Source organism: Ruditapes philippinarum, unplaced genomic scaffold (assembly GCF_026571515.1).
Source record: "Ruditapes philippinarum isolate M1 unplaced genomic scaffold, ASM2657151v2 ctg2571_1_1_1_1, whole genome shotgun sequence".
In the NCBI taxonomy this organism is placed as follows: domain Eukaryota; kingdom Metazoa; phylum Mollusca; class Bivalvia; order Venerida; family Veneridae; genus Ruditapes; species Ruditapes philippinarum.
Genome location: NW_026864273.1, coordinates 1 through 72089, shown reverse-complemented (window position 1 = coordinate 72089; position 72089 = coordinate 1). Strand labels below are relative to the sequence as shown.

Genomic DNA, 72089 nt, shown 5'->3' with positions numbered 1-72089 from the left:
CTTGTATTTATATGTCATTTCGGACCATGTATCCAACACTTATACCAACAGCATCTATATATAATTGTTTTGTATTTTTTTTCACGTACATTGTATTATACTAAATACTATTAACATAATAATGTATTATATTACAAATTTTCTATTAAAGACCAATTCACTTTAACGTGTACACGATTTTGTACAATATGTTAACAACAATTCTGTGAAAATTATTAAGAAGAAGGTGTATGCAATCGGACGTATATGTAAAGAATACACAAAACTATGGCGAGCGGTGACCCAGTGCTTAATCAAGCTCCACTTGAGTCATGGCCATATTTTTTTCAAATGACACCAGTATTGACACCAGTATTGTTTAGTTCCAAGAAGCGGAATTGAAACGTGAAAATAAAATAATTAACATAAGTTTCAAGAACTTGTTTCGCAACAAGGTCATTCTTTCTTAAAGTACTTCTTCGAGTGTGCATCATTTAGCTATCTGCTGAAATGATGCAAGAAATAAAAAAATTACCTTCACGCTCCACACTCCACAGAAAAACACGGGAGTCGGCCCCTTTTTCCTCTTTCTCGTAATCTATATAGGAACACCTCGACGATTTTTCATAATCATCTGGATTTTATAACTAAAAAAAACCTATATGTTATTTCAAATGTGTTTAAGAGTGTGTGTCTTTTTTTAAATTAAATAAAAAATTTTTGACCCCAAGGAAAAAATTGAGTGTTTTTGGAAAAATTATGAAAAAAATACTTGGCAATTAAAAAGCTAATGCATTAATTAAACTAAATTTTTAGATATCGCAACGGTAAACTTTTTGTACTTAAAGTTTTAAACAAATAAAAAATATATGAAAAATTCAATCTATCTTTTATAAAATATAATTTAGGGGGAGGTTAACTTGAAAAGGGGGAAAAACGAGTCTTTTACTCATTGGGTTTTACCATTTTTTTTGGGGTCAGTATCTCAAAACATTTTACATAACGACGTCGAAACCCTCTCGTTAGTTTGTGGTATCTAAAACTTTCGTTAATTTAACGAATAATCGTTAAAATGGCCAATTATTAACGGATGCTTAGAGGGTGTCGTATAGCTCTCGTAACTATCACTTTGGCACAAATGGAAGAATACTTCGAATTTAAAATACACAGAAAATGATAATTATATCCACTTATTGATAAAAAAATGATGAACCTACATGAATAGAAATTTTATTTCTTTTTCTCACATAGCTCTTTAAGTTTTCATAAAGAACTATATTTGAATGCAGATGAAAAAAATTATATCATAACCGAAGCATCGAAAGGAATAAACTCTGTAATGTGTAATTTTTTGCACAAAACAATATAAATAAATATCTGCATGTACATAATGTTAAAAGTGTAACAACATTCGGTACTTTTTACAGAATTATATTCCGAAAAGTTAACTGTAACGTAATGGTTTAATGACATGATGAAGAAAATGCATTCCGTTACGCTGCAAAAAATCAGCTACAACAAATAGGCATGAAATATATAGAAATTTTGTTTGTTTAACGTAACAGATTGAAATATTTTGCTCTTGCCAACACCAGCTGTTATATTTTTACTTAGTGCTTCGCCCAATTTTTTTAAGCCAATCACCGACGACGCTGGATTTTTCAAATTTTCAGGTTACTAATCTTAATAGAACAGATTTTATAAAACTGGACGTTTTTATATCATAAAACGCAAGTGGGCGGAGCACTAAGCCGGTTAGAGTGCATATTGGATGTTCTTTCGTAAATAAGAAAGCTACAGTCGCTCCGTAAGCTCCGCCTTTTTTAACCGCTTTCTTATTTACGAAGAACACCCCAATAATGCACTCTAACCCATACTTGTTATATGTTAATGATGTAATACATAATCCTTTTCTTAACCTTTGTTAAAGGATAAAATGAAATTTATCATAAAAATTACCAAGGAAGATTATATAACTTTGTGATTAAATACCAAGTAAAAATCATTATTTTTTTATAAATAAGAAAAGCCTGGCCTTATATAAACGGTTGCTTCGTAAAATATAACCCGAGCCGCTAGGCTTATTTATTGTATTTACGGCCATATTACCTGTCGGGAATATTTATAACGAATTTATAAAGCTTTGAACTTCCTTTTTAAAGACAGAAAAGGTAAGATTTCCAGCTCGTGAAAATATGTGGAATTTTATCATGTTTCGTGAAAATAGTCCATATTTCACTCAAACGAAAAACATTTTTCTTAATATTTCTTTAAACTAAACCCATCGTCGGCTGTCGTCGTTGTATCATCATCATTTATCATAGTAATAATCATTGTCACTGGTATAGATCACGATCGTTTTCTTTTAACTTACATAAGAAAAAAACAATTCTAGATTATTTATGGTGAGACCATTTGCATATACATGTACGAGTACATAATCCATTTATTAAGCGTTTATACATTGTATACTAAGCAAAGTTATGGACTAACTTGAATCTTAATTTATTGTCCTTATATGCGTTTATATAAACAGACTACTAGTATTCCAAATAGATACAATGATATCTGATTGTTCGCTATTTACATTCATTTAGATACAATGTATTTGCAATTTTAATATTTCGTCCATGAAAGCAACATTTTCAAGTTTGACTCTTGAGAGTATACTTACACCCTGAAACAACACGTTGCTGTAGCCTGAAAAAATGAGGGAGGGTAATGTTAAGATGAGTAAAGTGTTAAAAATATCTGATTTCCACTTGCAGCCTTTGTTGCACAGTCGTTTTTCCTCTGTACTAGTATTGCAGTTTCTATTTTAAGTTTTCCCCTTTTGATAGTAATCACGTCAGTTTCATAGGAACTATCTGCATTTGCGATTCGTCTTGGTTTACGTTTTGTTATGGCCATTTCTTCCTGCTTTAACACATTGTTCGCAGTATTAAAATGATATGACCTATGCTTTGTTGGTTCGATGTAAAAAAAAAGAAAAGAAAAGAAAATATATGTACTGGCGTTATGAAAACTTCGTGATATTAATTTTTTAGAGATGTTCATCACACAATTTAGTAGCATCAAAGTCACCCTTATGTTTACATCTTAAAACAGGTACATTTGTGAGTTCAGCAGGGAGCAAGTTTGAATATGTCAACTGCGTGAACTGCGTCTGGGATGGTTTAGAAGATGGTTTAAAGAAAGTTTCGAAAATTCCAGGTATGGCCCTTAAATGCAGCGTTTGTTTTACATAGTAACTTTTAGAACTATATAGACTTTAATATTTTCTTCAATATTGATACCTAAAAAGTAATAAACATTATAAGGTACTCCAGGCTGGTATGAAAACAATCATATAAAAGATGATGAATATACAGTGATATCACATGTGTGCTATTATGTAAGTAATTGTTTTATGCAAGGATAACTTACAAACACTTAGACATGTATTTTATAATGACCATATTCAATATTGTTATTCACTCGCTAAATCAATTAAAAACTTAATCATAAGTTGTCAAAACTTAGAATTATATCTTACTTACGAGTATTTCATGTTATTTTAGTTATGTTTAAATCCAGAATTGTTTTAATGAATATTGTTTTCATTGTACTTTTATATCGAGATAAGAGTTCAAGTGCATATCTGGCAGACTATATTATTTTTGTTCGATATTAAATGACAACTTGACTTTGAAATAAAAACAATTTCATGGACAGACAAGCCGTATTTGACAATCTTGGATAGCATTTTTTTCTTAAACAGATATAGACGAAATGGTAAGTTACTGGCCACCCGGACCTTATGCTCTACCAAAGGCTATTGATGACTGCCCAGAGAGTAAACTGCAAGGTTGGGAGGAGGGCTACATTGACATAACATTCTCGCGACCTCACGCGATACTTTCTTCGTCGTACTGGAATAACAGCGTTTTACAAAAACACCGAGATATAACCCTCACGAAACTGCCAAATTCTCAAAGCTTTCTCCTAGGACCTTACAGTGAATACAGAATAAAGTTGAATTTTTGTTTCAAAGTAAGAAGAAACGGAACGCTGGACAAAGGTCATTGGCCAAAGGGAAATTACAGTATATATGGCGGAAATAGCGGTTGCCCTGATGGTAATCATTATCATTTATATATAAATGTCATTTTGACCCACGATGTAGATGCGTCCAGAGCAATAAAAACATAAAAACAGTCATGGACTTTGGTTTGATTTCAATGAGTATGCCATGGGATACATTGGTAAGTGGAAAAATTTCGACCCCCATCTACCCCGATAGGCACTTTAATTAATATACCGATGGACAATGATGCTATAAGGATGGTATAACATCTCTGATAGGCAAAAAAAAAATCAGCGAAAGCACACATGACGTAAAAATCTCAGTTTAAGCCCATATGACGTGAAAAATGTCAGTATAAACTTACATGACTTGGAAAATTTCAGAGTAAGCTTACAAAACGTGAAAATGGCCAGTTGAAGCAAACATGACGTGAAAGATCTACATGGAAAGGGTCAGTGGCAGTAAATATGTGAAAAAATGTCAGTGTAAGCTCACATGACGTGAAAACGTAAATGTATGGTCACATGGCATAAACAATGTCAATGTAAGCTCACATGACATTAACATTTCAGTTTAATATCACATGACATGAAAAATGTCAGTGTAAGTTCTCATGACGTGAAATTGTAAGTGTAAGTCCATGTGACGTAAAAATGTCAGTTTAAGACCTTATGACGTAAATGTCAGTGTAAACAAACATGACGTGGAAAATGGCAGTGAAAGCTCAAATGACGTCAACATAAAAATTTAAAAAATGAATGTATATAATTCTTTACTATATCTAAGAATATAATCTAGCAACAAATGTAAATGTTTAAAACGGACACGATCGATATTCAGAAGTGAAAAGAAAATATACAGAACAAATTTTCTTGATTTTCGAATGATCAGTGAAGGTAACAGCTCGTAAAGTTATAATTCTATACACACAATGACATTAAGTCTAATAATTTAATTTAAGGATATTCTATCTAGTACATTGTTCGTAAATGCATTATATACATGTATAAATGCCTATCATTCAATAATCAAATTCAATTTCAGAGTTTTCAAGTAAAGTTTTTAATATTCAGCTCGGAAAGATATCACATTACACATATGACGGCCATTTACCTTATTTTGAATTTCACCAACATGACTCAAATTCAGGTAAGATCGTATTGTTACAATTTGCTTATAAAGTTACTAAACTTACATGACAAAATTTTGATCACATTTAGTCGCTAAATTCCATGGTAGGTTAATATAACCATTTAGTATACGATAAAATGACCTTTGTCTTCAATCGGTTTATGATAGTGTGTTAGTGAAAAAAGATAACTTATGTTGTTGTTATACATTGTCTTACAGACGTATATTTAAGACGTTATTAGGATATAATACTTCGAGTAAGTCTGTATGGAATGCAAGCCCGTGTAAGGCTCTATGTATATGTATATGCCGTTTGTAAATACTGAAAAGGACTGTGCTTAAACTGTAGAAGAATTATTGCATTTACAATTATTACAATATTAAAACAATCTGATTGAAAAATCAGCAAACATTTTCATCCAAACGTAACAAAATCGGTAAAATAATTTTTATTTTAGATCTTGACCTTCGTATTTGTACTAAAACGCATCACCATGGAGATGATAGTGATGATGGAGATGATAGTGTGCTATACGACCGTCCTTTTATATTTCTACATTCTGATAACTCTGATGTCTTGAATGTATGTATGAATTTTCTATCTATAGTATAATCAATATTTATTTAAAAAGTGTTCATTCTGTTTAAAAAAAAAACCTCCCTTAGTCTACTAGCGGCAACTTATTTTACCCATGCGACCATAATCGGAACGTCCTCGGCTATTATTCATAATAACCTTATCCGAAGACTTACGGAAAGGGCCGAAGAGTTGCGATTGATGCGACCAGTGCAGACCAAGATTAGCAGACATGTAAGTGCCGTCTGATTATGATCTGCACTGTTTGCTTTTCACTCAATACGTTATTTTGAAAATTTAAATAAAAATGATAAATGTCTAACCAGAATAAAAGACGGACAAATCCATTTAGACATTAATGGTGGTAAGTGTTACATATAGAAGCATCTCTTAGACAAATAATTTTGTATGCATTATAGAAAATAAAATTACTACAAAAATTTGTTTATATGCCTCTCCACTATTCAGGATTTATTTTTAAGCAGTATTTAAAAGAATTAAAAAAGTCTTAAAATTTCATTGTTTGATTTTATATTATTGTTTGAGTCTATTATGTTAGGTAAAATCTTTACAAGTAAGCCTTACTGGAAAACATTTTCGCCTTTCATTAAAATATCTTGATTATTCACAGCAAAAATAATGCTTCATTTATAACGCTTTAACTAAGAGATGAATATTGTTCGTATACACTCGTAATTTTTTTTTAAACAGGAAACTAGCGACGCAGAATGTCCTCACATGCAAAACATGGTTGTTATGCCGGAATCTTTATACTTACAAACAAAGAAGGACCCTTTATTCAACATCACCCTGCTTACTAGGTTCTGCTACTTCCAGCCAGAAGATTGGAAGACCGGTATTATTTTTCTTACAATTTGTTTGTTAAAGCAGAGATGTAGATAGATATTATGTATGTCTCTGGTTAAATTAAATATCATTTAGTTATAACACGTTCATTAAGCTTCAGAAAAGTTAATATTTTTAATTTTCAAAATCTTTTCACTTTTCGTTGTTCTGTTACACTTTTCAAAGTGTTACTCAATGGTCATATAACTAGGTCAGCATATACTTCTGTTGCGCTTTTACAATAAGTACAATTATAGTGATTTAGTATTGTGAATGGAAGTCAAAATGTCACCTATATCGCTTTATTTTTTATTTTTACATTCAGTTCTGATAAGCAGTTTGTATGTTACACATACCTACACTATGTTAAAGTACGCGTTTACGCTTTCTACAGATAGAAATTATAAATCATTTCTGAGACTAAGTGTGTCTTTAATGAAATGATAAGATTAAAAAGTCATCATTTGGTACACTCATCTCATAATAATAAGTCAGTTTTCTGAACTTCCCACTATTCTCATTGTTCGATTATTTACTACATGCATTGTGACTCTTAATATATAGTTAAAATAAAACAAATACTCCGTTAAAATATAACACTATAAAGTGTGATCACAAGACAGCAATGACATTTTTTAAGACAAATGATTGCTTTGGTATTTTTCTTTTGGTTTACATTTAGTTTTTACGATTTTATTTTAGTTCGATTGTGCTTGAAGCTTTAAGCTTATTGAAACACTCTCGACTCCGTTCCTGGTACTAACCAGAACTTAGCAATGAGTGAAAAGTTTCTTGCTCAAGGACACAAAGGCTTGCCGCTGTCCGCGGTCAGTAATCCTTAGATTACCAGTCCAACGCATTGACTACTCGGCCATGCCGCCACATATTCATTTACATTTACATATTTATGAATTTGATTTGCATTTCAGTTACTGTTAAAGAAAGATATACAATACCGAAAGGTAACATTTTTCATTGTAACCAATTCCTTTTTAACAAAAACAGAAACAACAACAACAATAATAATATGCAATTTATTTTGCTAATAGTATGGTAGTTTGCTGCACGTCAATATTATTGTAAATTTTAACTGAAAATAATGAACATTCGCCAAGTGAGGCAAATGCTCGTGTCCAGTTCGGAACACCTCGAATTTTGCCTAAAATTCAACATTCGGAACTGCCTTGGCTATTATCTATAATAATAATAATCCGAAGACTGACGGAAAGGGCCGAGTAGTTTCGATTGAAAATTCAACCGTCCTTTATAGCGAACAATGCGAAAAGCTCTTGTCTAACAGAGATCAATAAGCGTCGCCAATACCAGGAAGAATAAAAGAAAACCTTGCAGACGCTTTCCAAATGAATGTAAAGAAGTCAGTTATGGTTGAACCGTGTACATTTTACCTCTCTTGTACACCAAATTAACATGATCATTTGAGCCGCGTCACGACAAAACCAACGTAATGCGTTTGTGACCAGCATGGATCCATGCTGTTCGCTTACAGACCCTATAACAAGTAAAGAAACTGATAACGAACAGCATGGATCCTGATCAGACTGCGCGGATGCGCAGGCTGATCTGGATCCATGCTGGTCGCAAACCCATTATGTTGTTTTTGTCGTGACGCGGCTCATTTATAGAATTAAACAGCTTATGGTACAAAGTGTGTGGATTCTTCTAGTCATATTTTACAATTTCAGTAAGAACTTCCTAGAATTCAAATAATTTCTGCAATTAAAGTATCTCTTTTATAGATGAGCACGGTATATAACTTTTGAAAGTCATGTTATTGAGATATTAAAAGTACTAGTACTATTTTTGCTACAAAAATTAACAAGTGTTTTCCAATTACCATATTTCTACAATAACATTCCAATTTATTCAAAACGCCGGTCTTATTATCTGCTTTAATATATATTTTTCAAGATGTATGATTCAAATATAACGTTTAAGGGCATAATAAACTAAATGACTTTGTAAAGCACGCTCTGTAAAGGAGTGTTTTCACAATGAAGATACTTATGATATCAATATATTCTTAACCTTTTACTGCCATCAATTAGACATCAACATTATCGTAAATTGATTTAGAAATAAAGACATATTATTCGCGTGATAAAACTGTTCTATAATTCGAAAGTACGTCGTTTTCAAAATGTGAATAGAGGTCCATTGTAAACAACGAAACTTCTTGGTTACTATAATTTCCAATCTGAATAATGTTCAGAGCCATATAGATCTGATGACCACCGTATATGCGAAAGATATTTTAGCCATGCAATCAAACCGTTTTTAACAGATAGGCATTAGAAAAAGTATCAAAATACCGTTTTCCGGGGAAATTAAACAAATTGTTGATTTTTTGTTAGAAACAAGATGTTTGAAGTATTTTGAAACAAATTAACTTCAAATAATAGAGCGAAATCGTGCAAATTACCTACTCAGTATTGGTATTCCAAGGGTTAAAATTAGAAACCGCAAGCTTTCAAAATAATAAAACCTTGCCAATGATTGGTTGTTTGAAAGACCACTTATGGGTGGTTGTCAGATCCTAATGCTCAGCGTTATTTAGGAGCTGATTTTAATTAGATTGCTTTAATTTTAATTTTTCTTAACTGTTACACTGTTTTCGTAACGGTTCTTTTGTTGCTTTTGAAATAGTTTATATATTATTATACCTCGCGTAAACATTTTACTTTATAGCCTAATGTGACGTCACATGGTGTCATTTCGTTCTATCATTCTGGATGCTCAATTATTTTGTTCAATATTCCCCGGGGGCGAGTAATATATATAGACTTAATTTTAGTTCTCTACCCTAGCCTTAACTCATATATTATAATGTTTTAATATATTAAAATATTGGTTCACTAAAATAAAAAAAAAACACATGTCATTCAGGGTAAAAGTGACGTGGGAGTTATTTCAGTTTTTGTTTTCTTTGAATTATTTTCAAGATTAGTGATTAGTTCATCATAATTATATATGAGCCGCGTCATGACAAAGCCAACATAATGGGTTTGCGACCAGCATGGGTCCAGACCAGCCTGCGCATCCGCGCAGTCTGATCAGGATCCATGCTGTTCGATATCGGTTTCTCTACCTGTTATAGGGTTTGTAAGCGAACAGCATGGATCCTGATCAGACTGCGCGGATGCGCAGGTTGGTCTGGATCCATGCTGGTCGCAAACGCATTACGTTGGTTTTGTCGTGACGCGGCTCATATGCTCACGTAAACGTATATTGGTTTTTACAACAAATACGTATTTCTCTAGGTATTTATCTGGTAAGAACTTCTGCTTCGACTGGAGAGGTTCCAAACACATCGTCACAAACTTCGGAACGAAATGAAAATGTTCATCAAGATGAATCAAATGGTAAAATGTCTGTTGTATACACTATAGAATATGATTAATATGTTCATTAATCGTGCCTTGGAACTTTGAACCATAGGTACTGAAAATTTCAGCAATGTAACTTTAATTTTGATTTTTTTTTTCATTTTGAAACCATCAATGATACATCATTGAGATAAAGACTAGTGAGAGGAAGAGCATTGTCAAAGAACCATAAACCTGTACATGACTTATTTTTTAATTATCTCCCTTTGTAATATTAAATAATGCTTGTCGGGAGGATAAATTGAAAAATATTGAAGGAGTTTATTTAATACAGTGATAGAGATTACTAAGAGTAAGTATAGCGTACAAATGCCATAATCCTGCCTTTCTCAATTTTCAAATTATCTCCCATTATGATACTTGAATGTGTGAAATTATGCTTATCTGGAATATATCAGTTTTAGAAATTTGTAAAAGGAATTGCAGTGTCTATATATCTTAGGTTTGAATTATACATGATAATGTTTATCTGGGGAATAAATGATAGCCTCTATTTACTGACCGGTGTGTTTCATATTTGGTAGATAGTCTACTTGGGTCAATGTCAAGGTTACTGGTGCTTAAAATAGATGATGTTTTTTTTTATACTTATACTCATTCAGCGTTTTTATTTATTAATGTCTTTCATATTTAGACTGTAAATACATTGAGTAGTCCTCTAACATTTTATGAAGTACTGTGACAATTCGGCACATGGATCAAGGTCACTGGTGCCAAAAATTACTTATTTATACTTTTGCTCATTAAACCCTTTAATTGACTGATGTCTCATTCAATAGGTGAATATTTCGGTTGTTACTAGTATTATAACTGTGGGTTGAGAAGAGGTCACTTGGGTCAAGGTTACGAGACGGAAAAATAAAAGATTATTTTTACAACTTTGCTGATGTGAACTTTATTTATTGACTAATGTCTTTTTTTATTTAGTAGGTAAATATCTTGGGTTGTCCGGAGTTATGGATTACTGGGGTCGAGTCACTAGTGAAAACATTCTTCTTAACATTTTAACATGTTTGCTCTGACAGCCTTTATTGACTTATGTTCATCGAATACATTAACAATTATTGTGCACGTTCAACGATATTCTTGTTTTGTCTGATTGCTATACAAATTCGTTTAGTTCGCCATCAAGCGATAGCCAATAGGTAGCATATTTGCCTCTGAGCTAGATCTTTTACGGAAAAAATACTCATTTGCTATATAGTTGAAAAATCTTTTGCATCTTTTTCTTTATTTATTTTATTTTATATTATTTTATTGGCAATAAGCACAGGTAAATGATTTTAAATTATGTATAATGGAAGTAAAATACAATTTTCTTAACGTTTTGTAATTATTGACATTATGATAAAGCATTTGACATTAAATTCTAATTATTTCCATTGATAAGCAGCTTATATACTTCAAAACCATCATAATTTATCACATTTTTTGCCCCTTCAAGAAAAAAACAACACATTCTTGAAACTATATGTGCCTTTAATTAAGCAAAGTTCATCATTCGGCGTTCCTAAAGCAGCAGGCCTCCAGAAAATAACAGAAAATTTACCGTCTTTCTAAAATTTCAAAAGCTCTCTTAAAAAAATATTATAAAGTTGACATAAATCGAAATGACAATTCAAAATGTTCATATTTTAACATTATTGCTCTGAAAATAAACAGTTCGCTTTTCCGCCGACGGGAACTACCTTCTTTTATTACACTGCAGCATTCTTTCACCCGGAATTATTTTTCTAGTTACCATTTACTTGCAATTTTATTTCATTGTCTTCATTTTACAATCTGGAGGCCTTTGACTTTAAAAACTTTGTCGTACAATTACTTCAACTGTCAAACCAGTAAAAGAAACAATTGTCATAAATCGCTATTAAAACTATCTATACTGGCAAATTGTATTTACATGTTTTTGTGTACGATAATTATTGCCTTTTTCTTACACTTCAGGTATATCTATAGTGCTATCAATAGATTTTGGTCCTTCTACGAAAGTGAATTGGAAGTTGATTGATATAGGTCGAACACAGTCTGTTTATGGGATGTTTGTCGCTGGTAAATATCTTTAATTCTCATACATCAGTTTTATTTATAAACGGAACTTCACTTAAGTCGAAATGGCTAAAACATAAAAGTAGAATTTCTTAAATAGATCAACTAAGGCGTCATATAAATTGGAAAAATATGGAAAAATATATATAATGGAATTTACTGAGAATCAAAATTGAATATCGTTAACTTGTGTTATTCTTTTCCTTAAGGATCATGTAACTCATTTTTTATGTTTTTTTATCATAAATATAATGCTCAAATGAAGATTTATCAATATTGTAAGTTCCAAAAAGCATTATTTGGAAAGATATTACGGAATTTAACACAAATGAAAGGGAGGTAATTAGAAATTTATTTTCTATAAAGTCTAAGTCAAATTTTTCAATAAGAAATGAATGCATATATTTTAATGATTACATATAACAAAGGATGGAATTGTATCGTGAGATACGTAAATTGTTAATTGTTACGGAAGGTAGTGGAAAAGTCATTATATTTTATTCCTATGACGTCGCTAAATTTATCACCTTTCCACCAACAGTGCCCGACATGGCAACCAATAACGTTACATAGACCTACCATTTGCCTAACCTTACATTACAGGAGCAGTGGGCAAGTCGTATTCATCAAACAATTTCCAAGAGCTTTTTTGTTTTTACGGCGATAGAAAATGGGACTTTTTGCACTTTGGAGCTATGTCATGCACATTTGATATAGTTTACAGTGTGGATACCGAGTTGTTTGAAAGTGGACAAAGAGAAGTTGAGGATTATCTGGTTGGAGGTGTCTATATTTTTATGAAAAGGTAACTTATTGATGAAAAGACAATTTTGTTATAATGGCATAAAGATATTACGTTAGTTATTTTCAACGAGATTTTACTTTTACTTTCACAAATTTATACTGGTTAAACAGTGTACTTGTCAAAAAATGTTAATCAGTCCTATAAGCACTATTGCCGGAGGGTTGTAACACGTCTGTTTTAAAATTTGAAAATATGGTTTAAATAGGGTTAGAAAATTCTTTAATCAATTTGAACATACCGATGTATGTAAACGAGTAAAACCACGGGATAAACTCAATGGCCAATGCTTATATGGTACACATATGCTGCGGAAACATTAATTCAAAGGCCAATTAAGCCCCTAAAACGCTTTTATTTTTATATTTTAATAATAGATTTTCCATCTTATAGAGAATGTTTTTGTCGTTCAATTTGTTTTCCTGTCATTTTTCAATTGTTTTATATATTCATTTCTAGGTCGAGGGGTTACCTCTTTCTTTCTGTAGCTACAACTTTGAATGACCAAATGTTAATAAATCGAGAAAAAGTTTAAAACAGATTGGCCTGTCCAAAAATACTTTTGTTTTAGACTAGAACAAGCACCTGTAAAAAGAGTTTAAATGACCCAAAATTAAACTGTTCTAAGACGATTGAAGTAAAATAATCAAAATATATGGCAGAACTATGTTATTTCAATTACTCTAATCTATTATGTCACAATTCATTTGGCGTAAAATAAACAATTACTTTTTAGTGTCTTTGTACAAAATAAGAGACTAAAAACTAAGTATCGTATGTGTGACAAAGTCAATTTAGAACATGGCAATTTAGGATTTTTTTTTTCGTTTTAAACTTTCAGGGTTATGGATGGCAGATATCTTACATTGATGGCGGACAGACAAGACCTTGCAAGTTTTCTGAATGACGATACCGAAATCTTTATCCTGGTAACAAAGCATTCACACAGTAAGTAAAAAAACATGTGTTTAACACATTTTTTGTAATTAATTTCCGGTATCTTGAATTTGGAACAGACAAATTCCAAGTCAAAGGGATACAAAAACTGAGGTACAGATTGTATAGAGCTAGTTCAGACTGCAAGAATATGCAGACTGGCTGTGACCAAGGCCAGCCACTTTCCATACCAGCAGGCTGATGATTTTGTCTGTTCTATGACTAATCAAAAAGTAGGTGTTAATGGGTGGTTTCAACCCATTTTCCCTTGATCATCACAACAGACCCTTTCAATTCTGTAAACTACCCGGCTAGGTTAACGAAACGTCGTTGGTTCTGCTCGCGTGTCCGTTCGTACCTGAAAACAAATGTTCGGAAGGGCACCTGAGGTCTTTTTCCACCAGGCCATATGACCATTACATAACTGTTACATTGTAGGTGTAACCTAAACACAACAAAACGTATTACGAAACATAATGACAGCAATCAACAAGGCTTCCATAAATCGTTCGTTCATTACCACTTAAGCTAGACAATGTTGCAGACACAAACAGCAAGATGTTGCTCATCTCTTTTAAAATAAGTTCTTTAAGTTAATATTGTCTGAGTCTCACTTTTATGACATAAATTCGTCTTAATCTCAGCTAATTATAATGAGTTGTTTCGTTGGTTTTTTTTCGTTCACCTATAACCTAACTTTCATTTTCAACTTTCTCTCTCTACTGATTATATATGAGCCGCGTCATGACAAAACCAACATAGTGCGTTTGCGACCAGCATGGATCCAGACGAGCCTGCGCATCCGCGCAGTCTGATCAGGATCCATGCTGTTCGCTTACAAACCCTATAGTAAGTAGAGAAACTGATAGCGAACAGCATGGATCCTGATCAGACTGCGCGGATGCGCAGGCTTGTCTGGATCCATGCTGGTCGCAAACGCACTATGTTGGTTTTGTCATGACGCGGCTCATATATAGTTTATGTTAACTGTGCATGGTGAAAACTTCAACATCTATTGAAAGTAAATTTAATCATTTGCATCTTTATAACCTTTTTAGTCATTATCATTGTCCCTGCATAATCTCACATCTCTGAGCCCAATCGCAATATATTATTGAATTTTACCCTTAAGGTATTAGCATCCTAATGCATTTAATCTTAAATGGAATTGTGCAGCTTCAAGTTCTTGAGCTGTCAACTATCAATTTTAGGGATATCAGAATGAAAATTTGAAGTAATCAACTAACAGTATAGATCCTGACCTGTCTCTATTCCGGCGGCAAAGGCAAATGTCGTTTGGCTCAAGCAGGTCAAGGGTTGTTAACCAGTGGTAGGGGTAATAACCAATATTTTGATGTATTTAAAGTGACGGATGAAAATGCACGTTGTAATCATGACATGGGCATGACAGATTTCGTAATCAATGACTTCCAGATATCTGTATCAAGTTCCCTAAAGGAATTTCCTGCCGAAAATGCCCGACCTTTACACTACAGCTGGTGTTCTAGTATAGACGACCCTCTACCATTTATACAGGTAATATATATTTTTTATATACTTATAAATGAAATATTGCGAAATATTGACGAAATAAAATAATTTTTTTCACTGTAAAAACTAAAAAGATATTTTTCACTGCAGTGAAACATATTTTTCGTTTTTTTTTCACTCGTGTCTTGTCGGACTAATTTCTTCTGAAATCATATTAAACTAAGAATGCAGGGGAATTGTTTCGAATCTTAAGGCTAAATGTAAAAGCATAAAGTATATCATAAACAGAAAATTCAAGTTTTTGTATATCAATATATCAATTACTTTCCGTTAAAGTTTGTAACCATTAAAAAAACACTGTACTGGAGTCAAACAGATAAACAGATAAAAATGTTTTCTCTGGTTACTCCAGTTAGTGATAATTTCAAATGAAAAGCGTTTTATCAAATTTAGTTAAGTTATTGTTTGTCTATTGTTTATCTTGCTGTTTTCAGGTCGATCTTTATAATACAATAAGAGTAGAAGGTATAACCGTATTGAACTGGGAGCACGTCTATCAAGTGGTTACCAACGGTTCTGTACACAGAAATTTCCTCAAGATTGGAACCAAAGCTTTTAAGATACTATATGGTATCTTAGAGAATGATATGGTCTCGTATTCAAAGGTTTGATAGTTTAAACAATATTATTTATAACGAATAATTCAAACACATTTACATTTTACTTGCTAATGAAATATGTAGAAGAAAAATAATTTAACAACGGTAACACCTCTTGAGGTAGTCTTACTGTATTGCTTTCTCGCCAAAATGTTTCTAACATCGGTCAATATCGTAATAAATCGGTCACTTCCTTCTCATCCTTTATCGCTTTGTACTTAATTCCTACCGAATATTGTGAAAAAATAACACTCCGGAAATGACCGATTTTTTACGATATTGGCCGATGTTAGAATTTTTTTGGCGGGAAATCATTACAGTATGACTACTCTAATATGAACACCACATATGGAATTTATATCATAATTTAACTCTTTCTGTCTATAATAAATGTACACAAAGTACACATGCACACTATATTTCTATTTGTGAAACTCTGTCAACTTTGTGTAATCACCAAGCTGCAATATAAACCTCAACGTGACTGGTTTGAAAGGAACTTAAGAATATTTTTATCAATAACCAAAATTATTTACATTTGCAGATATTTAGACTTGATCCCTCATACCCGACGGAAGAGCAGCAGACCTTTATGTTTGCCTTTCCCTTTAAAGCACGCTTTGTCCGGGTTCAAATACTGGAACCACTAGTCAGTAACGTATCATGTCTACGGTTCGAGCTCCATGGCTGCCGAAAAACTGGTAAGCTAGACAATCTGCATTAATGATCATGTCATGTCATACACGATATGCCAATTATTTAAAACATTATACATAGTTAATTACAAATTATGATGGCACATTGCTAAAAATAAAATAAAACCATTGGAATGAAAGTTTGGATTTTTTTCTTTTAAAGTGCAATTTAATGAAGTCTTTTTAGTATCAACCTGTTTGCAAGTATATTGTTAAATTATGTTGTCTTTAAATAGTGTACATTATGTAGTTTATTATATAAAATCGACTTTAGTTGGGTTACAAGACAGCTACCTTCCATTTGGGTCAATTATTTCTACGAATATGTGAAATGTTCCTATCAAATTGTACTTGAAATATAATTTATTACTACAATTGTTACATTATTATTAAAGAGACAAATACACTGCAATGTAATCGATCAAGTGTAATGAAGCGTGTGCCAAGTTTGGTCAACCCATCAGTAAACCCAGTACAAATATACGGAAATTTATCAATGAGCGAATGCAGCGACCTCTGTATCAGTGACACTAGTTGTAGTTTACTGCATATTACCTCGAGCGGAAAATGTGCTCATTATGCATCAAACCAAGCTATGAACTGGCAATCTAGCATAGCAGAAAGAGATGATTCGTCGTGGTTTACGAAGTTTTGCAGTGACGGTACATACAGATTTTAGATGGGAATAATTAAAATCCAGATTTTCCTTTTTTTAATTAAAAAAAAAACTTTCGAAACATTGATATTATTATGGATAATGAGCATTGTATTTTATTTTGTATGTATAATTAACTTTTTCTCGAGATTTGTTGACCATTGGATATAAAATTCCATATCATTTGCATGTTAAATCCGTTTTTTCCCCCGGTGAACAATCATTTCAAATGGGCAATATGACCCCAAATCGAAACATTTATATAAAAGCCTTTAAATCAAATTTAGCAAATAATTGCACAAAAAACCTGGTTTTCTGATCCTATTTTTCTCTATATTTTTATGCTTTATATGGAGCTCATTGGAGCTCCTTAAACAATCGGTTAAACTCCATATATTTGAAACTAAAAGACGTGAATTTGATTCTTTTTCAGACTATATGGAATCCCCAAATATCGCATACACACATATGGAGGCATTTGCGTTCTTTAAGAATTTTTCCGTGCTTTCATACGTGTCGGTGATTAACGAGTCAACTATCCTTACAAGTGTAGGATATCCATTTAGCTACGGGGCTAGAGAAAGCTATACGTGGGCTATAAGTTTAAAAGAATCAGAATATATGAAACTCATCTTTACAGAATTAAATCTCAATGTATATGCTGTAAGTATGGAATGATATAAATAACAGAAATTTGATAAGTATATTCATATAACTGAATTATACATCAATCATATTAGTTTTCTTATGAACATAGCCAAAATCCAGCCATTTTCAGCTGCAGTAATACATACATACATCCTGACTGTTTTGTTGTTGTTGTTTTTTGTGTGTTTTTTGTTTTTTTTTTTGTTTTTTTTTATTGCACACATTTACATTCTACAATGTTATAAGTATCTTTAGCTCAGTTTTTGGCTATCCTATTTACCAAGGCGTCGACCACAGCGTCGGTGTGAGCATTCTTGTGAAAGTTTTATGTGCAACTTCTTGTACAACATCATATTCATCAAACACTAAAGATATTTTCTTTTAAGTTAACACACCTTGTTTTGGTCACTATCCAAGGTCCATATATTTAGTATGAATTTTGATAGAGAAATGGCCCTTTGTGATGTTAAAAACATATTGAAATGAAGCAGTGTTCCATTTATGTCAATACTTTTGAAAATCGGATTTAACAGGTGGTTATGCATTTTAAATGCTAGTAATTAATTGGATCTTTTTCATGAAAATGCATACTAGTACTTGTTATCCGGTGCTATGTACTTACATCTGATATCCTTTTTGATATTGCTGTCACAAGATGTGTCTTTGGAAAAGGGGCATCTCAAATTAAAACTCTTTGATGATTTGTGGATCAATGTGGATTAGATAGTTACAAAAACAAGAATTTCATGCAAATTAGTGTGTACCTACAGATGTTTAAACATTATACAACTTTTGTTAACGAATTTTATTTATTTATTAATTTGTAGAAATTTTGCAATTGTTCACGCGCATGTGCGTTTCTAATCACCTTATTTTTGAATCTTGAAAACAGAATGAAGCTGAAGAAACCGATGCATGTAAAGACAATTTGATTTTTGACGAGTTGTTTGGCCGCTATCTTTCTTTTGTGTCTCTTGGAATAACGAGATCTCAGGATTTTCTTAGTACCAATAATTCATTCGTGATTGACAATTCGTTCAATGGGAAAAAGTTTGTGGTCGACATTGATATATTCAAAGTACAAACGTTAACATTTGTATCGTGTGAACGCACGAAGAAACTAGTAAACAAGGGAAATGGTTTCAGAATTATTCTTCGGAAACAAGGTGAGTTTTGTCGCCAATATTAGGATATTTGAAGGCATATTATGCTTCAGTAACGAATGAGTTTTTACTTTTTAGATAGAAAGTGCAAACATGAGTTACATAACGGTTGAATAATTCTTTTGGGACATATTTGATGTGTGTTACCTAAAGTAATTAACACTGATTGTATTGGTCACAAAATTCTAAAATGTAAACAAAGTTGTATTTTGACTTCCATACAAAATACTAAATCACTTAAATTGCCAAAAAAAGCAACAGAAGAAGAATATTGTTAAGGTTATTGGCCAATGAGTTAGTTTTTGAAAAATATTTAAGTAGACCAAAAATAAAAATGCTTTTGAGGAATAAAAATAAAAGCATTTCCCGGGTATATTGAACCTTTAAAAACGTATACATACATATCTTGAAGATAATTTGTTGTTATTATTAGAACATATGTATTTTGTCATCAATTATTGTAACTATTAAAATCTAACTTGTTTTGTCGCTAATTATAACGAATATAACGAATATCAGAACATATCCTTTAGCATGAAAGCCATTATGTGAAATAATAGTGTTGTCTTTTGCATCCTGTTTTAGAATCTCTATTATGATTAACATATAATTTATATTTGTTTACCTCTGTCCGTTGGCTTGGATTCTGCTAGAAACATTGCCCGAAATACTGAATTGTTTCATGTGAGGAATCTATACAACTAGATTTGAGAAGGTCGGTGGTTCTACCTAGATGTCTGATCGTACCTGAAATTAAGCAGGGACGCCCACCTGGTGTTTTTCTTCACCAGTACATTGCTGGAAAGATGTTGCAATTGTGTTTTTGGCCCTTTACCCCGGATTTTAAAAATGATTAATTTACATGTTCGCTAATTTTGCTCATGGTATGTTTATTGTAGACCGCTCAGGTTTTTTGCACTTACCTTATCATTTGCAAAACAAAACGTTTTTTTCAATTTCATGTCAGATGTACCCTCGTGCACGTCTCTGGAGACATACTCCCATTTGAATGAGAAACGGCACGAGAAATGTGGAAGGATAATTATGACTTTAACATCAATGTCGAATTATAACGTGCCGTTCACTGGGACAACAGAAGAATGGGGTATTTTCATGTCGGACGGCGTGTATTTACGCATAACAATGATTCAGTTCGATATTAAATGTAACGAAGGTTTGTTTCATATTATTGCTTCTTTCTTCATTGATATATTATAGTGACATGTGTATATCAAAGCACTGAATGTACTGATGGGGAGGCTATGACAGAATGTTTCAGACTTATAGTTTCTTTTCTTTTTGCTTAAAATGTGCTGTTATTTCAATTATTACCAAAATAAGAAGATATGCACATTATGTCATTTATCCTTACTGTTGTGTTCAACCATTCATATATATGGTTAATATGGTTGACTATTCATTTTGTTAATATTCCAGAACATTTCATTGAGGTCTACATTCGGACTGCTAATCCTGCAAATTTTGAAAAACCTAAACTGTCAATAATAAATGACATACCAGAAAGTATGACGACTGTTCATTATAAGATAACAATAACATTTTACAACTGACTGTTCCTTATCAAAATATTCTAGGACTGTTCATCATAAATACTTTATGTCATTTTATTATCATTGAATGATAATAACAACTGCAAGTTATTCAACATTTTTATTGAACATAAAAAGTATACATATTTACATGTACCATAATTGAGATCACTAAGATACTGTCTTTTGATGAGTATTAATATTCATGCTCTACGGACAGAAAGTTGTCTTCTCCCGAAGCAAATCTCGAATAAAATCACGTTTCAGAAAATTATTCCCATTTCATTACTCGTCGCTGACTTTGACGGCTTCGGATATTTATTAAAACTAAATATTTCTTGAAAAAATACATATCTGCAAAGCTTATTCAGATTGAATCAACCTAAGTGAAATTTGATCAGGAAGTTATATCTTTTTTTTACCAACTTATGGTAGTTAATAGATAGATTCTACATGTATTTTTAAACCTCACTAGCTTGAAATATAACAGCGGAAAATCTATTGTTAACAGGGTGTGCGGTTATTACGTAGGGTTTTCCCTGTCGACCATTTCCCGCAAATAGATGAGAACATCGAAGCGTCAGTGCTATGAATGGTGTTATAAATAGCGTGTTTTGGAAGTTTTTGTTGAAACTTCTCCAAATCCCTCCAGAGGCGTGCACGTCGCGGAGAAGGCACACGGCAGGTCAAGGTCAAGTCATCTCAAGTACCAGAGGTGATTGGTTGACCTGTCGTGACTTATCATATTTTACTCTGGAGGTTTGGCGCTAATGAATGCCGTTTTTGTTGTCGTCAGTCAGGAAGTTGATGCCTTGACAGTATTGTCGTCTCCTTTACCACCAACGAACGAAGAATGGGCTACCAGGAAGATTCGGCTTGAAAAAGACGTCCCCGATGCTATAATCTCGGACATATGGTTATTCCGGCCCCGAGTATAAATAAACTTAAAACACACACACTTTTGTTGAAAAAAACAAACAAAAAAACAACAAAACATTCTGTAGTAATTTTTCAGGTGTTGTAAAATGAATACGAAATTCCTCTTATGCCGCCGATTATTTTTTGAACACAAACATATAAGTTCTTTTTTTTATTTTTCAAATAAACTTTAATCACTTCAGCGCGCGCAAATATCGTTTTCAAATTTAAGTTTCGTAAGATATGTTAATGACTTCCCGATGCTCGACTGTAAGTCATTCGTATATGTATGCGTTTTTTGTTGTTTTTTGTTTTTTTTTAAGCTTCTTATTCTTTAATATTTTTATGTATCTCATAATCTGTATTGAAAATTTGAATTTTATTACACAAGGACTATCAAATTATGATGCGTTGCCTTAGAATTGAATAAGCTTTCTAATTACACAATACGGGGTCATTCATTTGATTGAAGACTGATCTTTGCGTCTTTCTCTGAAATAATTATTTCCTTGTTAAAACATATTTGACCACATATTTCTGTCATTTAACTGTTCACTTTACAGCTATATGATATAGCGGTTTATGGCGTTTTCCGCGTACAGTCTCCTAGGGTGTACTAATAAGTTAGTTTTCCTTAGTTATCACGCAAGCACGATCCATGTCTCTGATGTAAGCGACAATTTACCATTATTTGTCTTTAAAAAATATTAAGGACAATTAATGGTTTATATCAACAAAAGAACATGCATGATATTGAGACTACGGTGTTTCAACGTTCTAGTTAATGACCCGTCATAAACAGTTGGTCGCTGCGTAGTAATTGGAAAATTGTTATCAAAAATAATAAAGAATATTTGCCACCTAATTAAAGCATTTACTTATAAATTTTCATTTATGCTTTTTGTTAAAAAAATATTGATAAAGTTATTATGTAGAAGGGTTTTCATACCAGAACTATTTATTACAGACGTACGTATGCCTAAACCTGATTACCGCGGCAGTATGACGTCACGGAGTAGTGATTTTGAAAAAATAACAAACAAAAATCAAGAATTTTTCAGATAATTATTATCTTTACAAATTGCAGATATGAAATTAAAGAATGAAAATATTTTCATATTGTAAATGTCTGTGATGCTTAGAAAAAATCAAGGTACTATTTTTTGACCTGATTACCGCGGCAGTAAGATTTGACGGACGGTTATTAACATTGGGTCGGCATAGCCTCCCCAATAAACATCAGAGCCAATGGCCTTTAAGTAACATGTTTTTTGTTGTTTGTTTTTTTTCAAAAGTTCATGTTAATTTAGAATACAAGATGGATGCATTCTTTTCACATTTTAATCTACCTCCGCTACGCTCAACATGTTAATTTGTTAGTAATTATTCATGAAACTCTCTGCTTACCTAAAATACCATGAGCGTATACCAAAAGTAAGCTCATGTCCTATAAAAGAAGAAGAGATGCAGTACGTACATGGACAAGGAAATCTGGGGTTATTTTCAAACGACGTTTTCAGAAACGTATTTTTATCAAATTAACTACGGTACATGTGTTAAAAATAGAAGAAAGTAATTGAGTGTAGGTTAAATACTGCATTTATTGAATGAGTTGAATATACATATATCGTGCGATCTTCTGTATTTACGTATTGTATCCGAATAAATTCATTACAGAATCCAATGAAAGAGTTGAATACAATATTAGTCTGCGATCCTCTGTATTTACGTATTGTACTCGTATAGGTTCATTACGGAATTTATTGAAATCGTTTATTAAAGCAATATGATATGCTTACTGTAGACTTGCATTCAACTAAATAAATTTCTCAATTACTTTAGTAGAAAAACCTACGCTCATCCATTTCATGTATATATGAGATTGACCAGAAAAACACCCTCCCTGTTGTACAGGAGTAGTTAGAATTGTATCAAACTTGTAGAATTTTTATGTAAATTAGACATACTTTCACTTTTCAAAGCAACGTAAGATGCAATGTAATGCTGCCTTGCCAGACAGGACATTCTAAACAATGCATATCTCACAAAAAACCAACACATTAACTATGATGATATAAGATAAGCAGGTTGCGTGCATCATAAAAATTGTTTTAACGTCGTCAAACTCTTGTTTCAGAAACGAAGTTTGCTATAAATGAAGACACATTTTGCAATTTTGAAAGGCCTCCCAGCGTTATATACACTGACCCAGGGAAATATGTGACAATTGTTTTTGTTAGTAGGAGCAAATATGATTCTTTTAAGCTGGTGTATGAAAAAGCAATTGAGGAAATCCCTGACACTATAACAACAAAGGCGGCAGATATTCAAGGTCAGTTTTTATGCGATTTGTTTTCGTTTCCCATATACTAGGATTTAACATAGTGAAAAAGTGTAAATCCAACTAACTGCAACCTAAGGTGATGAGTTGTTGTCATCAGTATAGAGAAATTGTCGCGGTCAGAAAAGGTGTGAGAAATGTCTGGAGATCGAAGTTGCCAAATTAAACGAAACTGTACTCGATTTATCCTATACGAACCTTAAGAAAACTCCGACACATCGAAAAATTGGACACATAAAATTTCGAATCATGTATAGGTTATTACACAGAATAAATATGTATAGGGGGAAAATCGAATTTTTTTTTTTACTTCGACACATCAAGAAAATCGACTAATCGATACATGTGAACATGCTTTTCAACATATAGTTCAAGTGTGCATGCTCCACCTTAGATGTCTTTTTTTGTTTTTAAGTACTGATATTGAGAATATACATTGTAGGTATCCTGCAAAGTGAGGCGCAAGCAGCAGATGACGCCATCACAGACACTAACAGAAGTAAGAACTTGATTGTAGTATCATTTGCACAGAAAATTATTGAATGCTGAAGAATTTGACACAGCTTTAAATCGTATTTTTCACTATCACAACCAAATACATGTAGTCGTTATTGTGAACGTAATGGTGGTGTGATGAATAACGTATTTTTTGTTATACATGTAATTTATTGTAATAGTAACCTGAAAGAGTCATGCCTCCAGAGTCATGCTAATTTCAATGAACATTTTGAAAATGTATTTAAAAGTAATCTATTGTGAAGTGAACGACGCAAATAAATATGCAAAATAGCCCTTGCTGCTTTAGTCACGCAGTAGAAATATTATGACAAATACTGCAAATTCTGTAATAATCGCTTATAACATGGAAATCATTACTTGAATCTTAAATAATTTGCATTTTCTTAAAATCTTTGAACACTTTTATAAAGTTTGATTTTTTAAAAAAATATTTTGAATTAAATGAAAGTTGTCGCCATGTAATGAATTACATATTGAAAATTCCTGTAACGTAACTGTAATACCTTGACAGTAATCGTAACGTTTTTAATAACACATCAAAATGTCGGTTGTCGTAATTGTAATGCCTAGGATCATAAAAAGTAATGAATTACATATTGAAATGTTCACATGGCGTAAGTATGACATATTTTGAATCTGAAAGTAATCGTAAATAATAAATTACTCACAAAAACCTTTTTGTTGTTTGGAACTGCTCATAATGTAATTAATTACGTATTGAAGATTTTGGTAATCGTAATATTTCGAATTTGAAAGTAATTGTAACGTGCATCATTACCTTGGAATGTTATCGACTTATTTTTTGTTTCACCTGTGTAACAAAAACAAAAACAAAACGTAACAAAACAAAAACAAACAAAAAAAAATCACAATTTGTGATGATCATTATGATAATTATCCACCACGTGAAACAAAAAAAAACGACTTCTATTTCAAATATATCTTTTATTTCACATTCCAGATATACCGAGAATACTATATAAAGGTACGGTATATTATTTTTTCATTTATAATTCTATTTTTGTGTTCTTTTTTTTCTCTCTCAGTGTATACGATTATTTTTGCTTTTTTTTTATTTTGTTTCCTTTTCCCCCCCGGCATTTCAATAACCAGTAAAAGACTAAGAGAACCCAAAAATTATCCGTGTGTCAAAATAAAGGTGTGCGCTGAAAAGCTATTCTTAAAATTTATTTTTGAAATACACCCTAAAATGATGTATGCCTTTCCCATTTTAAAAGATATACAAGTACATTTAATTTATCATGCGTGGAAAGCTCAAAAATTCACTGAAACAAACTTAAAGTTCGTAAAGCTGTAAATTGTGAAATACAGTAAATTCGCTTAATTTGTAGGCATGAATTTTCGTGGTTTGCAAAAAAAGGACATATTTGTTGGTTTTCAAATTCGCAAATTATCTGGGTTTTTTTCAAATACAAGTAATGCAATAAAAATAATCGTTCAGAATACGAACTAAAATTTGTTGGATCTTAAATTCATGGACTGACCTATCCACGTAAACCACAAATTTTAATCATGATTATTTTGCAATAAACTATAAGACTTCCAAATCTGTACGTTGCTGTTGTTCAAATCCTTCATTAGCTTTTAAAAAGCTAATGAAGGATTTGAACAACAGCAACATACAGATTTGGAAGTCTTATAGTTTATTGCAAAATAATCATGATTAAAATTTGTTTAGGTGAACATGACAATCATAAATGAAAAAAAATAGTTCCTTAAAGAAATACATGTATTAATTTTCTAACGTTTTGTTAACGAGCATGCGCATTTCAAATAAGCCATTTTGATTTAAAAATTATCATAATCAAAGAATTTTTAGGGGAGTGGTGTCCTGGTGGTAATGCAGTCAGTCTATAATTCGTGAGATCTCAGTTCGACCCTTACAATAACCACAACATTGTTTTCTTTATTGACATCAGTACTGAATTTGAATATTTTATCTTAACAAATACTCTGTCAGTCGACATACTATCATAATTCTATATCATTTAGAATAATATTTGAGCCGTGTCACGACAAAACCAACATAGTGCGTTTGCGACCAGCATGGATCCAGACCAGCCTGCGCATCCGCGCAGTCTGATCAGGATCCATGCTGTTCACTATCAGTTTCTCTACTTGTAATAGGGTTGGTAAGCGAACAGCATGGATCCTGATCAGACTGTGCGGACGCGCAGGCTGGTCTGGATCCATGCTGGTCGCAAACGCACTATGTTGGTTTTGTCGTGACGCGGCTCATTTATGTAAATAATTATAAATGTTTGCATGTTTGCATTTTAGCTTGCTCGGAAACGTTTGGAAAATGCTATAGTTTGTTTTCTCATTTGGGATCATGGGAGACTGCCAGTGGTGAATGCTGGGTGAGAAAACAAAGACTTCTGTCTTTATCAAGTCTAGAGGAAATGAGGCTGATTAAGTATCTTCTAAGGAACTTCAAATTATTGGGCAATGTTAACTCTATCATTACTGATGACGAGGTCTATCTTCGAACATATATAGGCAAGTATTGTATACTACCTGATTTGTATATGTTGTTTTCGTACAATGAACATGTTAACAGATTGTTATGAAATAAAAAAATATTCTGCCATGGAGCTTTATCTGTATTAATAGCCTTTGTGACCGCTAAAGTATTAACAAGAGTTAGACTTTTTCTTCTATTTATAAATCACGCCTGGAAAAAAGTTAGATGTATACGATAAATTGTTCTCTCGCAACTTCAGAGATAGTAGCCGAATATTGGTACTGTACTGTAAATGATCGATACTTACAATTGATAGAAAATAAACATTAAATAGAATAAATACATAAATAAATAACGTAATCTAAAGCCAGACATTTGGCATATCCACACACTGCCAGTTTTCAATCACAACCACTTTTCAATCACCCCTAGAAATTTTTTATTTTTGACCTTATTTGTCATGTAACCAAACTGTAAGCACATCTTGTACTCCCCTTGACTAAATTTATCAGCAGCAATGTCAATTTAGGCGATAAAAAAGAAAATGCTAGCATTTTAGTTCAAAATATGTAACAAGTGTGTTTTCCACTAATCCTTTATTTACACAGTTACAAATCGCAATAATTTTCTAAAAATAATTGATATACAGACTCAGTTTTTTGTCAGTCTGTAGAAATGGATATTAAGTTGGACAACTGTTTCAATATCATGAAGTCATAATGTATAACTGCACTTCAAAAGTTGTAATTTTTATATGTACATATTTTACCATACAGTTCTTAATTGGAAGGTAATACATCAGTAAAGTAACAGTCACTTAACCAAGGAAAAAATTCTCTGTGATAACTTTTCAGTAAGCAGTCACTAGAATGGGGTCATATAGACCCTAAGATCCTAAAAATTTCACAAGAACATGCTTTTTCTGTTATGCAAATTGAAATGTACGCCCATACCCCAATTACGACAGCTTTACCACTGCAAATAGATATCAAGATTAAAAATGGCATTATAATTAGGTTAAAATTGTTTATTACCATTTATCTGAAGTTGAGTCTGTCAAAATTTCTCCATAATACATAACTGATCATATTTTAACATTGTATGACAATTTTTATGTGGTACAGTTTATATTTTGTTAACTGATTGAAAAGTGGTTGTGAAATTTTGAAGAACAGGAAAATGGGTCAGTAATGATTTGTCCTCGATTTATAATAATAATTCAGGTAAAATTTAAAAAAGTTGGTGCATTTGTTAGCTAAAATGATAATATTCGCAGAATTGAAAGAGATTTTTATTAAATATAATTTCACTGTCAGTTATTGTTGAAAAATCTGTTAGCTGATCGGAAAGAGGCAGTACGGGGATATATGTGGTTGTAATGAATTGCATCGGTATACAAGCGAAATGAACATTGTATTTGTTAAAAGAGGGGTTATTATAAAAGTAAATAGGTGGGGTCAATAATCATTTTGGCAAAGTATAAGTGGCAAAGATCAATAGGCTATTGGAACACAACGCGTAAGGAAACAACATCACCATTTAGCTGTGTTTATGTTTGTTTATGATTGTTTTATATTAGCAGCTATTCCTACTTCAGAGTTAACTTACACCACAAACGTAGTCGTTGTATTTGTTACACGTTACACGTTACTTCAAACTGCAATGCCTCACAGAGCTTAGGTATCCTGTGCCTCACAGAGCTTAGGTATCCTGTGCCTCACAGAGCTTAGGTATCCTGTGCCTCACAGAGCTTAGGTATCCTGTGCCTCACAGAGCTTAGGTATCCTGCAAATAGCAGTATACTATCTTGTGGCCTGTTATACGTTTTATTAAAAAATGATACACCTAGGTATCAAAATTATCCCCGGTCTTAAATTATCCCCGGTCTTGGGGTCACTTATTAAAACTTAACTTATAAAGTAAAAAACATTTTGTGTGGAAATATATGGCATATGACGCAGAATATTCACTTAACCTTCACAAATGGTTAACTAAAAATGGCCTGACCCCGATATGACCAATGCCTTCTTGTTGCATTGAAGAATAATAACATTCAAAAGCAATGTATCCCAGACCATCGTGCCCCTCTTATTTAATATATATTTATTAGGTTCATTTTTACTGCCTTTTAATATATGTTTGCCTTTATTAGCAAGACGGCTGTGTAAAACGGTTTTATCAGGAGAAACTGAAAGTACTGTTTTTGAGAAGCAGACATTTCTTATAAATTTGCAGGGTTAAAAAGTTCTGCAATATAATATTGTTTTTAATTTTAGGACTACGCCGAGGCCAAAGAGGTGAAGACAGAAATGCATTCTTTTGGGAAGACAAATCGCTGGCAACTGTCTATGCATGGTAGTTTTATTTTTTCAATGATATAATACTTGCTTCAATTTAAAAAACAGTTTTGATTATTTTATTGGTCGAGTTAACAGTTTGTATACCGTTGTCAGACAAAGTACTTGTCGAAGCGAATATAGGTTTTGCAATGGTGTTAGGAATATTTATTGTACAATACTCAATAATGTATCACGACTAACCTTACTTCTTTGACACCAATTTTTAACGTTTTTATAGATCATTGTTACTTTGGGTACAATAAAGATTTGATATGGATATTTTTGGCCTTGGAAAACAAAAACGAGGCTTGACGGAGTAGAATTTGAATTTTTTAGACTAGGGCAGTGATGAAAATGGGCTAAATTGATAAGATATAATCCAATAATGATTTATAATGGAAGATCACGTGATGCAAACGCTGAAAGGTTATCGATTAAATCTTAAATAATGATTATTATTGTCACAATTATAAAACACTTTTCTCAATTTCTCAAATTACGCTATTCGTTCTAGAAATGAAATATAATCTTTATTGATATCATGGAATGCAACCTATTGCAGGAAAAAAGGACAACCATCAGCTGACAACTGCACGTACATGGGATTTTATAGAATAAACGAAGATTTGAGTTGGGAGACGCAGAGTTGTGCGACAACTTCCGCTTATTATTTTGTATGTGAAAACCCGATTAAAAATAATACCAAAGGTAAAGCTATTGTATATTTCATTTTGCACGGTTGCTTCTTTTCACTTTCACCGCATATATTGTTTGATATTGATTTCCAGATTTCTAAACTATTTCAGTCATGTAAGAGAATAGTTATTCAACACATAAATGTTGTGCTAATATCTCCAGTTATACAATATCTTTTATTACTACACATACTACTGGTAATGTTAGTATAAGGAAAACATTGTTATTAAGTGACTCTATAATTCAAACAACGTAACATCTGTATAACAATTGAATGCTCTTATTTTCAGCTATGGAAAACCGTATTGAAACGGGTTTTTACACAGGGAACCACAGTGTTACAGAAGGGGGATATACTTGTCAAAGGTGGGATAGTCAGTATCCCCATGCCCATAATTACAGTGATGGCTACAAGTTTCGTGAAACGAATATAACAAAAGTCTCAAACTTCTGTAGAGATCCCGACGGTTACTTTGTCAACTTATGGTGTTACACTACTAATTCTTCTGTGGAAGTTGATATGTGTTATTTGAATGGTTTGTATTTCAATCATCACAAACACATATCTTTAAAAATAAATTATGATTTTAAACCCAGAATTCCTTTTTTATTAAGTATCGCCACCCCCCATTTTAGCGTGTGTGTGTGCGTGCGTGCGTGCGTGCGTGCGGGTGCGGGCGTGTGCGTGTGTGTATGTGTGTGTGTGTGTGTTCTTGTTGTTCTTGTTTTTTACGCCGATTTTCAAATCTAATCATTTAAAAAAAAACAACAAGTACACAATCATTCATATTTATTACATTTACTTATATTTCCTATAATATTCATTAAAATTACATATCTTTTCTATATTTTTCTTTTAAATGTACATATCTTTGATATGATATTTATTAAATCACGTATCAACAATTAAATCACATATTTGCTATGATATTAATTAAAATCACACATTTTTGCTAGAATTGAATGAGGAGGCATCGCCAACGGTTTATAAAGGCATATTAGATAGGACAGTAGACGGTACTGACTGCACTAAAGGAATTGGCGATGGGTTTAATTATTGTCGGAATTATTATAGAGTAGATTTGATGAATCCTTTTTATCGACATTTCTGGTGTTACACAGATGACAAAGATGGAAATCAAGTACCGACAGCATGTAGTTACATAGGTAATATATAATCTTATTTCTGTACAAGGATGCAAGTCATATCAAATGCGGAATCTCCAACTTAAGATTTAAATAAAACCAATGTTTTCTATGGACAAAAAAACTATAAAAATTACTTAAACAACTAATAAAGTGATAAATGCATGTATTGTAAAGGGTTTGTAAAATTAGTACTAACTAATAATATTTATGCTTAATAAGGAACATTAGATTATTCCATGACATTATATACGTATGAATTTTACAATAATGTAACCCACACATAATCCATGTTTATGAGGTCGCTAAACATATAAAGATTTTTTAAAGGCATAACTTAATCGATTTATTTTATTATATTTCTTTCTTTTGTTAAATTTTCCATTATTTGTTACTATTTTTGTGTTGCTTTTGTATTGTTTTGTTGTTGTTGTTGTTGTCTCTATTTCTCTTATAAACTTATAGTATTCAGGAATGAATTATGTTCATGTATTTGCATGTATTGAACATTTTTGCCAATTAATAATTAACAAAATATAAATACCGTAGTACATTTGTATCAACTTGAAGTTGAAGAATAAATAATTATGGTGGGACAAGACAAATGTACCTTTCACGGAAATTGCCCTTGTAAAAAATATAAAAAAAAAACACGCATTTTACATTCTGTGGCTGAGTGGTCTTTGACTTCAAACCGCTTGCTTCTCACCGCTGTAGGTTCGAAGTGCGCTAGCGTCTTCGTTTATACTACGAGCAATGTATTATTTAGTACGTTCATTTCTTTTGTCAAGCATTGCAATTGCTGTATTGAAGCCAGCCAAATTGTAGTTCCTTTTTTCAGCTCATTGTGTGTTATATCAAATGTTTGAAACGGTAACGAGATGACCTTAACAAGAACTGACAGGTAAAATGACTAAAATCGTTTAATGATTGATCTTTATACAGATACGGCGAGTGACAGATGCAGGAATGCGGTATATCCAGTTAATGGAAAGTTGGCCTATACGGTTTCCGGTAAACCTTGTAAGCGATGGGATTCAGTCTTCTCTGAAGAACAATTCATGCACCTTGAGTTCCCGGACGGTGATCTTGTTTCAGCTTCCAATTTCTGCAGGGACCCAACATCACAAGGTTTTCCATGGTGCTATACAGATGACTCTGGAGTAGAATGGGATCTCTGTTGGGATTTATGTTCGTATACTACATATATATGTTAAGTTTTACTACAAGGATTTATCCATCTTTAAATCAGAATAATCTCATTCATTAAGGAAATTCTGAAAACATGTAATAATGAATAGCAAACAGTGCAGACCATGATCGGAAGGCAAGGGTGAACCGGCTGAAGTTAGGCTGCACTGATCGCATTGGCACAATCAGTTGCCAGTTTTGAATGAGCCCAGCAAATATTCTATAACCTAAGCTAGGCTTTAAATTTTGCAAACATAAATCATATAGTGATTTTGCAGACAGGTTATTGTGTTGTTTACTTCAAATTATTTAATGGGTTACAGAAAATAATATGTAAATGGCGTGGATATTTCTGTTTAATCATGTAATGCACATTGCCGTTAAAAACTAATAAATTAAGAGTACTCAAAAAAACTTATAAATATTTAAGCCACCAACGAAGAGGCGGAAGGATCAGATGACATTATCGACAATTACTTTGAATGCAAGGATGGTCATCAAGTAATTGCTAGCAAGAGATGCAATGGTATAATAGATTGTGTTGATGTCTCTGACGAAACTAACTGTACAGATGAAGGTATACGTCGGCAAATACATTTATAATTGATGATCTAACATGCCTCGTGCTTTTGTCACTATACACACAAAAAAATGTAAAGGCTGCCAATAAATAAACAGTTAATTGTTAGGGACTACACTTATATGCAGTTTTATGGACTTTTTTTGCGTGTGTGTGTGTTGTTCTTCCCCAAATTCCCCCCACCCCGAGAAGATAGTTAGCAAAGCCTTGTAAGACAACAAAAATAACGCATTTGTATTGATATTTTTCGTGATTATTATGTTTTCTTTTCATAGGATGCTAAAAAAAAACTCCTTATACACACTAACGCAACAGGTTGTAGTCATATCAGTTAATTAACCCATTACTTCATGAGCATTTTGTGAAAAATGGCTGTTTTCATTTAAAAGTCTCCCGTTACAAGTTCAAATTGCTATAAAACTATAAAAACTGCTTCAATACTTATCAACATTGGCACAAATGTTGACTGGACCATTGCCTTTGCAACAACATGCTCAGGCTTAAATTTCCTGTTACCATGGCAACGGGGGGACATCTCAAAATTGCCAAAAATCACTATTTTGCGTTGATTTTTTCCATCAAAATTGACTTCAAAGTACTGCAACTTCTCAATGGATTGAGATAGTCAAATGCTTTTCAGCGTAGATTACACGTTACCTTATGATCGATCTTGGGTCATTTTTAGCCTCTCACAAGTCCAAAATTTTCTTGGTGATGAGGGGGACTTCCGTCCCCCTTCAAACCCCCCAAACAGATGGGGGCAAATCCCCTTATGGCAACTCCCTGACGTATCTTTTGGTTGGGGGGCCGCGCCGAAAAAGTGGTCACTTTTTTAAACAACATTTCTCAAACAAAAATAAGTGCTGGGGCCTAAATAAGGCATTTTTCACCATTTGAGACACCAAAGGGGGGGGGGGCTGAAAAATGCGTTAAAAGGCGTATATATCGCGTAATGGGTTAAATTGATATACTTGTAATATAATATGCCTTCGTGGTCAATTCTAACGAATCAAAAGTCCAAACCGGAGTTAAATAGCCGATAAACACAGCTGAGACCCATATATTTCTTGATTAAACATAAGTTGACATATCTTTTTTTGCCTTTTAAGATGTTTCAGCTTTATCTTATTTATACATTGTATGTTATAATTTGTTTTTAAAAAAAACAACAGCTATAAAATTTAATGGTCAATAATTTTCTTGAACTTTTGACATCAGTGTCATATTTATATAAGTTGCTTTATCAATTTAATGACATAGCATCTTAAAAGTACAAAATTAAACACAAACTCAGTTCATTTTCATGTTTAACTGTATCATGTTTAACTGTAATATTTGTTGAAGACAAAAGAAGAAATATTTTCCAGTTCATCCGTTGCTGAAAGACATTCAAGCACCGTATGACCTTGACCTCATGAACGATGTAGATCTACGAATATTTTTCCCCTGTCAAAATAAAGAACTGGTTTCCTATCTTGCCCGATGTGACGGCGTAATAGATTGTTCGGATGCAACCGATGAGAAGAACTGTGCTTCTCTTGCAACTGGTCTGTGTATTTACTTACATTTATAACTACACGCTTAAGTAATAGTTTATTTGTAAAAAATTGAGATAAATGACCAAATTTTAATAAAAAGGACCATGCATGCTTTTTTCTTGACGTAAATTATACACATCCCTTTTGGAAGAAAGTCGAAACAATGCTCAAAAAATAAATTGTTTATCGGCCACCTTAAAACAAAAAAATTAAAAATGTTTATCGTTAATACATAAATAAATAAGTAAATAAAAATAACCAAATAAACATGTTAATGAAGTAATTAAAATAATAAAGACTTTATTTCAAGAGGCAACAACATAGTTGGGCAAGCAAAGTGTTCCCTATTAGCCTTTATATGCACGTCTTTTGTTTGTATTTGTTTTTATTTTACAGGAGTTTTTTTTTGAATTATGCCAGAAAATTTATCAGTATTTTTACAACGTAAAACAAAAATGTGAAATAGATTTTTTTGTGGAACTTTCTGTAAAAAGCTGCTTCAATCTGAGCACAGAGATAACAAATGTCCAAATTGTCGCCAAATGATGCAAAAAATTAGTCATTTTGGAGCACTGATTCATGAATCAAATTATAAATTGAAACAAATGACGGTTTTATTCAGTCTGTTCATGGCAGAAAACAAAAAGTCATGTCCAATAGAATCATCGGCAACTAAGACGGTATTTTACGTTTTACACAGAAGTAAATATTTCAATAGATACTCAGTATGTCCAAATTAATGTTAAAACTGTAAAAGTTAGAATCCATTGTCACATGAAAAAATATATAATTTATATTATTTGCATAAGATTAGGGTCGAATATTCCTTAACCTATCCCTTTATTGGTAACAAAAAACATTCCCTTATAAATTATATATTTCTTCATCCCTAACCCCGCTAAGTACGCAGGCTTTGTCGCCAGTATAGAGCCAAGTCAGTCTGCAAATCCGTCTTGTCCCACTAGGCATTATTCTATGACGGCTTAATTTTTGTAGTTTGTTTATAAAGTCCTTAACAATTTAGATAGACTAGTTACACAAGATTCAGAACGTTAGGATCAAAATGTGTTTATTGTATTTTTCTTTTATGAAGTTGATGGCTCGTGTGCGGTAGACCAGTTCAGGTGCGATAGTGGACGATGTATACATGTCAGTTTGGTCTGCAATTTTATTCAGGATTGTATTGACGCCTCCGATGAAATATGCGGTAATTCTCGTTCCTCTAAAGTCATACATGTAGTACATCCTTGCAATAAATAATATGTATGTATGTAGTCTATGCTTATTGAGGTTCCATCGACCCGTAAGGCACAAAAAGCAGCTTTCGCTGTCGAGTACAGACCCCGGACATGTCAGCAGTCATGCCCTTAAAGACCTAATCTTGAAGCACAAAGTGATGATAATTTACCTCCATGCAATTTGCATGGAGGGTTAGTCAAATAATTGAATTTTGAGCCAAAAGTAGGACACTGTATGGCGTTCAATGAGAACCTAAATGTACAGTATCCTGAGAAAAAAATAAAAGGAGGTAGCCCTTAAAAGGGCTGATGGTGCCAAGCAAAGTGCCTGCCGTTCAAGCCGTCTGCCGATGTCCTGTGCCTTCTCAGCGACAAGCTAGCTCCGAAGGGAAGTGAGCAGCAATAAATAATAAACAAAATAATACAATTTTATATGGGCCCGGGCTTTGACAATAAGGTAAAAACAACAACTGAATAGAGATTAACAAAAATGCGGAAACACTTGGTACACTAGGTTGAACACCACCAGTTCATTCATATCTACATTTTTTGTATTTGGTTTAAACATATTTATTTCCGAAAGTATATATAATGTACATACAAATAAATAACAAACAAAACATTTTTACACAATGGAAAAGGATGAGAATGAAAGACAAGTCTTTTAGAATTCTTCTCCTTTGTCGAACTATATGGTTTGTCTTAAATAAGTTAATAGTTATTATATACTAGACAAGGGAATAAGTATAAGTTATACACATATATAAATATATATTTATATATAAACATATTTAGAATAGATTAACTACACGTAGATGTCTAAAATGAATGAATATATATATAAAGGAAGACAACAAAATAGTGGATAAGAGAAGAAAGAGGATGAGAGAGGTTTATAGTCACAATAAAAATGGATCTAAATATTTTCGTTTTTTCTATATAATTGTGTACATTTGTAAATATAATAACGTTGTCCCGGTATGTAAGAGATAATTCGCCATAGAGAAGCTTATGAAGGTTTATGCTGAAGTCTTGCAAGTTAAGGAGGAGTGTTCTGCGGACGGCATCGTATGCCGAGCACTCGAAAAAGAAATGTTGGGTAGTTTCAATTTGCCCACAATTACACGAAGGGGTAAGAGAAATGCTTTTCAAAAAATGTGGTGATTCAATGCGCTGCATTCCGTTCGAAGTGTGAAGGACCTGCAGTTTACGACTACCTGTATAAAAGTGTTTTTGCGTATATTTCCTGTCCTTGTTTAAGAAAGTTTTAAATGAGAATATTGTATGGCTGTTTCGTATTATAACTTGTTGTTCCAATCACGAATATTTGATGGCAAGAAAGAATTGTGGTACAGAGTAGTCCTTGATGTAATTCCTCTGATATCTTCAGAGTTTCGTAAACTGTATCGGGATTGATCTGGATTTGGTATTAATGATGAGAGATAATCTGGAGTTTTGTTCGACTGCATAGTGTAAAACATAATTAGTTTGTGTTTATATCTTCTTTCTGATAACGATTCCCAATTAAGTTAGTGAGATAAGCTTGGTTGCCCCATTTGCAATGCGTGCACATTCATGTTGAATCTTATCAAGCTGTTCGAGTTCATATTGGGTACAATTATACCAAATTACATCACCGTATTCCAAAATAGGTCTAATGAATGCTATATAGATAATTTCCAAAGATTTACGATCCAGAGAGAATTTCAGTTTACGCATTATATTAACCCTTTTCCAAGCTTTATCAGTTATGTATTCAATATGTTTGTGCCATGTGCAGTCAGAAGAAAGAAAGATGCCTTCAGAAACTTCTGGATTTTTTTTGGTTAAACATATGCAATGAAGGATGATGCTGACGATTTCGCTTTCTGGTTACAATTAGGGAGTCTGCTGTGTTAGGATGCTCAACTATAACATAAAGACTGGTATCATCAGTAAAGAGGTTTATGAAAGATTCGATTTCATTAACAATATCATTTATAAAGATCAAAAATAGTAGGGGACTAAGTATAGAGCCTTGAGGGACTCCTGCTTTGACTCCTACTCCTCTATTTAACGATACTTTATACCTGCATTTAGTTATTATTTACTAAATCTAGGAAGGATTTTGCTTATATATTGAAAACAATATTATTGTTATTAGATCAAAAGAGCTTTCCGTGTCATAGGTAGCACATTACTTCATATGATCTTTATTATGTGTAAGGAGCACTGAATAGTTCATGAGCTCTTTGATTTACTCGTATTACATTTGTTTCCATGAATATTCAAAAAACAGGCATCCTGCTCTTGTTTTACAGAGTATCCACCTTGTACAGCAGACGAATTCCGGTGCACCAATGGTCAATGTATACCTATTTCCGGATACTGCAATGCCGACAATGATTGTATTGACGGAACCGATGAAAACATATGTGGTAATTGTGTTACTATCTAAATAAATATAGTATAACGTTAAATTTGATAAAAGTATTCACGTTTTCAAATGATAACTTAATACGTTATGACTAGTAATATGTAAACTTAATTTATTGCTTTTAAATATTCACTTGGTAAAGCAATTACTTAACAATACTTAATGTATAGATATCAAAGTCTTTCAATGTTGGTTTGTCTATATTCCATACTTACAACATGTGTTAATACAAAATGACCATCTGACTTTATTCTGAATAAAGTTCAGATCTACTTATTTCTAACATGTCGATTTGATTGCCATTGCCGTGTATGTTTCGCTTCATTGTGGTTAAGATTTCCCTAGCCATACAATCAAACCGTCGTTAACAGTAGTAACCTTCGAAGTAAAACAAATTGTTGAGATTTGTTAGAAAAAAAATGAAGTTTTTTCTTTTCAACAAATAAACTTGAAATGATAAACTCAATTTTAATGGATAAGATTGTTTTGCAAATTTACCTGCTGGCTTCATAAACAACGCCATGTTTTGTCTCAAAATCTTGAAAATCATCTACTCAGTATTAGTTTTCCAGAGGTTAAAATTAGAAACCGCTTCGTTTTCAAAAGTGTGAAAGCTGGCCGATGATTGTCTGTTGAAAAGGTCACGAGGTGACCTTTTGGTGCCCGTCAGATCTTAATGCGTAGTGTTAATTAGGAGCTGATTTTATTTAGATTGCATGTGACTTTAAAGTCACTCTCTTATTCCGCTGACAATAGCAGGTATCTTTGACAAGTGCCAAGCAAACCATATGAGACACCTGTCAGGGGAGTATAATTTTTTTTTCAGCTGGATATATGTCCAACTTTTAAGCATTAACTATGGACGAATATTTATTGTCCCGAATGTGTTAAATTATTTTTTATTTTAACCTATTGTGACGTAAAGTAACGTTACTATTTTACAAGACATCGTACAAAATACGATAATATATCAATTCAAATTTATTCATATACAGACACTTGCCAAGCGGGGGCTTTTCATTGTGACTATGTGAGATGTCTTCCAAACAGATTACATTGTGACAAATATATAGATTGTTCCGACGGCAAAGATGAAGAGTCATGTGACAACAGAGACATGCGGACATGCAGGGCATTATGGGAGGATGGTAACAGGGAGTCCGGAATGTACAGACTTTATGGTAGGGAGGGATTCACTTTTAATATCATTTTAATACACTAATTGATATTTCTGATAATATAACTTTTTAATTGTACATGTATATTTATTTTGATGGCAGTATATTCATCTATATTATGCGCAATTTAAGAATATAACAACATACTATTAAATCACTTGACGAATGATTTTACTTCTGCAAACAAAAGAAATGAGTTGTCAGTCAGGTAATTTAGGTGGCATAAAAATGATCACCGACAGTATGATATACATGTATTTGTTATATACGTATAAATGAAATATTGAGAAATATTGAAAACAAGGCGTATTTTCACTGTAAAAAAAATATTTTTCACTGCAGTGAACATATTTTCCGTATTTTTGCTGGTGTCTTCCCGGACTACTTTCTTCTAAATTCAGCCAAACCATAAACTTTTGGGGGAAGTTTTTCAAATTGTAATGTCAGAAAAACGAAAAATGTAAATAATAAACAGAATAAATACAGTAGAATCCCTTGTAAAGACCACCTCAGATTTAAGACCACCCCGCTTTTAAGACCAGTTTTTAAAAGAACAGACTTTTCTGTTCTTTATGTCAATGGTTACATGAACCAGAATTAAGACCACCTCACTTATCCACATTTAAGACCACTAAATTCAGTCCCAATTCCTTATTTTGTTCTATATTTGACCTCACTATTGAGACCACTGATATTAAAATCAACACTTCTAGATCTTAAATGTGTTGTTATGTTAATATTATCTGCTTGATTGCTCTTAGGCATGACACTTGATTACACAAAGTGTTAAATGCTGTTATTTATGGGATATTTAATGAAAAAGGGTGAGAATGTTAATTTCATATTGGTTTAATGTTGCTTTATGCACATTTGTATTGGGAAGAAATAAAGTCTGATATGATATGTGAATTATGTACCTCATACAATAATTATTATTGAAATCAGAACAAAGAAAATTTGATATTAAATTTCTTTAGAAATATGTTTTTTTCCCAGCAGATGTAACATTATAAAATATATACTTTTATATTGTATTTGCAGGTTAAGATACATATTGTTTGTTCATACAAAATGACTAAAATAGGCCCTGGTCATATCGTGTGTAAGCAATGATAAGAATATCCACAATTAAGACCACCCCACAATTAAGACCACCCCACAATTAAGACCACTTTGGTCCAGTCCCGATGGTGGTCTTAATTGAGGGTTTTTACTGTACAGGATTTATTTTCATCTTATGGTACGAAAATTATTATATTTCACTCGTAGCTACTCCCACTCATGAACTATTTATTATCATACCACTCGATGAAAATAATTCTTGTATTTATACAAACAAATCTTGAATATCTTCTATATCATTTTGAACATTTATTAAACATCAGATTCAAGATCCAATACCGTAAACCTGACGTTTCTTGCAACACAAACACATACATATAATAATACAATAAAACTTGCCAACATGACTACATTTCATGGACAATTATATTAACGGAAAATATACATATGTAGTCGAACAAGAGAGAAAAGGGAAGATAGAAAACAGGGAGGTTGAACTATTAGAGAAATTATATGAGCCGCGTCACGACAAAACCAACATAATGCATTTGCGGCCAGCTTGGATCCAGACCAGCCTGCGCATCCGCGCAGTCTGATCAGGATCCATGCTGTTCGCTATCAGTTTCTCTACTTGTAATAGGGTTGGTAAGCGAACAGCATGGATCCTGATCAGACTACGCGGATGCGCAGGCTGATCTGGATCCATGCTGGTCGCAAACCCATTATGTTGGTTTTGTCGTGACGCGGCTCATATATTGTTTCACTCCAAAATGAATCAAATGTTACATGAAATTATTATTAACACGAACTATTTATGAAATTATTGAAATAAAACACGAATAATTGCATAATTATTATTTAATTAAATAGAAACATGATCGCTGACAACATGTAACATTTTTGATCATCACATGTTATTGAGTTTATATCATTCATTTTTGTTTAATTACATAGGAAAATACAATTGATTCTTATAATGGCAAACTAACAAGTGCCAAAATAATATCAAGACCAAATCTATTCTTTGTTTGCAATGGAAATATTTTTCTTTTTCAGAAAAGAATTTCGATCTAAGTGTGCTTGTTTACTGCGATTTTCAATATATTCATCAATACAACGAGCTGCATACAGTATACCCCAATGTTGAACTTGTTGAAGGGTTTGTCAGAAATGTTTATTTTTACGGTTTTTTTTTTGTTGTTGTTAGCTCACCTGAGCAATGCTCAGGGTGAGCTATTGTGATGGCCCTGTGTCCGTCGTCCGTCGTCGTGCGTCGTCAACTTTTGAACATTAACAACATCTCCTCTGAAACCAATGACTGCACATCAACCAAACTTTACAGAAATGATCCTTTGGTGGTCCCCTTTCAAAGTTGTTCAAATGGTTCCGGTCTGTTGCATATGTAGGTCATAGGGCCAGAAAAGGATTTCAAAAAAACACAAAATTAAAAAATCTTCTTGTCTGAAAGTACATGGGCCAGAGCTTTGATTTTTGGTATATGGTATCATCTATGGGTTCTCTACCAAAGTTGTTCAAATTTTGTCCCTAGTGTCAAAATTGGCCCCGCCCCGGGGGTCATAGGTTTTTCCTTATATGTATATAGTAAACTCTAAAAAAATCTTCTTCTCTGATTTGGCAAAGGCTACAGATTAGATATTTGGCATGAAACATTGTGTAGTAGACCTCTATCAAGATTGTTCAAATAATGGCCCTAGGGTCAAAATTGGCCCCGCCCCGGGGGGTCATTGATTTTCATTACTTACATATAGTGAAAACTTGAAAAATCTTCTGGTCTGAAAGTAAATGCCCTAGAGCTTTGATATTTGGTCTATGGTATCATCTGAAGGTCCAATACCAAATTGTACAAATTTTGCCCCTAGTGTCAAAATTGGCCCCGCCCCGGGGGGTCATAGGTTTTTCTAATATGTATATAGTAAAACATAAAAAAATCTTCTTCTCTGAATTGGCAAAGGCTACAGGTAAGATATTTGGCATGAAACATTGTGTGGTAGACCTCTACCAAGATTGTTCAAATAATGGCCCTCGGGTCAAAATTGGCCCCGCCCTCGGGGGTCATTGATTTTCATTATATACATATAGTGAAAACTTGAAAAATCTTCTGGTCTGAAAGTAAATGGCCTAGAGCTTTGATATTTGGTCTATGGTATCATCTATAGGTCCAAAACCAAAGTTGTTCAAATTTTGTTCCTAGAATTAAAATCGGCCCCGCCCTGGGGGTCATAGGTTTTTCTAATATGTATATAGTAAAACATAAAAAAATCTTCTTCTCTGAATTGGCAAAGGCTACAGGTAAGATATTTGGCATGAAACATTGTGTGGTAGACCTCTACCAAGATTGTTCAAATAATGGCCCTCGGGTCAAAATTGGCCCCGCCCTCGGGGGTCATTGATTTTCATTATATACATATAGTGAAAACTTGAAAAATCTTCTGGTCTGAAAGTAAATGGCCTAGAGCTTTGATATTTGGTCTATGGTATCATCTATAGGTCCAAAACCAAAGTTGTTCAAATTTTGTTTCTAGAATTAAAATCGGCCCCGCCCCTGGGGGTCATAGGTTTTTCCTTATATGTATATTGTAAAACCTAAATAAAAAAACTTCTTCTCTGAATTTGTAAAGGCTACAGGTTAGATATTTGGCATGAAACAATGTAAAGTTGACCTCTACCAAGATTGTTCAAATAATGGCCCTCGGGTCAAAATTGGCCCTGCCCCGGGGGGTCATTGATTTTCATTATATACATATAGTGAAAACCTGAAAAATCTTCTGGTCTGAAAGTAAATGGCCTAGAGCTTTGATATTTGGTATATTGTATTATCTGAAGGTCCAATACCAAAGTTGATCAAATTTTGTCCCTAGTATCAAACTTGGCCCCGCCCTGGGGGGTCATAGGTTTTTAGCTCACCTGTCACAAAGTGACAGGGTGAGCTTTTGTGGGCGTCCGTAAACTTTTACTTTAAATGACATCTCCTCATAAACCGCTGAGCCAATTTCATCCAAACTTCACAGGAATGTTCCTTTTGTGGTCACCTTTAAAAATTCTTCAAAGAATTTAATTCCATGCAGAACTCTGGTTGCCATGGCAACCGATAGAAAAAACTTAAAATATCTTCTTTTAGAAAACCCAAAAAGGTAGAGCTTAGATATTTGGCATGAAACATCTTCTAGTGAGTGTCTATCAAGTTTGTTCAAATAAAAGCCCTGGGGTCAAAATTGGCTCCGCCCCGGGGGTCATTGATTTTCCCTATATGCATATAGTAAAAACTTAAAAAATCTTCTTTTAAAGAACCCAAAGAGCTAGAGCTAAGATGTTTAGCATGAAACATCTTCTAATTGGTGTCTACCAAGTTTGTTCAAATAAAAGCCCTGGGGTCAAAATTGGCCCCGTCCCAGGGGGTCATTGATTTTCCCTATATGCATATAGTAAAAATTTATAAAATCTTCTTTTAACGAACCCAAAGAGCTAGAGCTAAGATATTTAGCATGAAACATCTTCTAATGAGTGTCTATCAAGTTTGTTCAAATAAAAGCCTTGGGGTCAAAATTGGCCCCGCCCCAGGGGGTCATTGATTTTCCCTATATGCATATAGTGAAAACTTATAAAATCTTCTTTTAAAGAACCCAAAGAGCTAGAGCTAAGATATTTAGCATGAAACATGTTCTAATGGGTGTCTACTCAATTTGTTCAAATAAGAGCCCTGGGGTCAAAATTTGCCCTGCCACGGGGGTCATTGATTTTCCTTATATGTGTAAAGCAAAAACTTTTTAAAAAAATCTTCTTTGAAAAAAAACAAATAGCTAGAGTTTTGTTACTAAGCATGAAACATCTTCTAGTGAGTGTCTACAAAGTTTGTTCATATAAAAGCCCTTGGGTCAAAATTGGCCTCGCCCCGGGGTCATTGATTTTATTTATGTGTATAGCAAAAACTTAAAAAAAACTTCTTTGAAAAAACCCAAATAGCTAGAGTTAAGATATTAAGCATGAAACATCTTCCAGTTAGTGTCTTCAAAGTTTGTTCAAATAAAAGCCCTAGGGTCAAAATTGGCCCTGCCCCGGGGGACATTGATTTTCCTTATATGTGTATAGCAAAAACTTAAAAATCTGATTAAAACAAAAAAACAAATAGCTAGAGTTTAGATATTAAGCATGAGACATCTTCTAGTGAGTGTCAAATGGGGTCAAAACTGGCCCCGCCCTAGGGGTGTCATTGCTTTTAACTATATGTGTATAGTTAAATCTTTAAAAATCTTTTTTTTAAAAACTCAACGAGCCAAACCTTAGATGTTTAGCATGAAATATCTTCTAATGGGTGTCTACCAAGTTTGTTCAAACAAAAGCCCTGGGGTTTAAACTGGCCCCGCTCTAGGGGCCTATATACAGTGAGCGACTTCAGGGCCATCATGGCCCTCTTGTTGTTATTGTTGTTGTCTGTTTACTCGATCGAGTATTTTTATCGTTCGAGGGGGGCATATACCCATCCATCGTATATCGGTAAATTTACATTGAGAAGAAACTGGAAATAATAGACACTGACTACACGTGATTACTCAAGTTAATGTTTTCTAGGTCTACTTTGAATAGCAGTCAATGATCGGCTTTGTTGTAAATAATAGTTTGAATTCCTGGTTATTGTACTCAGTGATTTTTGAACTCAATGACTTTCAATTTCTTCCGCCGAAAATGGTAAATCATTTGAAAAATCGTTCGAATTAGAATTAGAGTACTACACGGTGTCTTCAAGCTGTTACTGGCCCTCTTATTGAACTGAGCTTAATATTAAGTATTAAAATATACTTTTGAAATATTAAAACGAATGCTATGCAATCTACACTAAAACATAATCGGCCGAATATAACACGTTTTTAAATATAAGTTATATATATAAGATATATCATACACGTGAGACATTCAGACTGTTCGGGTTGTGATATATACGACTTAACATAGTTTAATGAGTATAATATTATATCTGTTTGTTTTGAGTGAATATGATACATATATCATCGAGGAGTGAGCTATAAAAATGTTATATATTAAAGAATTCCTTTCTTTTTGTTTTAAACCTTCGTGCAATAAATCAGTATTCTTCACTGCTTTTAATAAAGCGCGTGAAACGGCCTTCGTAGTCGATTACTACGCGTAAAAACTTCAAACTAGTGTTAAATAGCTGATAAACACTGCTGGGACTCATATTATTTCTTAGATGATTATATTATATTACATTAAAATGCTCTGAAATTATCAAACATCAAAAATCAAACATTATAAAACTCATACTTGTTTTTAAATTTTATTCTTTATTTTGGTGTCTTGTTATATATTGCAAAAAGTTACTCATTGGCCAATTATCCAAAGTTGATAATAGACAGTCAAAAATTGAAGCCAGCAAAGTCCATACAAGAAGTTAGAAGGGTAATTGTTAACTCCCAATAAATTATATTCACTAATTGTATAATAAACATTGTAGCAGATTGAATGTTTGTGTATATTTTGTAGAGATGACGGTGACATGATATTTTTAACAGCTTTAAACGGTCGAGAATCTTTCGAATCCAAAATGGACATAAAGTTTCTTAGCGATATATTCACCGGAGCCGCTTCAACATGTACGCAAGAGGTATGTATCGCTTTAAGTACCACTCCTTTATATTTGATATTGAAAATTATTCTAGCTCCTACTCATCCCAGGGTCGGTGTTGTCGTTGGCTTAAATCATTTAGGTTCAGTTTTGTATGCAACCTTTTTGTTTAACTTAATTTCTATCAGTCTCTGAAGATGTTTGTTTAAAACGTCACTTATGCCTTAGAAATGACTTTTGTTATAGTTTCTTTTCAAAACAATTGAATACATTCACTGAAGACTTGATGCATGTCTAACGGTCACTGTCCAAGATCCATAACTCTGATGTGGATTTTGACTAAATGGCGAGTCTTTGTGTTTTTAGAAAATTACTGGATGAAGTTATGATAGTCACTGAAAGTATCTACACATGTCTTTGAGGCCATTACTTTAGCATTAATATTGACTGAATTATTGTTATTTATGAGAAAAGAAAATTCCGGTAAACATGACGTTTTGCATGTAAAATCAACTTTCAAAATTACTAAAAATATTTACATGAAACTTAAATCATGTCTTTGTAACCATTTTTGTCAGTCACTGTCCAAAACAGCATTGCTTTGAACTGTATTTTGCCCTTTGTTAACTTAGAAACTACGTTGATAAAGTTTTGTGTGCTACAGCAATCTTCATGCAGAACTCGTGATGGTATTCGCTTTCAACTTCTTTACAATTATATTTGAGCCGCGTCACGACAAAACCAACGTAATGCGTTTGCGACCAGCATGGATCCAGACCAGCCTGCGCATCCGCGCAGTCTGATCAGGATCCATGCTGTTCGCTTACAAACGAGAAACTGATAGCGAACAGCATGGATCCTGATCAGACTGCGCGGATGCGCAGGCTGGTCTGGATCAATGCTGGTCGCAAACCCACTATGTTGTTTTTGTCGTGATGCGACTTATTTGTTGTTCACTATCTAAGATCTTAGAAAATTTAAGTAATACTTTGTACATATAGTTAGTTTCCAAGACTCATAGCTATGTCATGTACTAGTATTAAGAATGACATCTTCCTCTTTGTGACTTGCTACATTGTTTCACTATCAATCATTGAGAGTAGTCGAGCGTGCTGTCATTCTGTCAGCTTCTTGCCAATTAAACTTCTTCTCTTTTTCAAACCTTTCTCTCTCTTATACTTGCTCAAGTATGGACAAAAATGGTAAGGAAATAAATTACCTGTAAATTTTATTATAAAAAGGAAAATGCGCACATTATACCTCGATGATATTTATATTGGAAGTAGCTCACCAACGTCATTTATGAATTAAAATGTTTCAAACTGACAAATAATGTCCAACTTGTTATAAAAAACAGTACATGTACTTTGAAATAGAACACAGTCATTTTTCATTACTTATTATAGAATGTGGAATGTTAGCACTAATGTTTTTATAAGAACTTTACTTCGCAGCCCTTAACGTGTTAGTAACAGCAGTGATTTATTAACTTTTGCCACTAGTATAAAACCAGGCAAGTTTTTACACCCATGGCAGCACCGTCCGGTGAGTTCAATAGGTAGAGCGTTAGACTCTGCAATGTACAGAAGTTCATTTAGTTCATTGCGCAAGTGAAGGCAACTAGTACTGCTTAACTATGGAACGCCTGGACTGTCTTATGTGTAGAATGACTGATATACATGGTTAAATGTCATTCTGTTGAGTCCGAGATACAATATGCTTGGTCAAAATCCCAATATACTGGGTGGAAATCCAAATGCGCTCAGTTATTGAAGTGTAATGTTGTGTGGTGATTACATTTTATTCAGTCAAGTCAATGTATTGCCGGGTGCATTAGTCGTTCTGTTCAGTTCTTAAAACAAACAGGCATGTGGTAACACAATTATGTTGAGTTAAAAAGATATGTTGTAGGGTGTGACAGTTGTTATGTTCGGTTAAAATAGCTCTTCTTATCATGTTCAACCATGAAAATAAACAGTTGAGTGGTACTATCATTTCGTTTGGCTGAGGCAGTGTATTATTGGGTGATACTTTTATTATTTTCAGTTGCAATGACATGCTGTTGGGTGCTTTATTTAGACTGTTTAGTCGTGAAATAGAACTGTTGAATAGTACTATCATTATGTTCAGTTCAGATAATATACTGTTCGGTGCAGAGGTCATTATGTTCAGGTGTGAACACAAACTGTTATGTGATACCGTTATTATGTTTAGTTCAGATGATATACTGTCCGGTGCAGAGGTCATCATGTTCAGTAGTGAACACAAACTGTTGTGTGATACCGTTATTATGTTCAGTTCAGATGATGTACTGTTCGATGCAGAGGTCATAATGTTCAGTAGTGAACACAAACTGTTGTGTGATACCGTGATTATGTTCAGTTCAGATGATGTACTGTTCGGTGCAGAGGTCATTATGTTCAGTAGTGAACACAAACTGTTGTGTGATACCGTTATTATGTTCAGTTCAGATGATATACTGTTCGGTGCAGAGGTCATTATGTTCAGTAGTGAACACAAACTGTTGTGTGATACCGTTATTATGTTCAGTTCAGATGATATACTGTTCGGTGCAGAGGTCATTATGTTCAGTAGTGAACACAAACTGTTGTGTGATACCGTTATTATGTTCAGTTCAGATGATGTACTGTTCGGTGCAGAGGTCATTATGTTCAGTAGTGAACACAAACTGTTGTGTGATACCGTCATTATGTTCAGTTCAGATGATAAATTGTTCGGTGCAGAAGTCATTATGTTCAGTTCAGATGATATACTGTTCGGTGCAGAGGTCATTATGTTCAGTAGTGAACACAAACTGTTGTGTGATACCGTCATTATGTTCAGTTCAGATGATGTACTGTTCGGTGCAGAAGTCATTATTTTTAGTTCAGATGACAGTAGCGTAGCCGGGCATACGCCAGTACGCCGTAGGCGTACTAAACGAAAATGAATTTCAAAAAATCAAAAAGTCTTAAATGTTGAAAACAGTTGTCCAAATCAGTACCCTAACCCGTGTTAGGCATCGCCGTGAGTTTTGACGGAGAAAAAGGGATTTGCTGACAAAAAAAAATTGTTATTAAGCGATTTAAATAGTGTATCGGTATTTTTGTTGCAAGTGTAGAACAGCTAGTACTATTTTAAGTAAGACAGTGTCATGCGTATTGACTTTATAGTATCTTATCGTAGAGTCAAATTATATTCCGAATGTTGTTTACATATAAGAAGTTATACTAGCGGGAAAAATCAAATGGCGTCCCAATGTAAAACGTCCGAAGAACATGAGCCTTCTTACGTAGATATTTTCAACTGCACCGTTTTAAACGATGGACAGAAAGTCACTTTATTAAAGTCAGATTGGCCCGATGTCCATAAATATGCATTTAAATCGAGGTAAGTTTATGCAGATCAAGAAATTTAAAGTAGGTAAAATAATGCAATTTGTCATTAAATCCTATTCAAATGTATTTTTTCTATCAAATTACATCAACTATTATTCTATTTTATTTTTAACTAGATCTATAATAAAACTGAAATAAAGAGTCATTTTTAAACGTTGTATAGGGCGTACGGACTTTACCAGGGAAGTGAGTCATTAGTGAGGAAGTGGGTTAAATGGTGGACAGACAGGGCACTTGCGTTGGACCGTCCACAAGCTCCTGATACACTTCTAGGAACATTACCACTGGCTAATGAGCAGTACTATCCAAAAGTCTGTTGTTGTTTGTTAGTACTGATCACCATGCCAGTGTCTACGGCTACAGCTGAACGATCATTCAGCACCATGAAGAGATCTACCATGACTAGAGAACGGCTGTTTGGGCTTGGCCTAATGAATATTTACAGAGACATGAAAATTTACTCTGAGTATATAGTTGATAAATTTGCTGCAAGAAAACAACAACACCTTGCATTTGTCTTCAGAGAAAAACCATCTCGGCATAGATATCATCATGAAATTTATCACCGTGGCGATTTTGCGACTCCGCAAAAATGTTATTGCACTGGCATAATTATATTTTGACAAGACATCATTTGCGTTACATAAACATAACGCTAAGACGCGCTAAATGTTAGAGTTATACAATAGGCGCTTCAATGAAAAATGTTTCTTTATCACTTCAAACGGTCTTTGTTTTATTGTTTATTTGTTTATTACTAAATTTATTTAGCGAGTTGAATAAAATGATATTATGCTCGCCAGAGGCTCACATAATACCATTTTATTCAACTCGCTAAATAAATTCAGTATTAAACTTATACACTCTTTCAATATCCTTTATTAGTAAGATAAGAAGGGAATTAAATATATTGTCAAATGTCTCCAGATTGCGTTATTTTGCATCTATAAATTCAAATTTTCTTGGGGGAAGACCCCCGAACCCCCTACCATTTACAAAGGGAGGGGGCCACCACCTCCCTTAACCCGTCAGAGGCTCACATAATATATCATTTTATTCATCCATTTAATAAATTTAGTATTAAACTTACACTCTTTCAATATCCACTATTTATTAGATAAGAAGGGAATTAAATATATTGTCAAATGTCTCAAGATTGCGTTATTTTGCATCTATAAATCCGAATTTCCTCGGGGGAAGACCCCCGAACCCCCTACCATTTACAAAAGGGGGGGCCCATCTTCTCCCTTAACACGCAAAAGGCTCACATAATATATAATTTTATTCAACTCATTTAATAAATTTAGTATTAAACTTACACTCTTTCAATATCCACTATTTTATTAGAAAAGAAGGGAATTAAATATATTGTCAAATGTCTCCAGATTGCGTTATTTTGCATCTATAAATCCGAATTTTCTCCCCCGAACCCCCTACCATTTACAAAGAGAGGGGGCCACCCCTCCCTTAACCCACCCCAAGGCGTATAATTACTTTTGGCCGCGCTACGCCACTGGATGATATACTGTTCGGTGCACAAGTCATTTGACAATGCGCTGAGTGGTCATACAATTATGTTGGGTTCATTCGGATATCTTCGCGTCAAACAAGATGGCGGGCGGGAGCAACTAATTTCCATAGGTCACGTCGAGGCTAATGACCACTAAATTGCCAAAACAATTTTCTTCCCCGTAAATACCCAAACTCCTCACAGTGATTACCTCCCTTGGCAGAATTGTAATCACTGCCTTCAAAGACGTCACATGATGATGAAAGTCACATGACGTAACGTCGAAATTCAAATGTAAATATCGACCGTTACAAAGAAAATCTAACGTTATTTTTTTTCTTTCTGTTTTATTTTTAACTTTTAGTGCCTACGTTCGATATAGTTTATCAAAAAATTATCGAAAGTATACAAAATAACGAAAAATAAAGTCAAAAGCTAAAAAATATAAAATAACAAAATATTGTCTCGGTAGAAAATATTCTCATAATTTTAAAATTATTTCTAAATATTCATATTATTTATTTATTTATTCATAAACACAGTTAAATAAATGATAGAAAACTTATCTGATAGATAAAAGCAGTAGATAAAACAATTTTTGAAAAAATATAGTATATCAGAAATTCTGATATATTGGGACCTTGGTGGCAGAGATCTACGCCGAAGAATTAAGGGGAGATCACTGTGTGGAGATTGGTAAATACCATCGGGAGGTTAAAAACGTTATTTCCATAAATTGGACAGATCGTATGGAATATTTAATACCGAATGGGTATTTTATCAAGTTAATTTATGACTATACTATACTGGTACTGTTACAGTCATAATGGGCACAGTATATAAAACTTAAAATATGGGTAAGGGTAGTCTGTTCAATTCTCACTAACCAGATAGAAAAATCCTTAAATGTTACTAAAAATAGCGGTGTTGGAAAATCTTATCTCACATGGGCTTATCTCACACTCAACGTGCAGCACTTCTAAATAATACGCGATTCACTCCTATTTTAATAAAAATGAAACGTCAAAAGGTCAAAATGTATTAAATATTTGTGAACTAATCTATTAAATTGTCTACGGAATCAAAATAGATTGATATTAACTTTCACACTGCAATGAGTCCTACTCTACCTAGATCCGCCCTTTTCAATAACGATCTGTTACTAAAAATAGCACACTTTAAAATATCGAAACATTCTTCGTAAAATCGGATATTATGACACTTTGCCTGAAAAACATTAATGTTTTTTGTTATGATAACGATGCTTCTTGATGACGAAACTCATTTTGATATATTTTAATTGAATATTCGGCCAAAATAACCGAAAAAGTAGAAAAATCTTTGCAAACGGTAAACGCTTTTTTGTCAACCATTGAAGTATGGACTGAATTCCTTATAAACACTAATATTATGGCACTTTCCGTTTTTAATATCGATGTGTTTTATCATGATAACCTTGCTTTTTGATGAGGGATCTTATATGAATTTATTCTCATTAAATTTTTCACACATAAACTTGGTCAGAAGAATTTTTTGCGGACGTACATAATGCTTTTTAATCCTAAGCCCCGCCCCCTTTTCAAAACTAGGTACGTTGTAATGCGCGTAGCAAGTACATTCACTGATATTTGTGTGTCCAGGTGAGTGAGAAAAATAATCAACCATTGGGTTAGCTAGAGGATAGGGAAATCCCAACCCTCGGGCAATCGGTTCCATCGGGAACTCGCCAAGGCTCGTTCCCGATGGAACCGATCACCCTCGGGTTGGGATTTCCCTATCCTCTATCAAACCCAATGATAGATTCTATTAGTCACATATGACCGCCGTAAATAAAACTTGAAATATATGTGTTGGTAACTTTTTAGACTTACAAGTGGACACATCAAACGAAATTTAAAATATGAAACATAATATACAAGTAAGGCAAACCTATTTGAGTCACACATGGCCACAGTATATGGAACGTTAAATGTAAGTATGGAAACCCCATTTGAGACACACATGACCACAGTAAATGGAACATTATATATAAATAAGGGTAGCCTAGTAAAGTCAAACATGGCCAAATATAAAGAAAATTCTATATAAGTAAGTGAAACCTAATTGAGTCACACATGGCCACAATATATTAGTAGACATAATGTTTAAAATAGAGAAAAACAGAATCCCTTAAGAAAGCACAACACTGCAAAATTGAAAATGTTGCAGACTCGGTTTGATTGAGCCTGTTCATGGACGGTACTGGAAAGTGCAAGTTACCGTCCACGCCCCCTAGCACCGGCTTAAGCAGAATTCAACATTTAACACGAAAATGGTGAAATTTTGAATTTAGAAACATCCGAAGATGATGTGTTCATACGGCGGTTATCATGGCGGTTATCATGGAACCTTCAATGTGACGCAGTAGTGCCATTCCATGATAAGCGGCGTAAGGTCCCCAAGTAAAAGAATGCTTTTGCCAAAAACGAGAAAACAATGGGCGGAACAAAATAAAATGGAATTTTGAAAGGGGATCTGAGGTTATGAAGTCAGGGAAATGTATTTGAGTCTAATTTTATTAGGCTACCCTTACTTATATATAATGTTGCATATACTTTAATCATATGTGACTCAAATAGATTTCCCTTACTTAAACATAATGTTCCATATATTTTGGCCTAGTGTGACTCAATTAGGTTACCGTTACTTATATAGAATGTTCTTCATAATGTGGGTATGTGTGACTTTATTGCGCTACCCTTACTTAATATATTTAATGTTCCATATACTGTGGCCATGTGTGACTCAAATAGGTTTCCCTTACTTAAATATTATGTTCCATTTATTGTGGTTATGTGTGACTCAAATGGGTTACCAACACATATATTTTAAGTTGCATATGCTGTGGCCATATGTGACTTTAATAGGCTACTTATATGCTCCATATACTGTGGTCATGTGTGACTCAAATAGGGTTCCCTTACTTGTATATGATGTTTTATATTTTAAATTTCGTTTGCTGTGTCCATTTGTGACTCTTATAGGTTACCAAAAAGATAAATTTTAAGTTATATTTACGGTGGTCATGTGTTACTTTAACAGGCTACCCTTACCCATCTTTTAAGTTTTATATACTGTACCCATTATGACTGTAACAGTATAGTATAGTCATGAATTAACTAAATAAAATACCCATTGGGTATTTAAAAGTCCAATTTATGAAAATAACGATCTTAAGCCCCCGATAATATTTACAGGGAAGAAAATTGTTTTGGCAATTTAGTGGTCATTAGCCTCGACATGGCCTATGGAAATTAGTCGCTCCCATCTTGTTGCCCGAAAATATCCGAATGAACCCAACATAATTGTGGTATCACATAACAGTTTGTGTTCACTATTGAACATAATGACCTCTGCACCGAACAGTTTATCATCTGAACTGAACATAATGATAGTACCAAAAAACCACTGAACATAACGACATTTGCACCGAACAACACATTGACTTGACTGAAGAAGATATAATCAGCACACAAGATAATGATAGTACCATTTTAGATAATGATTGTACCATTTAACAGTTCTATTTCACGACTGAACAGAAGAAATAAAGCACCCAACAGCATGTCATTGCAACTGAAAATAATAAAAGTATCACCCAATAATACACTGCCTCAGCCAAACAAAATGATAGTACCACTCAACTGTTTATTTTCATGGTTGAACATAATGAGAAGAGCACCAATTGGCATATTATTATAACCGAACATAATAACTGTAACACCCTACAACATATCTTTTTAACTCAACATAATTGTGTTACCACATGCCTGTTGGTTTTAAAAACTGAACATAACGACTTATGCACCCGACAATACATTGACTTGACTGAATAAAATACAGTCAACACACAACATAGCACTTCAATAACTGAGCACATTAGGATTTCCACCCAGCATTTTGTATCTCGGACACAACAGAAAGACATTTAACCAGGTATATCATTCATTCTTAACATAAGACAGTCCAGGCGTTCCATACTTAACTTACCAGGAACGATGCGGTGGCTGAACATTGCTGTCGCTAACTGATGTATTCCGCAATGAAAACTACCAAGATCTTGCAGTTTGACCAGACTCATTGCTGCTGGGAGAGAACTCACTTTGTTGTATTTTGACAATGAAATACCTTGAACTTCACAATAAAGAAAAACATATCCATTCCACAAATTCAGGGGCATTTGTTAGCTTGTAGTGTCAGCTGGTAATGTTTATTTTATAATTCAGATCACGCAGAGATGTAAACAAGCATACGAAGAGGCTGCGATGACCGATGACCCTAACCACGAGCATAAATATTATTATTGCAAATGCGTCATTATGACATTGAAACTTGGAATGATACACGAAATCAAGTAGGTTGTATTTAAATTCTTTGTCGTATGCAATGTTGCACCGTATACAGCACACGACGTATATATACAGCTCACGACGTATATACCTTACACCTCACGACGTATATAGCCTACAGCTCACGACGTATGTAGCTTACAGCTCACGACGTATGTAGTTTACAGCTCACGACGTATGTAGCTTACAGCTCATGACGTACATAGCTTACAGATAATACCGTATATAACTTACGACGTATATAGCTTACGACGTATAAAGTTTACAGCTCATGACGTATACAGCGTACAGCTCATGACGTATATAGCTTACAACTCATGACGTATATAGCTTACAACTCATGACGCATATAGCTTACAGCTCATGACGTATATAGCTTACAACTTATGACGTATACAGCGTACAGCTCATGACGTATATAGCTTACAGCTCATGACGTATATAGTTTACAACTCATGACGTATACAGCGTACAGCTCATGACCTATATAGCTTACAACTTATGGCGTATATAGCTTACGACGTATGTAGCTTACAGCTGATTACGTATATAGCTTACAGCTCATGACGTATATAGCTTACAGCTCATGACGTATAAAGCTTACTTCACGACGTATATACCTTACAGCTCACGACGTTTATACCTTACAGCTCACGACGTATATAGCTTACAGCTCACGACGTATGTAGCCTACAGCTCACGACGTATGTAGTTTACAGCTCACGACGTATATATCTTACAACTCATGACGCATATAGCTTACAGCTCATGACGTATATAGCTTACAACTTATGGCGTATATAGCTTACGACGTATATAGCTTACAGCTGATTACGTATATAGCTTACAGCTCATGACGTATATAGCTTACAGCTCATGACGTATAAAGCTTACTTCACGACGTATATACCTTACATCTCACGACGTATATATCTTACAGCTCATGACCTATATAGCTTACAGCTCACGACGTATGTAGCCTACAGCTCACGACGTATGTAGTTTACAGCTCACGACGTATATATCTTACAGCCCACGACGTATGTAGCTTACAGCTCACGACGTAAATAGCTTACAGCTCACGACAAATATAGCCTACAGCTCACGACGTATGTAGCCTACAGCTCATGACGTATATAGCTTACAGCCCACGACGTATGTAGCTTACAGCTCACGACGTATATAGCTTACAGCTCACGACGAATATAGCCTACAGCTCATGACGTATGTAGCCTACAGCTCATGACGTATATAGCTTACAGCCCACGACGTATGTAGCTTACAGCTCACGACGTATATAGCTTACAGCTCACGACGTATATACCTTACAGCCCACGACGTATGTAGCTAACAGCTCACGACTTATTTAGCCTGCAGCTCACGACGTATATAGGTTACATCTCACGACGTATATAGCCTTCAGCTCACGACGTATGTAGCTTACAGCTCACGACAAATATAGCCTACAGCTCACGACGTATATAGCTTACAGCTCATGACGTATGTAGTTTAAGACGTATATAGCTTACAGCTCATGACTTATATAGCTTACAGCTCACGACGTATATAGCTTACAGCTCACGATTTATATAGCCTACAGCTCATGACGTATGTAGTTTAAGACGTATATAGCTTAAAGCTCATGACTTATATAGCCTACAGCTCACGACGTATAAAGCTTTCAGCTCACGACGTATTTAGCTTACAGCTCACGACTTATATATCTTACAGTTCACGACGTATATAGCTTACAGCTCACGACGTATATAGCCTACAGCTCACGACGTATATAGCTTACAGCTCACGACGTATATATCTTACAGCTCATGACCTATATAGCTTACAGCTCATGACGTATAAAGCTTACTTCACGACGTATATACCTTACAGCTCACGACGTATATACCTTACAGCTCACGACGTATATAGCTTACAGCTCACGACGTATGTAGCCTACAGCTCACGACGTATGTAGTTTACAGCTCACGACGTATATATCTTACAGCCCACGACGTATGTAGCTTACAGCTCACGACGTATATAGCTTACAGCTCACGACAAATATAGCCTACAGCTCACGACGTATGTAGCCTACAGCTCATGACGTATATAGCTTACAGCCCACGACGTATGTAGCTTACAGCTCACGACGTATATAGCTTACAGCTCACGACGAATATAGCCTACAGCTCATGACGTATGTAGCCTACAGCTCATGACGTATATAGCTTACAGCCCACGACGTATGTAGCTTACAGCTCACGACGTATATAGCTTACAGCTCACGACGTATATACCTTACCGCCCACGACGTATGTAGCTAACAGCTCACGACTTATATAGCCTGCAGCTCACGACGTATATAGGTTACATCTCACGACGTATATAGCCTTCAGCTCACGACGTATGTAGCTTACAGCTCACGACAAATATAGCCTACAGCTCACGACGTATATAGCTTACAGCTCATGACGTATGTAGTTTAAGACGTATATAGCTTACAGCTCATGACTTATATAGCTTACAGCTCACGACGTATATAGCTTACAGCTCACGATTTATATAGCCTACAGCTCATGACGTATGTAGTTTAAGACGTATATAGCTTAAAGCTCATGACTTATATAGCCTACAGCTCACGACGTATAAAGCTTTCAGCTCACGACGTATTTAGCTTACAGCTCACGACTTATATATCTTACAGTTCACGACGTATATAGCTTACAGCTCACGACGTATATAGCCTACAGCTCACGACGTATATAGCTTACAGCTCACGACGTATATATCTTACAGCTCATGACCTATAGCTTACAGCTCACGACGTATATAGCTTACAGCTCACGACGTATATAGCTTACAGCTCACGACGTATATAGCTTACAGCTCACGACGTATATAGCCTACAGCTCACGACGTATATAGCTTACAGCTCACGACGTATATATCTTACAGCTCATGACCTATATAGCTTACAGGTCACGACGTATATAGCTTATAGCTCACGACGTATATAGCTTACAGCTCATGACGTTTATAGCTTACAGCTCACGACTTTATATATCTTACAGCTCATGACGTATATAGCGTACAGCTCATGACGTATTTAGCTTACAGCTCACGACTTCTATATCTTACAGCTCATGACGTATATAGCCTACAGCTCATGACGTATATAGCTTACAGCTCATGACGTATATAGCTTACAGCTCACGACGTATATATCTTACAGCTCATGACGTATATAGCGTTCAGCTCATGACGTATATAGCTTACAGCTCACGACTTATATAGCCTATAGCTCACGACGTATATAGCTTACAGCTCACGACGTATATAGCTTACAGCTCACGACGTATATAGCTTACATCTCATGACGTATATAGCTTTCAGCTCATGACGTATATAGCTTACAGCTCACGACGTATATATATCTTACAGCTCATGGCGTATATAGCTTACAGCTCATGACGTATATAGCTTACAGCTCATGACGTATATAGCTTACAGCTCATGACGTATATAGCTTACAGCTCACAACGTATATATCTTACAGCTCATGGCGTATATAGCTTACAGCTGATGGCGTATATAGCTTACAGCTCATGACGTATATAGCTTACAGCTCATGACGTATATAGCTTACAGCTCATGACGTATATAGCTTACAGCTCATGACGTATATAGCCTACAGGTCATGACGTATATAGCCTACAGCTCACGACGTATATAGCTTACAGCTCATGACGTATATAGCTTACAGCTCATGACGTATATATCTAACAGCTCATGATGTATATAGCTTACAGCTCACGACTTATATAGCCTACAGCTCACGACGTATATATCTTACAGCTCACGACGTATACAGCTTAGAGCTCACGACTTATATAGCCTACAGCTCACGACGTATATAGGTTACAGCTCACGACGTATATAGCTTACAGCTCATGACGTATATAGCTGACAGCTCATGACGTATATAGCTTACAGCTCATGACGTATATAGCTTACAGATCATGACGTATATAGCTTACAGCTCGTGACGCATATAGCTTAAGACGTATATAGCGTACAGCTCACGAGGTATATAGCCTACAGCTCATGACGTATGTAGCTTACGCATGAGTTGAATACGATGATTGTAAATTTATACAGCTGACGGTTAACTTTATTCAATAGTTGATAACGTATATAAATCTACGCAGGTAGTATATTGCGGATGAAAAGGTATTAGAAACTTTATTCATGTAAACGTTTTCATATTACTACATGTATTAAAATTCTATTCATACATATAACTCAATTGAGAGTGTCTTTATTCGCCGTCCTACCACTTTTCCACTGGACCAGTTCTTAAAATCCATTTTGTTTAGGAAAATTCAAACACAAAGAATAAACTTCACACCACTTATAATGCTGTACATTTGTGCTTTTTATTTGACATTTAAATAAATGGTTTCATACTTTTTATTGTTTATTGTTCAATAAAAAACATTTTTGGTTGAAAGAGACCAAAGCATGAATGTTTTACATTTGAAATGGCATACTTAACCCTACTGAATATGTAAAACTAATGCAATTACAACAGATATGTGTAGTTGGCGGTCTAACTATCCACGGTGCATATCCATATCGGTACCCTCTTTGCGAAATCTGCTGAAACGGTACCCTCTTTGCTTATGCACAGGCCACTCTCTGCTAAAAACAAACCAACGATAGATAACAATCCAGTAAAATTTCAATACAATAAGGAAAGAAGGTATGACACGTAGAAAAGATGTATACCACGGAACACTAGAATGTTTTATCTATGTGCTGATTTGTCATGTGCCCGTTTTTCATGTACTACAACTTCACAATAAGCTACAAAAAATCAACATGTCTTGCTTCGCCCATCACCTCGACATATTTTTCGGGCTAAAAATGAACCTGTGGCTTGATTATATATGCATCATACATATTTAGTATGTTCATTTACATATCATCTTCGGACAAATGGCAGTATATTGTCAAAAATAATTGTAAAATTCATAAAAACACCCTACTTTCGGTTTTGCAGCGGCACGGGCTACCTCTCTTCATTTGAATTTTTATATCACAGGCACCCTCTCATTTTTTTACACATAGGTACCCTCAAGGCACGACATATGCTTTTATTTGCGTTAATCGTAAGGTATGTATAAATATTTCTTACTTTTATGTAAATATTACATACTTCACGATTAACGCAAATAAAAGCATATGTCGTGCCTTGAGGGTACCTATGTGTTAAAAAATGAGAGGGTGTCTGTGATGTAAAAATTCAAATGAAGAGAGGTACCGAAGAGAGGTTTCAGCAGATTTCGCAAAGAGGGTACCGAAATGGATATGCACCGTGATACATGCGTAATATAGACAACATAAGAACGGCTTGTAAACACTTTTTTATGATTTTTGAGAATTACGCGCTCGAGTAGCCTAAACTTCTAGTACATCAGGCAAACGACTATGAAACCAGGTCCAAATCCTTTTTTGTCCTTTAATGATTGGTAAGCCAAAAAAGCAACAGCTAGCTTGGTAGCATCGCCACATGCATTACTTCATATCACATGGCGTATTTTGAACCTACAGCGACAAGCGGCAAAAGTTAGCGCCCATAACCACTCTGCCACGTTTATCCAAATATAAAGAAGCACATAGGCAGCATGTTTAAATTAAGTCAAATCCATTTTTTTTAAAGGATGTGTAGAGAGTATTTGAGCCGCGTCATGACAAAACCAACATAATGGGTTTGCGACCAGCATGGATCTAGACCAGCCTGCGCATCCGCGCAGTCTGATCAGGATCCATGCTGTTCGCTTACAAACTCTATAACAAGCAGAGAAACTGATAGCGAGACCCATTATGTTGGTTTTGTCGTGACGCGGCTCATTTGATTTTTCTTGCTCAACGATAAGATTGTTTGCATTTAGCTTTATAAAACGAACCTAATTTTTCTTATACCTCCCCTTATTACCTTCCATATTCATATTGTTTTTTTAAGTCTCGTGTGCATTACATTTTTGATCATCTTACGATATTTGTTCTGTCTTGTACTTTCAGATCTTTGAGATTTTGCAATGAATCGAAACCTATCTCTCGGAAGAAAATGGCGGATTTGCTGTTCTTCAATTACAATTACGCCTCGCGCTATGATCGAAACAGATATTTAAAATGGAAGAAGGTTCCTTTTGACATTGACAACTTGTTAATTCAACTCGGAAACATTACGTGCAAAGAAGGTTTTTATTACGATTTTACAAATTACGTTTTGATTAAATATATATAAAAAAAACTTTATCAGGTCCAAGTCAATCATGCATGTTTTTAGTGGATGAGGAAAGTAAGAAAAACAAATACAAAATATATACTTGTCAAAATAGTTCTCGTTTTAACAACAGATTGTGTGTGGTCAATTTTTCGTACTAGCACAAAAATTTGACTCAATTTTTCTTAAACATAACAAAATAAAGCCTTATATCAGGGGTATTTCCACATGTACACAACTGCGCATAATTCAAACTTTTACCATTTTCATGTTTAAATGTTGAATTCTACTTAAGTCGGTGCTAGGGTGCGTGGACGGTAACTTGCAAATACCACTAACGTTCATGAACAGGCTCGATCTGTTTTGGCTGTTCTTAATGAATTCTGTTTTTTCTTTATTCTATTGAGTGTTGCGCGTCCTCTCTTGTTCTTAACAATGTTTACCGAAACTGAGTAAATACTGTGTTATAAATATTAAGATATCAAGTTTCTTTTCACTATGGACTATTCTTGTAGAATATGACATATCATCAGTGGACGACGTCGCGTGTGCGGAGGGGAGGTTTGTTTTTAATGCAAGTGTGAGATGCGTTTACGACACTGATTCGAAAGGCATTATGGCTGGGTGCAGATCTGGTTCCCACTTGGAATCGTGTGGTAAGCTCAAACTTTTGTATGCCCCGTGAAACATATTGTTAGCTAGAACTTTTAGACCTATTTAGAGTACATTTTAAATATACTATATTCTTCAGCTGTATGAATGACAATGTTTTAAAGGAACTTCACTGACATCCAAAAGCCTAAAACATTAAATCTGATTCAAATTCTTACATAGATAATCCTAGGCTCTTGAAATAGAGAGATATGCAAAAGATAATAAGAATATTATAAGAAAAAAATGAAAGCCGTATTTTTGTGCTACTTTTAGTCCAAATTAAGTGAAAAAGCGTTGCAACGCTTTCCAATTTTGGGTCAGTTTTCACTATTAGAATAATTATTCTGGAAAAACAGAGAGAGTAAATGATCTCAAAATATTTGTACAAATATTATTGGTCTAAACCTACATGAAATGGAATATTAATTTCGAAATTTTATTTTCAGTCCCTGCATGTCAAAGAACCTCTGTGTAGTCCCCTTTAAATATCTTTATTTTTATTCATACACTTTAATTTGAGTCTTTTATCATTTTCCAGCGCCAACAACTTTCTCCAAGTTGTACATATTATCTGCAATATTCAAAGAATCTCATCTAAGACATACTCCTATATAAGTGTCTAACTTTATTTCATAGATGAACAAAAGTAGATATTATATCGAATTCCTTTCATAGCCGTCTTCTATTTTGCAAAGTGCTTCATAGAGCCGCAAAGTGACGTAATAAAGTGAATAATAATGAAGCCAAATAAAGCTTGACACTTAGTATGTTAGTATTCATCCGTAGCTAGAAACATTTTTCTGTCGTTATCGCTCCCGTCGGAGTTTCTAATTTCTGTAGAACAGCACGGATGAACACTAACATATACTTAGAAGATACTTTTGTATTATATTGATGTATATTAGAAACATTGATGTAACCTATGGGTGGAAACTCTCTTGACGGATATTCCGATGTGTATTAAAAGATATCATTGTACATGTATATAACATTGATATAATTTGTTTGACGATATTATTATTTTTATACGATATTATTGTTTAACATAGATGTATATCAAAATATATTTTTGTCTCACATTGATATAACCAATGATTGGAACCCGGGGGACGGATATTCTGATCTGAACCGAAAAATATGATATAATTATATTATAAATCTGCAGTGAAAAAAAAATCACATTAAACTTTGCAGGCGCCCATTAAAACAATAACGTTTACGCCATTGCATTTACTTATTTCATTTCATTTCTATTTTTATACATTAGACTCGTTTAAAGGTGCATGTCGTAATGATACCACTGTTAAATGTCCAGACAGTTATTGCATACCTTTACGTTTTGTGTGCGACGGAATTGAACATTGCCCTAAGGCTGAAGACGAGCATGGTTGTGGTAAGTGAATGAGCGTTAAATGTTTGTTTGTTTAATTTGTTTGGTTGGTTGGTTGGTTGGTGGGTTGGTTGGTTGGTTGGTGGGTTGGTTTGTTGGTTGGTATTACGACGCACTTACACAGTATAGATCATATGGCGCCGAAACAGGAAAGTCGATTTTAGCTAACCTGGGATGTTTCAAATTTAAAAGCAAGAGTTGCATAGACTTCAACCCATTTAGTCGCCTCTTACGATCACGCAAGGATAAACGGTGATTGCATTTCTTATGAATCAACCATTAAAGGCAATCCTTCAGACAATTAATTAGTTGGGATGGATGGAAATAGTATAGATACTTGTATTGTTCACTTATTATTAATCAGTTTTGTGTTTAAATCATGATCATTTTTGATTTACTTTATCAAATCGGATTATGGAATGTATGTCAAATATTATGGACTTTTGTCAGCTATGAATATATAATTTTTTTTAATGTTGAATAGCATTTGTTATTGGTGATGTAGTTGTTGTTGTCATAAACAATCATAATATCAAAGAAATGTAAACGACAGTTTTGTTTTGCAGGTTGTAAAGACGACGACAAAGAAGTTCTAATTATGTATGAAGAAAATGCTCTTCGAAATCCAGACATATTACAGTTGGCGAAACAACTCTATACGCCACAGAGCATTATACGCATACTCCCATACAAGAAAATTGATCTCCCACCAGATATAAATCAAAATTATGTACTGCTACAAATTAAGGATAAGGAATTTAAAATGTCTGAACAAATAGACAGGAACTTTGAATGTGAATATAAAATGCTAGCGAATGAATTCTTAAAGTCAGTACAAATGACGCGCAAAAAGAAAGCTATTGTTTTTATTCAAAGCAGCCCAGAATCAGAAAAAATAGGCCGGATAATGTTTAAAGAAATATCAAGTCAGCCCGATATGATAATATATCGCACAATAGAAGTTCCGTCTGCAGTTACAACAACAGAAATAATGCCGAATGTAATTGATGTAGTGGTTAAAGACTGGAAGATATTGTCTTCATTAGCAGCACGGTTTTTACGGGAGATATGTGAAGGTACTTAATTATTTTGCCACCTGCAGTTCTGTTTAACTAGGTTCTATAATGTTGGTAGCTCAATGTTTGTAATTTGATAGTTACTCCCTGACACTGTAAGTAGGCTGTTCCATGTTTAAAGCAGGACAAATACTTTATGCAAAGTCGGAAGATTTAGACTTAGATGAAACAACTAATTGCTGATAGAAAATAACTTAACGTTCAACTTATATGCATATTGTTCATATAGTAACTGATCACTATAATCTTTGTACTGTAAATGCTAGTGATTAAAACATTGGCTTACCATATTTCCATATTCTTGTGCCTTAAGTCGATTCTTTAATTGAACCAAAAGTATTCAAACTTGGCATGTTGGGACCGGAAGTTACTAGTATTTGCCACTAGTGTAAAGCTAGCTTGATGTGCAGTCTGACCCTAAGTTCTCTATACTGCTCGCTGACTATTTTCAAATTTTGATCTTACTTTCACCAAAATTGATAATAGTTTAAAAAAAATCGAACCTGGACAAGTCAATTTACGTAAATCAGCCTGGTGAAGATCACTCCCTTTGAACATTACATGCATATTTGTATATTGTAAATGTATGCGTTATTTAGACAGACTACATACTTGACATGTTTTGAACAAGAAAGGTTTGGTATCTTTACGACTGTAACATTTTCTTTTGATTTTAGAGGCTTTTGTAACGTTATGTCCAGGGGCATACAGGTGTTCATCTAGTAAAATGTGTATCACACTTGATCAAGTATGCGATGGTAAAGTTGACTGTATGCATGGCGATGACGAAATGCTCTGCGGGTTTGTCTGTCCAGCAAAATGTAGCTGTAGAGGATATGCAATGACATGCCTTGTGAAATCTTTAGAAGACAACAAGATAATAACGTACCCAGAGCAGACACATTGGTTACAGTTCAGACCAAGATCACATATGGAAGCAAACTTGAAAGAAGACGTCTTAAACCTTCCGTTTTTGCATCTTCTGAACATAAGCAGTTGTAATATAAGAGAAATATATCCAAACGCGTTCGTTAAGCTACTGAATCTGAAGATTCTGGACCTTCGTCATAACTTGATTAAAAGATTATTTCCTTTGGCATTTAGTGGCCTACAAAGATTGCACACATTAATGTTAGACGGGAACAAACTTTTAGATACTCTAGAACCGTTTACTTTTAGTTATCTAAACTCGATTAGAAGTTTACAAATTACCGGTACTAAAGTAAAATACATTGTGTCTAATACATTTGCTGATTTAACACTTGAACGTTTAGAAATATTCAACAATGAACTAGAAGACATTGGTGAATATGGGTTCGGAAATCTGGCCGTAGAACATTTATCGTTCGAAAACAATGTAATTCTGACATTTGATAAAGGAATTTTCAAAGGATTATCCGCATTGAAATCATTAAGAACGCCAGCTTTTAAATATTGTTGCGTGAGACCAAACTATTTACAAGAAGATGACTGTTTTCCATCAAAAGACGAATTTTCATCATGTGAAGATCTTATGCGAACATCGGTTCTGCAAACAATGCTTTGGTTGATTGGTTTGTCTTCTCTTCTAGGAAATATACTCTCTATAATTTATCGTTTGAAGTTTGATAGGGAGCGGTTAAAACTTGGATATGGTATATTTGTAACAAACCTCGCTATAGCGGATTTCCTGATGGGAGTTTATTTAATTATAATTGCAATTGCTGATGCTGTGTTTAGAAAACGGTGAGCTTAGATAAGTATTCCTAAGTATACATGTACATCATACTGAAAAGTTACATGAACCAATCAGATTATTATTTGAACTTATTGTAAGCCTAGCTATAATTCAAACAAAAATACTAGTTTTAGAAACGAAACAGTATATGATTACAATCAGAGAAAAAAAAATATTATACTATTTTGAAACGTATATAATTGTTGAAGTTTTAAAAAGGCATAACTATTACATGCTGGAACCGACATTATAATCCTTTGTACCACCAGTATAGATCAAGGCCAGTGTCAACATTCGTACAGTTTAACCAGGCTCTTTACTGTTTGCAGTTTCAGAACCTCTGTAAACCTTTCAAAATTCCATATTATTTACTTCCGGCAATAGCTTTATTATTCAGGACATACGCATTATTTACCCAAGGACCATAATAATAATTATTCGGCTTTTCATGGAAGCCTTGAATCACGGGGGAGGAAGTGTTACACGAAGGATGGAGTTCTTATGATAACTTGTTCAGGAGTTCTTGTGATAACTATCATGGAGTTCGTCGGAAAACATCTGTATACATAACAAAAACACTCGTCAAAAAAAGGCAATGGAAAAATGCCTATCAATTAGTTTTTTTACACATTATACAGAATGTAAGACAAGCTTAATCATTAAAGTTTAATATAGCACCTAAAACTCATTTTGAAAAGATGACAATTACCATTTTCGTAGTGTTTACAAATGTTTTCCGACGAACTCCGTAAAAGTTATCACAAGAACTCCTGAACAAGTTAACAAAAGAATTCCATCCTTCGTGTAACACTTCCTCCCCCGTGTTGAATGGAATGTTTCACGGCAACCGCCGTATAAACACATCTACGGAATTTTCTAAAGTCAAAATATCACCACAATCATATTTATTGTTTAAAACTACTTTAGCCGGTGCTAGGGGCGTGGTGCTAGGGGCACCACTTCCGTCTAGTAACAGCTCATTCAAAGCGAGGCTGTTGCCATTTTTGGCGTTCCTTTTGGATTCAGTTTTATTTTCTATTCTCTTTTTGAAGTAATTGATATTGAAATCTTTCAACTGTGAACGGAGTGGTTTTTTAATGGCACATCTATATGACAGAAATTCAGCAGATTAAGATACTTTTCTATAAAATAGTAACACATTTTTATATCGAATCTAAAGATATTGAACAAACACGTTTTGCGACATCATGTAATAAATGATGAAGAAAGCCACAATAGGCAATGACAACAGAGTCAAGATATCTTGACTTTGCAAACTCTCCTGAAATCGTAAGCGTAGTTTAAATGACGCATATTTGGTATACGAAATATATATTTCAATCTGGCACTCGTACACCCTTTTATACTTATTTCTTATGTATTTTGTATGGATACTAATGATGATTTTCACAGATACATTGTAAAATCAACGTCTTAAAACGAATGGGATATCACAATATAGCAATTATTAAGACAAATATTTAGGCGATGTGTTTAAGCTTTTAACGGTGCTTTAATTGCAGGTATATCTTCATGGACGACTATTGGCGAGGAAGCTTCTGGTGCACATTTGCAGGTGTTTTATCAACGCTTTCATCAGAACTCAGCGTTATGTTTCTTTGCCTGATAACCCTAGATAGAATTCTAGTCATTAAATACCCCTTTGGACAAGTTAGATTTGATACAGAAAAGGCGGTAATATGCTCGCTTACTGCATGGGTTCTTTGTCTACTTATGGCTTTGTTTCCCCTGATGTATTCTTCATACTTTAAAGGTTCTTTTTACAACAAGTCAGGCGTATGTATTGCCTTGCCTTTAACCAGGGATCGACCACCCGGCTGGATCTATTCTGTGCTTGTATTTGTCGTTTTCAATTTCATTACGTTTCTACTGATTGCTATTGGACAATGGTCAATTTTCATGGACATTCAGAAACACGGAAAAGGTTTTGGAAAAGGACATGCGTCAAGAAAACGGGACTTGGTTGTAGCAAGAAATTTGCTGTTTGTAGTTGGTACTGACTTTTTATGCTGGTTTCCGATTGGATGTGTTGGTAAGAACACTTTTTTATTTTATTTATGTCATAGAAACAGTACCATTTACCTTGAGTAACTTGATGAATTTGTGTAATGGATTTAGCCTTATTTGAAAATGGAACGATCCAATCACAACTAAAAAAATGTTACTCATTTTAGTATTGCAGAGGCTCGAATGATATACTAGTAATTTCATTCAACCCGTACAATGAATTCAGTATTAACCTATACTCAATATATATGTCATCTTTACCCTTTATTTTTTTTACTACGTTACCCTTTACTTGTTTAACTCTTGGTTAAATTTCATTGACATAACCAATTTCAGGTTTGATGGCATTGTCTGGGCGTGTTATATCCGGTGATGTGTACGCCTGGAGTGCCGTGTTTGTTCTACCTATCAACTCGGCTTTGAACCCTGTCTTGTACACATTGACAGCTATCATTGGTAAAAAGGTATTATCCGACATGTTTTACTTCATTTTCATCATAATTTTACAATGGCATAAAAATTAATTCAATTATCGGTATGTTTTAAAATACTTTTTTTATCGTCAGTCGTGTCAAATTTATCATCATTTTTGAATAGATCACGAAATATTTTAACATTTGTTGTGGTAACTTAGAAAGAAAGGAAATGCAAAAAGGAACATTTTAAAGCAATGCTCAAATTCCTTAAAAAAATATTGATTATGCTTGATACTCTTTTTGCAAACGTTTTTGTTTTAAAGATATTTGCGAAACAAGTTCTTGCAACTTTTATAAATCATTTTCAAGTCCGCTTCCTTGAATCAACCAGTACTGGTGTCATACGACGAAACATAGTCGTGACCCGATTAGGGCTCGAGCCAATGATCCCTGGGTTGAGAGGCAGACACCATAACCACCAGGCTATTGCTCCCCTTATCATGTTTTATTGTCGTCGGTTTACATTTTAATTGAACTAGGGAAAACTTTGCATTAATGAACAGACTGACTGTATACTGGTTAGTGACTTGATATTGGGGCTTGTATTTTAATTGTTTAGGTTGTTTTTTTATTTATTTATTTATTTGTTGTTGTTTTTTAAGCTCACCTGAGCATGCTCAGGGTGAGCTTTTAGGATCGATGATTGTCCGTCGTCCGTCGTCCGTTCACATTTTGTTGTTAACACTCTAGCGGTCGCATTTTTGCCTCAATCATCATCAAACTTGGTCAGGATGCTTATCTAGGTGATAGCTCGGATGAGTTCGAACATGGGTCATCTCGGATGAAAAACTAGGTCACAAGAGCTAAAAATAGAAAAACCTTGTTAACACTCTAGAGGTCACATTTTTGCCTCAATCATCATCAAACTTGGTCAGGATGTTTGTCTAGGTGATAGCTCGGATGAGTTCGAACAGGGGTCATCTCGGATGAAAAAGTAGATCACCGGAGCTAAAAATAGAAAAACCTTGTTAACACTCTAGCGGTCACATTTTTGCCTCAATCATCATCAAACTTGGTCAGGATGCTTGTCTAGGTGATAGCTCGGATGAGTTCGAACATGGGTCATCTCGGATGAAAAACTAGGTCACTGGAGCAAAAAATAGAAAAACCTTGTTAACACTCCAGCGGTCACATTTTTGCCTCTATCATCAACAAACTTTGTCAGGATGCTTATCTAGTTGATGATAGCTCGGATGAGTTCGAACATGAGTCATCTCGGATGAAAAACTAGGTCACCGGAGCTAAAAATAGAAAAAAACATTTTTAACACTCTAATGCTCACATTTTTCCTCAATCATCATCAAACTTAAGTCAGGATGCTTGTCTAGGTGATAACTCGAATGAGTTCGAACATAGGTCATCTCAGATAAAAAAACTAGGTCACAGAAGATATAAATGAAAAATCTTGTTAAAACTCTGGCGGTCACATTTTTGCCTCAATCATCATCAAAATTTGTCACGATGCTTATCTAGTTAATAACTCGAATGAGCTCGAACATGGGTCATTTCGGATGAAAAACTAGGTCACAAGAGCTAAAAATAGAAAAAACCTTGTTAACACTCTAGCGGTCACAATTTTGCCTCAATCATCATCAAAACTTGGTCAGGATGTTTGTCTAGTTTGATAGCTTGGATGAGTTCGAACATTGGTAATCTCGGATGAAAAACTAGGTCACAGGAGCTAAAAATAGAAAATCTTGTTAACACTCTAGTGGCTACTGTTTTGATCCAAATATCCGTAAATTGGTCTGAAAGTTTGTTTTGATGATTTCTAAGTCAAGTTCGAACATGGGTCATCTTGGGTGAAAAACTAGGTCACACCGCCCCAAATATGGAAAAACCTTGTTAACATTCTAGTGGTCACATTTTCGACTCAATTATCATCAAACTTGGTCAGGATGCTTGTCTAGGTAATTGCTCGGATGAGTTCAAAATCGCATGTGAAACTAGGTCACCGGAGCTAAAAATAGAAAAATCTTTTTTAAACACTCTATTTGAAATTTTTGACCAAGTATCCGGGAAATTTTGGTTGAAAGTTTGTTTTTTTTGATTTCTGGGTCAATTGAATATGGGTCCCCCTTGGGAAAAAAAAACTGGGTTTCACACTCCCTTCCAAATAGGGAAAATCCTTGTTCACTGTAGTGGTCACTTTTTTTTACTAAACCTGTCATAAAGAGGGTTAGAATGCTTTTAGATAATTTTTTGGGTGTTTTTTTGATGGGTGGTTACGATCTGGGGCCCATCTTTCCCCTTTTTGGTTTTTTCGGGTTTTTGCACCAAGAGCACAGCAACGCAGCGGACAATTTGGAGATGTTTTGCTAGGAGTTTTTTCTATAATAGAAAAAATGGCAAATTATTTTTTAATGTTTTAACAAAACCCTAAAAAATTCACTGATTAGAAACTTTAACAAAATTGGGTTTCCCCAAAATCTGTTTGGTTTGAAAAAGTTAAAGTTTGCCCAGAAAGGGTCTAACATAAAAAGCAAACTTTCATGCGGTCTGATCAAATTTTTGAAATTGGTGCTTTTTTAAACCCAAAACCATTTTTAAAATTTTTAAAAACAAAATGATGAAAAATTTTTTCCAGATTAAAAATTTTAACTTTTTAACATGTGAAAAGGGTAAATATTTTCAAAAAGCGCCCGGGAATTTATTTTAAACCCCTTTTTAAAAAAAACCATCAATTGGGGAAAATTTTAAAATTTTTTTTCTTTTTAAGAAATTTAGCGGGGGCCATTGTGTAAGGCGGGAAAATACGATATGGATTTGAAACAAAAAGATAAAAAACGCAAAATTCCCGATTTGGATGTAACTTTATGCAAGAATAGTTTGTAATGTTACCTTTTTTTGTGCATTAACATCTGCAGTAGCCATCGGACTAATTAAACCGCTAACCAAACGGGTTCGACCTTTAATTGTGTCCTCGTGCTTCTGTAGATGTTAATGCACGAAAAATAGTACGTTAACACTCTATTGTAATACTAGTATTTTTCGATTTACAGTCTCAATCAAAGCGAACCTGCAACATATTTTGTTTTAGTAAGTTATCTGGCGATTCTTAGTTTTTCTATTTTACAACTTTAAAAAAATCTGACAAAGGGAAACTTGTCATTTAAGAGCACAAATTAAGTGTATATTTGATTGGGTTTTTTTTTGTAAGAAACAGTTACAAATGTGCAACATCTTAGACAAATTAAATCTGTTTAGAATAGATAATGAAATGTTGAAACATTATCCACTCATCCACAAACATATAACTGAGATATTAG

At 34.0% G+C, this 72089-nt stretch overlaps 1 protein-coding gene and 1 long non-coding RNA gene across 2 annotated transcripts; both read left to right on the top strand.

Annotated features, from left to right (window-relative positions):
* Positions 1-30238: 30238 nt before the first annotated feature.
* On the top strand, positions 30239-68808 carry LOC132725033 (uncharacterized; the record flags this gene model as incomplete). The annotated part of the gene is given in 18 exon segments (XM_060710019.1): positions 30239-30482; positions 30904-31113; positions 32038-32283; positions 32714-32860; positions 34231-34410; positions 35495-35608; positions 37940-38056; positions 39051-39236; positions 41352-41454; positions 45813-45933; positions 55068-55195; positions 61275-61453; positions 61995-62135; positions 63401-63526; positions 64090-64599; positions 65277-66324; positions 67840-68369; positions 68681-68808. Coding segments are annotated over 18 exon segments (4458 nt in total), but the record flags the coding sequence as incomplete, so codon positions are not given.
* On the top strand, positions 41500-42433 carry LOC132725026 (uncharacterized). The gene is made up of 2 exons (XR_009624995.1): positions 41500-41876; positions 42209-42433. It is a non-coding gene; the product is annotated as an uncharacterized LOC132725026 (long non-coding RNA).
* Positions 68809-72089: the final 3281 nt, after the last annotated feature.